The sequence below is a fragment of the Aulonocara sp. 'chitande type north' Nkhata Bay genome, linkage group LG9, assembly GCF_057382095.1.
Source record: "Aulonocara sp. 'chitande type north' Nkhata Bay isolate Kocher_YH1m ecotype deep benthic linkage group LG9, A_spYH_male_GT1.1, whole genome shotgun sequence".
Classification (NCBI taxonomy): domain Eukaryota; kingdom Metazoa; phylum Chordata; class Actinopteri; order Cichliformes; family Cichlidae; genus Aulonocara; species Aulonocara sp. 'chitande type north' Nkhata Bay.
Genome location: NC_141352.1, coordinates 12,838,994 through 12,902,239, shown reverse-complemented (window position 1 = coordinate 12,902,239; position 63,246 = coordinate 12,838,994). Strand labels below are relative to the sequence as shown.

Here is a 63,246-nt window from a genome sequence, read left to right as displayed (position 1 = left end):
ATTTCTTTGCTCACATTCAGGACATTGAAAAACACCTTATGTCATAATGCTTTTCAGAAACTCTCAAAGACAACATTACATGGATTATTAGACTCAGTGCTGCTCATTTATTAACTTGATGTTTCATTCCTGCAGCTCCTCTGTTCGGACAGCTCCACTCAGGCTCTGCTGGACACCACCGTGCTCCTGCTGCAAGGCACCCGGTTGCTGGTACGCTTCCCAGTCATGATCATCGGTGGCATTGTGAGCAAAAACCTGGCAACCTCCAGCCACCATCCATCCGTAACATCCCCTGACAGATCCCAACACAGCCCTGATACAAACATAAACATAAAATACATTATATATAATAGTGAATGACACAATCGTATTATAGGTTGGGAGTATGCTTCTGCTGTGAGGCTGCTTCCCCACGTGCTTATTTAATTCACCAATGGACCAGTTACAACCCAGTATACAAAATACACTTTATATGTTATGATATATTCCTCATGTATATTTTAGAGACTGAATTACTTATAATATAGTGAAAATTTGTATGAACTGTTGACATGTGAACAAAGCATATGAAGTTATTCTATTTTATTTGGGAATAGGCAGAACATCCTCTCTTCATTTCTCCCAGCATCTTCAGTTTCTTGTATTTTGGTATTTATCTGTATTATGGTTTATGTTCTGGTTCTTTAGTTATCCTGTTTTGAATTTTAGAATCCTGTGTTTCAGTTTATGGTTTTGTTCTCAGGTTTTGTGTCTTGTGCCCTTGTGTTTAGTGTAGGTTTATTTCAATGTTCAATGTACCTTCCCCACCTCACCCCAGATGTTTGGCTGGTCGATGCCACCAGGCAACGGACATTATGAATTCAACCCTGTTGTTTTAAACACTGGTATGAATGTAAACAACTCCAAAGTTGACAATACAAGTTTTGAAGGAGCAAATTAGAGCCTTGCCAGCAGCTAATGCTTCTTTAATTACAAATGTTTTAATGTATATCAGCTTTTTTGTATTAGGTTTTAATCTTCTTGTCTTCATGTAGCTCAACATATCAGAGTCTCAGATTTGATCTCTTCCAGTAAATAAAAGGAACTGGGTGAATTTTTGGTCCTTTATTTTTAACCCATTGATTTTAGAAATATTTGAATTCAGTCGACTCTGGCTATTGTAAATACAGTTTGTTCGATCCAAAATACTTACTGGGAGACAGAACACCATCGACGTTTTCTATATAATAAGAGATGAATTCATGAAATTGTGTTTTGTTTGATTTTGTTATATCTTCCAGTATTTGTAAAAATAATGTCCATGAAGAATATTATCTGCCTTGTGTATGAGAAACTAAATAAAATATTTGTTTCACCAATTCAAAACTGAACTTTCTACATGTCTCCAAACCTTCTTCAGAGACTGAACATCCGAAAGTTTTAGAGACCTTAGACGTCTATCTTTCCATGTTAACTTGATCTACAATCCTCTATATTCACAATCACAGTATGAGACCCCGTGTCAATCTCATGTTGTCACAGTCTACGTCTCACTACGTCTGCTGATTTATTTATTTTTTTTACAAAGAACTGCTGCACATGAAGATAAATCCACAGATACATAAACCAGCAATCATCTTGTGGTGTGTCTGTTGGAGAGAGAGAGTATGTGTGTTTCTTTGTCGCCATTGTACTTGATGATGAGGGTGGGAAGCTGCAATAATGGCCCCCAGGAGCCAGCGGCAGACACAGATGGATCCAGAAGAACCGGGCCATCCAGCACCTCCAACAGTAACAAAGACCTGAGGCTGTGGATGAACACATCAGTGGAATTCAATTGTTAATTAATCAATTGATTATATTCATATCTGTGATTCCCAAAGAGAACAAGGACATAACAGGATGTGGGGAATATAGACCAACGTGAAATTGAAAACTATTGTGCTGATGAAAAGAAGCCTTACATTTGGTTAGTTTGGGGTCAAAACAAATGAAAGAAAAATAATTTTCTTCCAAAAGTTTGTTGGAGAATTCTTATTGTAAAAAGTGACAGTTATACAATCTGTAAAGGAGAATTAATTGGATGAGATTTTTGGAAAGTTCTTATCAAATCAATTAGTTGCCTCCACAAAGCAGGTGCAGACTTATTGTTAAAGAGTTGAATGTGGTTCAAATGGCACCTGACCAAGAAATATGTAAGATCTAATGTTCATAGAGTTTATATAACACCACATGGGCTCGTCCGGGAGTTGAACCCGGGACCTCTCACACCTGAAGCGAGAATCATTCCCGTAGCGCAAAATGCAACACGGGAGAAGAATGTATGAAAGATTGTGTTGAAAGCTGACTGAATGTCCTGCAGCTGTATGAGACGCATTCAGGGAACACTGCTCATTTAGAAATCTGTTTCAAAAGTGTTACAAATGCACACAGTATGATCCACAAGTGCAAACTAAGATTTTAAAAAGTATTCATCTTCAGTGAATGTTGTGTAACTTCTGAGGACTCACAAGCGTGCGCTTCAATCCGAACACAAAAACAAAACAATGTGACCACACGTAAAACTGTTTGACAAATTCCATAAAACATTCACGCTCCAGTGGATGCATCAGAAAGCAACTCGGAATTAGTATCTTGGCCAAGGATATGTGGCTTGCAGACTGGAGCAGCCAGGGATCAAACCACAAAGCTTCTGATCAGAAGGTGACTTGTGCTAAATGTTGAGCAACAGCCACACTGGGATGAGCCATTTTAGACATCCAAGATAAAATGTCACATTGGTTAATTACAGAGTTAGGGATTGTTACATGGAAGACAAAAGAAATGTTCCTGTCTCGTGTGTCTTTGTTATTCAGAGATTTCATGGCTTCATGGTGCTGATGAATGACTTTTTGCACCAACCAGGCCGAGTTTATCTGCAAAGCAACACAAGTTATTGTGAGGTTCATCAATCAACCAGTTAAAGATCTAACCTTATTCAGTGGGAACAAGTATCAATCTATACTTCTCCTATGAAAAACCTTCTAAAGCTGTCTATAATTTTACCTCCAAAGTTCATCAGCAAACAGTTTGAATGCCTGTAATTATCAGGCTGTACTCAAACCCATTAATTAAACCTGAAAACTGTGCTGTGACTCCAAACCCAAGTACCCTCCTGGGAAATTAAGGCTAATGTCACACTTGGATCTGATGATAGAGAAGTGAGTCAGTGTAACCTTTATTAAATCAGGAAAAACAACATGTATGCTGTGGCGGCCTGCAGAAAGCAAAACCTCTTAAAGAAATGGAGCTAATGGTAAGCTGAAGACATCTGATGTTTATGTTAATGAATAAAACACACTGAAACATTTTGTCCTAGTTTTTATTGTTTATTAAAATACTTTTAAATCTCTAGTTTTAGCTCACAAAGAGTGACACTCAATTAGTTTTTTTCTTTCATGAGAAACAATTTAAGACATAAAAAAGGAATGATGACATTTAGGATATTAACCATCTAGTCCAGCAGGTGGCGGTAATGCACCTTAAAGCTTTAACCGCCAAAGAAAAACCCAAAAGAAGAAGAAGAAGCCACACAGTTCCCGCTTGTTTGTGTTTAGTTTATTGTTCTGGCTCATCTAAAGAGAAGCACTAAGGTAACTTCGATGTGAGTTCGGTCAATCTTGAGTTTAGCTCCTGAGTGAAGTTTTCTGTTGCTCTCCTTGGTCTCTGTTGTCAGTTATTTGTGAACCCTGTGAAAGAAAAAGCCTCTACATCAAGTCAAGCTGCTATAAACTAATTTACAAGAAAATATCAACAAATGCTAATGAAACACAGAGAAGAAAACAGTGGTAATATTAGAAAAAATCTTTAAAATGAGCTAAGCTTCTATTATTTTTTGGTTTGTTACTAAGCGCTAGTTAGCATCTCTGTGGCACCTGCACAGTTTTTGAATGCAGCTAGCTAACCAAGCTAGCTAGCGCCACCCTTCATCCATTTAAGGTAACTTAAATTCCAAAAATTCTGACATGTTGGCATTAAAAGCGCTATAATAAAATACATTTATGAGAAATATAAAAATAAATGTATTCCAGGCTAAAACACAGCTGCCTTTTTCTTATCAGGGCAAAGTTGTGTCGGCCCACAGGGCATGTGATTGTAAAAACTGGCCTCATTGTGAGAGGCCTGTTATTAGAATCATTTCAAAGATTATTTGATATATACTGATCAGTATTCAGCGAGTGAGTCTGCTTAACTGTTAGCAAAATAATAATGATAGGCCAGAGATACCAGAGATGCATTTTTAAAACAAATACAGCCTCGGCCCCTAAGAGGGGATCTGTGCTCTAATTTTATCACATTTAGAAGTACTGCTGATTTTTTAAGCTCCATAATTTTTTGGAGGGTGAGATAATTTTCATGTTTGCAAACAAAACTGAAATGGAGGAACAAAGATAAATAGAATAGAATACAATAGAATAGTTTTTGTTATTTTCATTGTACATATTTAACTAAATTGTGGGTGCTCCATACCAACTGTGCTTGGAAAACATTATAAATAATAAGACAGCTAGAATAAATGACAGAGAGGAGGAGTAAATACAAAGAGGAGGAAGGCACACATTAGAGGACAGGTTTCAGAATACTTGAAAGTAGTGCAGTGGACTTGATCCATGTATAGAATCCAAGTGTGAGTGGACCCCACTGTGATGAGGGTTATTCAGATCATGGCTCAGATTTCTACACCCACTCAGACAGGATAATCTTGTACGGCACACCTGATCATTTCTCGCGGCACACGTATGTGCCACGGCACAGTGGTTTGGAAACACTGTACTAGTTTTTGCAGCTCCATTGATTGTTTTGTGTTTGTTTTTGGCCAGGACATTCTTTAAACAGGAATTGCTCTCCTGGTACTGGTGTGCCATACTGCTAAATTTGGTATCGGTGCTCAAACCTTTTGTGTTTATTTCAACCAAGTTGCCCACCCAGGGAAGCTAAATATTTGTTCTTTGTGTTCTCAAATGAACATATGAGACACTTCAGTGCAGTGTGGAGTCTAACAAAGATCTATTTTGTGTCCCAGCTGATCAGCAGAAGGAGAAGAGTCTGACGGAGCAGCAGAGGAACAACAGCTACTTGGACTCAGCTCAGCCACTGCAGAGAAAACAATGAGCTCAACACAGAAGGTGACAGAAACTAGTGTTAAGAAATACTCCATTAAAAGCTGAAGTACCGATATATGTTTTATGCTAAACTAACTGAACCTTGTGCTAGGGCTGCACGATTTTTTGGCTTAGAATTGAGATCACGATTCTCTCACGATTCTCTTTTCCAGTATAAATATTTATTGCGCTTATTAACTGCACATCAACTTCGTAACAGTTGAGACTGAACATAAAAACAATAAATAAACATAAAAACAACAAATGTCTCACATTTTGTCGTTGCCACAAAATGTTGTACTGCTTGAAATTCCATCTCCACCGTTGCTCGACACTGCGTGTATAGAGCAGGCAGTGCAACAATAGAAAAATTGTTGCGGGACGGCACTGTATAGCGTTTGTCTAGGGTGTTGATCATTTTCCTAAATCCCTCGTTTTGCACAGTGTTGATGGGAGCCATATCTTTGGTCAGGTGATAAGTAATAGCCTCCGTAATTTCTTTGTGCCTGCGGAAGTTCGACGTGTATAGGGAAGCGCTGTATAAGGTTCCCGTTATTGATGTTTGGGTGGTTGACTGGAACGGATTTTCTCCTGTCACTTTCTCGTCATCCCTGACGTGCTCTCCGCTGTTTTTTCCCTGCTAATTTTAGCATCACACGGCACAGCTTCTGTATCACGTGGTATAAGGCTCCGCCCTTGTCATTTGTTGAGCAGGAAGAGTGAGCGCTTGTTTTCATGCAGATTACGTCCCGGATCAAAATGCGGTACAATCGTCGTCGTCGTCGTCATCTTTTTTTTTTTTTTTAAATCGTTGTCATTTGGAAATGAGATCGCACATAAGTATGAATCGAGATCGCGATTTTCTAATGATTAATCGTGCAGCCCTACCTTGTGCTATATTAATGTAATGTAATAATAATGTAATAATACAATGCAGTAAACAGTAAACTTACCTGCTTATCCTGCACTAACCTGCAGAGGATTTTTACAGCAGTCTTTAAATCACACTGAGACAAAATGCACATAAAGAGTTTTGTGTTTGCTGATATTTGTTGAGCTGATAGAAACGCTGCCACATAAAAAATATTACTCCATTTTTTCTTTGTTGTCTTTGTATTGCTAGATGTTGAAATACCGCGACTGCACCTTATCAGCACCTGCAGTCGTTCAGGTTTTGTGCCAAAAAACAAACACCGGCCCAATTTAACCCCTGACTAAAGCACACAGTTTTGCCTCTTTCATCTCTCATGATTAGTACATTATCATGATTGGATTTCACATGTTACTGTTTAGGTTCAAATCAATTTGATCTTTGATACCTGCAGTGATGAAATAACTCCCCTCAAATGCCTTAAACCAGAAGTAACAAGCCTATTTTGAAAAAGTAAGGAGTAGAAAATACAGAGATAATTTTTTTAATGTAGAGAGTAAAAGTAAAAAAAAAAAACCCTCAGGTTACAATCAGACTCTGACATCATCCTGCACTGAACCAAGCTAGTAACTGTTACATTTGATTCATTATCATTGAATAAATTAGACAATTACAGAATTATATAATAAGAATCAGCAACAGGAAATATAAAAAAGTACAGACCTGGTAAACATTTATTACTTTTCTGAGTGTGTTAGCATTAATATTTGTGTACAAGCAGGAGGGATGGGCATGATTTTAGAGTGTTTACAGTCATTAATTATCTTTAACACCAGGTTGGATGTAATGTGTTACTACTACCAGTAGGTGGGGATAAGAGACCTTTAAGGTGTTTGGTGCCACATTCCACCTTCAGGATTAAAACTAGTGTTAATGGAGGGAGTTTGAAGCTTCAGTTTGTTTAATGACTGCATTTCACTCACTGCCTCTGTTTGTATCTCTGTCACTGCAGGACCAACGTGGACCGAGAAGTCAGCGCTCTCAGGAGGCCGACAAACCTCACAGAAGAAAGAGAGAGAAAAAATACACCTGTAACGAGTGTGGGAATGGTTTTACTTTGAAGTTTAAACTAAAACAACATCAGCTCATCCACACTGGAGAGAGACCGTTCAGCTGTGACTTGTGTGGAAAGTCGTTTTCCTGGAAGAAAGCCCTAAAAACACACCAAGTCATCCACAGTGGAGTTAAAGCGTACAGCTGTGATCAGTGCGGCAAAGCTTTTACTCAAAAGATCAGCTTACAGAGACATCTAGTTACCCACTCTGGAGTTAAGGCATACAGCTGTGACTTCTGTGGAAAAACCTTCAGCCAGCTACGGAGCCGAAATATACACCTACGCATTCACTCCGGAGAAGATGTGTACTGGTGTGATCAGTGTGGCAAATACTTTACAACAGACACACACTTACAAAGCCACATGTTTACCCACACTGAGGAGAGACCTTATCAATGTGACCTGTGTGAGAAGACTTTTAAAACTCCACAGTACCTGAGAAAACACCAACAGATCCACACCAGAAAGAGACTCTACAAGTGCAGTTACTGTGAGGTATGTATTTTTATTTTATTCTTGTAAGTTCAGTCTGACTGTTTGGAACAAGCCTGCTCATTAAATTGTGTTAGCATGTTAGCACTGCTACTGCACCGAAGAGTAGCTCTGAGCCATTATTCAGAGTTTCATTTCACTTATGATTTTTGTTTACACGATCATGAAAAACTAAAAATGCTGAAAATTGATATGTTGCTGTTATTTAATCTTCAGGCAGCTTCGTGGTATATCATGGTGTTATTTCTGTATAAATGGCCTTTGGTTTACAGCAGCTCATTCCTCTGTCAGGTGTAAATGGAATAAAATAAAACATAAATTAAGTACAAAACCAAACCATTCAGTAATCTTCTGATATGGTTAACAAAGTTGTATCGTTACGTAATGTTTCGTAGTATTGTAGCTGTAGTATTATTGCTTTCATATAGCTTTAGTACTTTTAGTGTTAAAATAGCCATTTAATGTTATAATTGCAGTGTCATTGGGGGTAATAGTGTTTTTTTGTGTCCCAGTCAGCTGAGTGTTATAACTGCACAATTACAGTGTTTTTAATGCAGTATTAAATTAGTATTATTGCAGTGTTACAGTAGTTTAGCACTATGTTCCATCTTGGGACCCCCTCTGTTTAACATTTACATGCTCCCACTGGCACAGATTATAAAGAACAACAAAATAAACTACCACAGCTATGCAGATGACACACAAATATATATCACAATGTCACCAGGAGACCGAGGCCCTGTACAGGCTCTTGGTAAATGCATTGAGGAAATTAATGACTGGTTGTGCCACAATTTTCTCCAACTAAACAAAAACAAAATTGAAGTAATAGTCTTTGGCGCCAAAGAAAAACGATTACAGGTCACCAGAGAACTTCAATCTATACATCTAAAAACCACAAACCAGGCGAGAAATTTGGGTGTAGTGATGGATGCAGACCTAAACTTAGAAAAACACATTAAGACAATAACAAAATCAGCTTACTATCACCTCAAGAATATTTCAAGGATAAAAGATCTGATGTCTCAACAGGACCTGGAAAAACTAGTCCATGCATTCATCTTTAGTAGGCTTAATTACTGTAACAGCATCTTTACAGATCTATCTAAAAAATCAGTCAGACAACTACAGCTCATTCAGAACTCTGCTGCTCGAGTCCTCACTAAGACCAAAAAAGTGGACCACATCAGTCCAGCTCTGAGGTCTTTACACTGGCTGCCTGTCCGTCAGAGGATAGACTTTAAAGTTCTGATGCTGGCCTATAAAGCTCTGAATGGTTTAGGACCAAAATACATCAATGACCTCCTAACCCAGTATGAACCTTCCAGATCCCTCAGGTCATCTGGATCCGGTCTTTTATCAGTTCCCAGAGTCAGAACCAGACACGGAGAAGCTGCATTCAGCTTTTATGCTCCTTATATCTGGAACAAACTCCCAGAAAGCCTCAGATCAGCTGAGACACTCAGTTTATTTAAATCCAGGTTGAAGACTCACCTGTTCTCAGCTGCATTTGAATAAAGCACCAAATCCACACTTTTAAGCTTAAATTTCAAAACTTACACTAACTACTGATCTTATCTATTTCTGATTTTATCTGTTTTGATTTTATATACTGTTTTGTTTGTTTTTTAATTAGTTAAGCTTAAATTTTAAAACTTACATTAACTACTGATTTTATCTACTGTTCTGATTTTATCTGTTTTGATTTTATATACTGTTTTGTTTGTTTGTTTGTTTGTTAAGTGGGATTAGAGCTCTGGGTAGCTCCCCAGCTGGGTCTAGACTGGGTCTAGAGAGTATTTTAAATTCAGGGAATTTAAAATAGAAAGTAGCTCGTCCACAGAAGGACTGGTAGCTCCCCTTACGATAAGGGTTCAGATCGCGCGAACAGGTGTGGGATTAGAGCTCTGGGTAGCTCCCCAACTGGGTCTAGACTGGGTCTAGAGAGTATTTTAAATTCAGGGAATTTAAAATAGAAAGTAGCTCGTCCACAGAAGGACTGGTAGCTCCCCTTACGATAAGTGTCGAACAGGTCGCGCGAACAGGTGTGAAATGTGTGTGTTTAGTTAGTTTGTTTGTTTGCTTGTTTTAATCAATTTTAAATCATGCTTTTTATTTGTTTTTGTTTCTAATGTCTCTGTAAAGCACTTTGAATCACCTTGTTGTTGAATTGTGCTATACAAATAAATTTGCCTTGCCTATGTGGGTACTAGGGGTGGGGAAAAAAAATCGATACTGCGTAGTATCACGATATTTTGTTTGCTAATAATGTTCGGAGCCGGTAGCTGGCGCAAAAAGATATTTCTTGGCCAGGAGGCTCAGTGCTGGAAAAGCAACTTCATGTTCCCACCATTTGAGAGGGTCAGCATCACTCTCTACACAAACTGACAACAGGTAGCTAGAAAATTCGATTGCTTCCCTTTTTGTGAAACCAGTGTTGGTGGCTGTGCTGTGCTGGAAGAAGCTTGCCAGTGATCTCTTTTTTTTAGCTGTGTGTCCTACTGCTGCTTCTTCTCGGTCTGCAGACTCAGGCACGGCTGGATCAGTCAGCTCAGACAAACACGTACCCTGATAGCTGAGCAGAGACTCTGCCTCCAAGATGAGTTTATGTTTTAGTGCATTAATCTTCTCACTAGGGATGTATTTCGCCCTGAACCGTGGATCCACAAAAGAAGCCATGTCCAACAGGTCACTGGTGGATGGATCTGCATATTTATTGTTGAGGTAATCCACAATGCGGGTCTTGATGGATTTACACAGCTCACTATCCTCCTCTCCAGGTGCCAGGAGACTAGTGTTAAACAGGTGTAGCACAGGTCTGACATAGGACAAGGTCACATACTTCTCTCCTGAAAGTGCATCAGTGAAGTCCTGACAGGGTTTGAGAGCTTTCTGAACTGCATCCAGGACCTCTATGCCCTGCCAAGTAGGGACTAGAGGTCTGGTTTTCATGTCGACAGAGAGGACTTTAGAAAGTGCTCTTTGCTGCTCCAGAACTCTCTCTATCATGAGAAGCCTTGATCCCCAGCGAGTTGTTGCCTCTGTGAGTAGCTGGTGACTTGGAAGACCCACCTGTATTTGCACTTCAGCCAGCTCTCTTCTCTTCCTCCAGCTGTAGGAGAAGCTGCTGACGACTTTCTTACACAGAGAAATAGCCCGGGTAATGTGAGCATCATCCATAGCATGTCCTGTGACACACAAAATACAAACTTTTAAAATCACTTTAATTGTTATGTTAAGATGCAAATCACTCAAAGGCAAATTAACATCCATCTCAGTTGTATAGAATGTGATGCATAAGACTTAACAATATTTGCAAAATGTGTCGTGTATTGTATAACCTAGAAATGGTTCTAGTTAAACTATCTTGGTAAAATCACCAGATCACCAAATGATTAGAACATGTATTTTTTTTTTTTTTTTTTAAACACCTTTTAATCTCACTATGTATTTAAAAATGTATCCCTGTCTTGTCTCAGCTGTGGTCCTCATTTAGTGTCACAACTCAATCTAATACAAAGACAAATACACCCCAATACGTTTATTGGATTTAATAGGGATAGTTTATTTATTTATTCAACTAACTTTCGATTTCTAAGTGATAGATGTATATGCTGGCTATGACTTATAAAAATATTTGTCTTGTGGTCCATAGGCATGTTTAGCTCTACAAGAGACTCTATACACTTTTCATTTATTAGCGTTTTTTTTTTCAAATCAACAAATTCAGTATTGCACTTACCAATGGCCAGATGAAGCCTGTGACCAAAACACTGGATCCTCGGCCACTTGTTCAGTTGAACCGCCTTGACAATATTAGCCCCGTTGTCAGCTGTTATAGCAACCAGTCCTGTCGGGTTGAGCTTCCAGGTTTTGAGCACATCCTGCAGGGCTTCAGCTATATGCTCTCCGGTGTGGTCTTGAGGAAAGTAGCTGGTCTGGAGACAGGCAGTTTTCAGTTCCCAGTCTTCCATGAAATCTATAGTCACACTCATATATGGCTCGCACGTCCTGCTGGACCACATGTCGGTTGTCAGTGCGAAGTGAGACACTTTGGTGAGCTGGGCAGCGAGACTCTGTCTAACTTCAGTATACATTTTTGGCAGTGCTTCTCTGGTGAAGTATTTCCGGCTAGGTAACTGGTATCTTCGGTCAAGAGTTTTTAGCAGCTGTATAAAGCCCTCTTGTTCCACATTTGAGATGGGGACCATGTCTTTAGCAATATGATAGGCCACTGCTTTAGTAATTTCCCCCCACAGCACGAGTATATGAGTGTTGTAAGGTGGTCTGTTTCACGGCAGGAACCTCGGAAGACGAAAGGTTTTTAAGCAAATCTGAGACCAGAAGTTTAGGTCTAAGTTAACTGATAAATCCGCTTCCCATTTTGCAATAGGAAGTGATATTGATTCATCTGTTTTAGAAAGCATTCAGTATATTTTGGATAGTAATTTGGGGGGTTTAAGAGTAAGAAATTGAACCACACTTGGTGGTGTTTGTAGTTCAACTTGACCCGGTTTAAATTTCTTTTTTACTATGGATTTAATTTGTTGATATTCTAAAAATCTTTTCTTGTTGATCCCATATTGTGTAACTAGTCCGTCAAATGAAATAAATTCTGTTCCTTCTAGTATATGTTCTAAATATTTGATTCCTTTATCACTCCAATCTGAAAAGTTTATCATATTATTGTTTTGTAATATGTCAGGGTTGTTCCAGATAGGTGTACGTTTGCATGGGATTAATGAAGACGCCGTCAATTTTAGAAACTCCCACCATGCTGTCAGAGAAGAGCTGATGTTGATGCTTTTAAAGCATTCATGTCGTTGGATGTTTGAGCTGATAAATGGTAGGTCTGAGATCTCTAGATTATTGCAGAGTGCTTGTTCTACATCTAGCCAAGGTTCATCTAAGAGGGTGTGTTTTAGCCATCCTGAGATAAACTGAAGCCTGTTGGCTAAGAAGTAGTGCTGAAAGTTAGGCAGTTCTAGTCCTCCTTTATCCTTGGTCTTTTGTAGTGTTTTTAAGCTTATACGTGGGGGTTTATTTTTCCAAGGGAATTTGGACATACATGAATCTAAAGATCTGAACCAATCTTGTGGCGGTTTAGTTGGGATCATTGAGAATAAATAATTTATTTTTGGTAAGACCATCATTTTTATAGCGGCAACCCTTCCCATGAGTGATATGGGTAGACATTTCCATCTAGCCAGATCATCTTCTACCTTCTTTAAAAGTGGGATATGGTTTAATTTAGTTAGATCTGCAAGCTTGGGAGAAACATTAATACCTAAATATTTTATATTTCCCGATTGCAGTGGTGTAGAAGAGGAATTATGGAAGGAGCAATTAATCGGTAGGACTGTAGATTTTGACCAGTTAACTGAGTAATCTGATATTCTTGCAAAAGAGTTTATCAATTCAATCACCCCAGAGATATTGGTTTGTGAATTTTGGAGAAAGAGTAACACATCATCCGCATAAAGGCTGATTTTATGTTCCACGTTCTTGCATTTTATGCCCTTAATTACTGAATTCTGTCTAATTGCTGCTGCTAGTGGTTCAATAAAAATTGCAAATAGTGAAGGGGAGAGTGGGCATCCCTGCCTGGTGCCCCTCAAGAGACAGAAGCTGGAGGATGTCTGGTCATTTGTTCTAACACAAGCTGTTGGGGAATTATATAATATTTTTAACCAGTTTATGAAAGAGGATCCAAAACCAAATTTGTGTAAAGTTGCAAATAGAAATTTCCAGTTAACTCTGTCAAATGCTTTTTCTGCGTCTAAAGAGAATATTGTAGTTTCTAGGTTTTTACTGTATGAGTAGTCTATCAAATTAAGTAATCTACGTGTATTTGTTGATGAGTGCCTACCTTTTATGAAACCAGTTTGGTCAGGATGAATTAAGAGGGGGGTTATTTTCTCCAGTCTCTTTGAGAGAGCTTTGCAGATTATTTTAAGGTCTACATTTATAAGGGATATTGGACGATAGCTTGAGGGATATACAGGGTCTTTGCCTGGTTTTAGCAGGAGATTAATGTTTGCAGAATTCATATTTGATGGAAGTCTGCCCTTTTCTTTAATTTCCAACAACGTTCTGTAGAAAACTGGTGCTAGAATCGACCAGAATTCTTTGTAGAATTCTGCAGGAAAGCCATCTGGTGAATCCAGTGCCATTGCTTGAGTGTCCAATAATTTTGGAAGAGTTATGTTGTCCAAAAACTGATCAATTTCTTTTTTAGATGGGTTTATTTGTGGTGAATACAACGTTTTATAGAAATCCCTGAAAATGTTGTTTATTTGTATCGGATCATATATTGTGTTCCCAGATGAATCTTGAACAGCACATATAGTTGTTTTTTCTTTATTTATTTTTAGCTGGTTTGCTAGAAATTGAAGTTTTTTTTATCAATTATCTCATTTAATTCTAGTTTTGTTTTGCGTATTTTGTTCAATGTTTCCTGATCTTGGTGGGACGCGTAGGCTTCTTCTAGTGATTTGATGTTTTTTTCTAATTCCTGAATATTTTTGTTTTCTTTTTTCTTTTTATGTGATGAGAAAGAAATTATTTTACCTCTCATCACAGCTTTCCCTGCTTCCCATAGAACAGAAGCTGATGTTTCGGGAGTGTCATTATAGTTCAAATATGAAGTCCACTCTTTTTTAAAATATTTAATAAAGTCTTCATCTTTAAGTAGTGATATATTAAATCTCCAGTTTTTTCTTGGCGTAGTATTATTCTTGTGCATTAGTGTTAAAGATACAGGACCATGATCGCTGACAGCTATAGGGTGAATCTCAGTGTCTGAAATGTCGTTCAGCAGTGAGCTGCTGACCAAAAAATAATCCAGACGAGAGTAGGAGTGATGGACATGTGAGAAAAAAGTATATTCCTTACTGGTGGGGTGAAGGGAGCGCCATGCATCGCAAAGACCAAAGTCGCTCATATACTGTTTGATTATATTTATGGACTGCCAATTACGCTGAGTTCCCGCTGTATTGAGCCTATCCATGTCTTCATTTAGTCCAAGGTTGAGGTCACCTCCAAGAACAAGTGTGCCATCTAAGTGTTCAGAGAGTGCACTGAAAAAACCATGAAAGAATGAGGGATCATCAACATTTGGACCATATACACTTGCAATACATAGCTTTTTATCACGTATAGATAGTTTAATGATTAAGAATCTGCCCTCTGGATCTATAACTGTATCGAGTACTGTGAAATTAATATTTTTATGTATTAAAATTGCTGCTCCCCTTTGTCTAGAATTATAACAAGCTGAGAACACATTAGGAAACTCAGGTGTTTTAAGTTCATTCGAACCTCTAAGAGGTCTGTGGGTCTCTTGTAATAGGACAACATCTGCCTGTAGTTTTTTGAGTTGGTTAAATATTTTTAACCTCTTTTCTCTGGAGCCAGCTCCATTTATATTCCATGTAATGAACCTCAGTGTACCCATAGATGTTTGTGTATAACTAGGGATGTATGCTGTGTGCGTTGCTTAGACAGGTGGAGAGAATACGTCACTTGTTCATAAATAAAGAGAAGGAGAGAGAGAAAAAATGTGTGGCGAGATGCTCCCTGAGACTGACTTTGTGTATGCATAGTTACTAATATGAGTAGGCTTGGCTTAAGTGTGTGTGTATCTTATATGACTGTGTGCGCTGTCTGACTGATGTAAATGTGCTGCCGTTGAGTGCATGGTGCGTATGTGTCGAAATAAAGGATGTTTGTGGATGAGTGTCGAAGCAGGTGATCGAGGCAGTGAAAGGAATAAAGAAAGAAACCAAGGACAGGGGTGAGCAGCATAAAACCAAGAGGGGGAAAAGAGAGGAGGAAAAAAAAAAAAAAACGAGAAGAAAAAAAAAACAGAAACAAAACGTAAACATTCCAATTAAATCACTGACGGAGAGTGACGGTGTTAATTCTGCTATGAAATCACACTTTAAGATGCGATTTGATACTGGTAAGTTAAACAGATGTTAATGCAAGTTAGTGTGAGTGGATAGGGAAATGGTGTAGCTGATTCTTATCTGGTGTGAGGTTAATACAGCCACGGAGTGATGTTGGGGTCGCGGTGGAGCTGTCCGTCCACGTACAGCCGGTCCACAGTGATGACAGCGCGGGAGCCCTTCTGGATGAAGCCGCGTCGGATTGGGAAGAGGACCCTGCGTCGTTCCAAGATCTCTTTGGGGAACTGGTCGTTCACGCTGAAGTCCGTTCCTTTTAATTCCCTGCCGCGGCTTTTCACATGTTGCTTTTGTTTGAAGTGGCCGAATTTGGCCACGATAGGACGTGGTCTCCCGGCCGTAGCCCGAATGGGGCCGAGGCGATGTACCCGATCGAAGACGATGTTCTTCACAGTGTCCTCCGGCAGCTTCAGGTGGGTTTTGATGAAGCTTTTTACCGTGGTCTCCGCGTCCTCTCCAGCGGCTTCTGGAATACCAGAAAATACCAGATTATCACGCATGCTACGAGCTTGTAGATCGATAACTGTTTCTTTTATTTTTTTATTTTCTCTATTGAGCTGGGTAACATTATCTGTGAGACATTTCACCGACTCCCTTAGCGTGGCATTTTCAGCAGCAAGCGTTTCCACCTGCTGCTGGCTGTACTCCAGGGATTCTCGCAAGCATTTAAATTCTCGGTGAAGAATCTCCACCAAGGACAGCCTTGCGTCGAAACTGGACAATCGCTTGTCGATTGACTCCAATATGTCGGCAATATCTTTGCCGGCTGGCGATGTTGAGCCGGGGGAATCTGCCGGGCGTTGTCTTTTCGACGACGGCGTCTCAGCTTTGGCCGGGGAAGCTGCACACGGGGTCTTCTTCATCACGAGATCCTGAAAGCACTGATCGATGTAATCTTGGAGAGTCTCTAAACTCTCCTCGTTGTTCTCCAGGGTGTTGGAGATTATTTAGACAAATAGTGTTAGTTATAAGACAATTGATAAGTGTATTTGGTAATGCTGAAGCTTAAATGAATTTGTTCAAATCTAAACTACCATTTGCTTTAATTTTCCGCCAAAATCTCCAGCGTCTGACGTCAGTTACAACATGAGTCGCTTACCTTGTCCGTCACTTCCGTCACTTACTCACCTGCTCCGTCACTTACTCACCTATCCTCCTTACTCACCTATCCTCCTTACTCACCCCTGGCATCGTTGCCCACCTCTCAATTTTAAATACACGTAGACATTGAGGGCTAGCAGGAGGGACCATGCGCTTACCTGCTGCTCTCTGGCAGGTAGCTCCAAGCCCTCCTGGGTTTTAAATGCACCTTAGAACACACATGCATCAACATTACAATGAGCGGGTGGAGGGAGGTTCGGAGTCTTCTCTCACCCCCGTTCTCTGCGACCTGCTGGAGCAGGGGGGCTAGGACTAGGAGGAGGAGTTGGCCGTCCGACTGCGGTCTGGAGTGTGGAGCCTTCCTGCTGCTGCGGAGTCGGGGCGGTCTGCCTCCCCCCACCGCAGGGAAAAGGGAAACACCACCTGGGTCTGGGTGCAGTTCCCCCCTCCAGGGGCGGGGGCACCTAGACCCGGTTTGTAGAGTACGCTTGGGGAGTGTGATCGTGTGTACAACGTCTCTTTATGTCTGTCTCCACGTTGGTTGAGTGTGGAGTAAGTGCATATGAGAGCATGAGGGTGGGAATGGATGTTTGTATCTGTGTGTGCCTGTATGTCTGTGTCTATATGTCAGGTTGGGTGTCAGGCGCCACCTCTCTGGGGACATCTCAGGCCCTCCAAGGTTTGGAGGCCTATCTCCCCCTACCACCACTTCCCCTGCCAGTGGCGGACCCCCTCAGACATCGGTGCGTTGGTGGTTCTTTGTGTCCGGGGATGGGCGTCCAGGTCCGCTTATCGGGGCCTGGAGCCTGGGGCTCGCTCGGGTCACTTCGGAGGTGGGGTGCCCCCGGCCTCTCGGCCTGGGGCTCGGTCACTCAGGTGCAGCTGGCTGCCGGCGGAGCTCACGGGCGCGTCACTGCAACTCCCCCTGGCTTCTGCTCCGCGGCTGCTGAGTGAGCCCTCATCTGGGACTCTCCTCAGCTCTTTCCGGGACAATGGCGCAGCTGCCCCTCTGTTGGTCTTCCTTGGTCTCTTGTGTTCTGGGGGCCTCTGGATGTCTGGAGTTTTGATCTCCTCCACACCTGCTTCACGCCCTGGAGGACGGGGCTGTGGCCCCCCCACACCCTCTAGCAGATTATTACATGAAGGAACCTTTTAAAAAAACAAAAAACAAGCGCGTCCATGCTCACAGGTGTACACACGGGTGATCACACCCACAAACTACACCCTTTTTGGCTCCTACCTCAAAGCACACTGTGTTCTGTTGATCTTATGTGCTGCACAATAATGTTTAACATTTAGTATTTACTGTCATATTCCCATATATCATTGTGATGTTGTTTATTCTATTACTCTTGTTCTCTTCTGCTTGCTTTCTTTTTTCTTTCTCAGCAGGTGATCCAGGTGATTGATATATGCATTTTTTTTCTCTGCCCGTTCTGTTGGTTTTTGTCTTTTGCCCTTCTCCCCCGTCCCTCTTCTCAGCTGTTTCTCTTTCCCTCTTTCTTTCTCCCCTTCTTTCCCCCAGTCAAGTCTGTCCCGTATTCATTAAGTGAAAATAAAATAAACAATAAAAGGTGAATCAAATGGACCATTACGGCAAGGCTGGGATGGTCAGTTTGGTAAAGTAAATCCGTTGGGCATCTTCCTTTGCCTTTAGACAACAATTCTGATGGCAAAAGAGCCAAACGGGACAGGCCAACAAAAAAAAAAAAAAAAAGGAACCTCGGAAGACTTTGCGGTCTGGGCTACAGCACGCAATTTCACACACTCTTCATACTGCACTTTATGGCGCAGTTGTAAATGGTGGAAAAGATTAGTGGTGCTCGAACCTTTCGTTGCGACGCTTTTTCGACATTCTCTACAGAATACATTACAGGGAGTGCAGAATTATTAGGCAAGTTGTATTTTTGAGGAATAATTTTATTATTGAACAACAACCATGTTCTCAATGAACCCAAAAAAACTCATTAATATCAAAGCTGAATGTTTTTGGAAGAAGTTTTTAGTTTGTTTGTAGTTTTAGCTACTTTAGGGGGATATCTGTGTGTGCAGGTGACTATTACTGTGCATAATTATTAGGCAACTTAACAAAAAACAAATGTGTAAAATGTAAGAACATAGAACATAAAATCAGTCTATGCGGATGATGTGTTGCTTTTTCTGCAAAACACACAAACCAACCTCTCTGAGGTAATTACTCTAATAAACTGGTTTTCAAGAGTTTCAGATTATTCAATTAACTGACCAAAATCTACAGTTCTCCCCATTAACTGCTCCTTCCATAATTCTTCCTCTGCCCCACTACAATCCGGAAATATTAAATATTTAGGTATTAATGTTTCTCCTAAGCTTTCAGACTTAACTAAATTAAACCACATCCCACTTCTAAAGAAAGTAGAAGGCAATCTGACTAGATGGAAATCTTTACCCATATCACCCATGGGAAGGGTCGCCACTATAAAAATGATGATCTTGCCAAAAATAAATTACTTGTTTTTGATGATCTCTAACAAACCATCACAAGATTGGTTCAGATCTCTGGATTCATATATTTCCAAATTCCTTTGGAAAGATAAACCCCCGCGTATCAGCTTAAAAACGCTACAAAGAACCAAGGATAGAGGACGATTAGATCTGCCTAATTTTCACCAATACTTCTTAGCCAACAGGCTTCAGTTCATCTCAGAATGGTTAAAACATACCTTCTTAGATGAGTCCTGGCTAGATGTTGAACAGGCACTCTGCAAGGATCTAGAGATTTCAGACCTACCATTTATTAGCTCAAACATCAAAAGACATGAATGCTTTAAAAGTATCAACATCAGCTTTTCTCTGACAGCATGGTGGGAGTTTCTAAAAATAACGGAGTCTTCATTAATCCCATGCAAACGTACACCTATCTGGAATAACCCTGACATATTACAAAACAATAATATGATTAATTTCCCAGAATGGAGTTGTAAAGGAATTAAATACTTAGAACATATATTAGAGGGAACAGAATTTATTCCATTTGACAGACTAGTTGCACAATATGGGATCAACAAGAAAAGATTTTTAGAATATCAACAAATTAAATCCATAGTAAAAAAGAAATTTAACCTCAGTCAAGTTGAATTACAAACACCACCAAGTGCGGCACATTTCCTTACTCTTAAATCCCCCAAATTATTATCTAATATATACAGAACACTTTCTAAATTAGATGAATCAATATCCCTTCCTATTGCAAAGTGGGAAGCAGATTTATCAGTCAGCTTAGACCAAAACTTCTGGTCTCAGGTATGCTTAAAAACCTTTAAATTGATTAAAAATCCCAGTCTGCAATTAATACAATACAAAATACTACATAGAGTGCACTATACAGGTCATCGGATGTTCAAGATGGGCTTTACATCTTCCAACAACTGCTCACACTGTCAAGGCAATACACCAGACAATTACTACATTCACGCTCTTTGGTTCTGTCCACCAGTGCAGAAGTTTGGGCACGAGATATGTGAAGACTTATCAAAGTGTCTGAAATGTAAAATTCCAACCTCCCCTTTAGTATGCTTGTTGGGAAAACTGGATGAGGTCACTACAGAAACTAATACAGTCCACATGGTTTTTACTGCCCTATGCATCGCCAAGAAAACGGTCCTCATGAACTGGAAAAATAAAAATAATCTTAATTCTAGCCAATATAGAAACCTTCTAATAGATCACATTAGTCTCGATATAGCCTCTGCCACCACATTAGATCAATCCCTCTGGGCTCCTTTGATCGGCTCCATCACCTAGCGGGGGTAGGGGGTCGTGGTTTGGTCCCGCCTTAGCTACTGTGGTTGATATGGAGTTGGGACGGGCTTAGGGTGCCTGGAGGACCCCTAGAGACGTTATCCCTGGAGGGCTTAACCCGGGGGTTGTGTTCATAACCTGGTTAGTGGCTCTGGTCACTCTTAGAGGTTGTTCTCCTCGTGGCTGCGTGCAGCGGGGCTGGAGGATGGTCTGTACTGGTGGACGTAGGTTACTGGCCTGGTGGCCTGGCTGCCCTTGAGTGGATCCGGGGCAGGCGTGGGGGTTTGGGGTTCGGGGGTGCTTCGCCTCCGTGCTGGGGCTCTGGCTGGGCCTTGGGGGCTTCGGTCCTCGTCGGTGTGTCACCGAGGTTGTGAGCGGGTGGGTGCACGGGGGCTCAGCCCTGACGCAGGGGGCCTCTTGTGCATTGGCCTAACTGGGGGGCTCTTCAACTGGCGGGGAGGTTGTTCCGTTGCAGGTGGGGGAGAGACATAGGAGAGGTGGAGAATAAACTTAACCTGGGTGTCTGTTGTCTTGTGTAGTCTGGGAGACGATTGAATGTTGGGGTGCGTACAGTTTCCTCTGCGGTGGGGTAGGGTGGGCTGCCCCGGGTCCTGTGGGGCTTGGCAGTGCTACTGTAGGCCCGGTCTGGATGGACCTGGGCTCCCTTGCCTTGGTGGGTACCAGAGGACGGGGGTGCCTACTGGGGTCAGCGGGGGAGCTGGCCCTAGGGAGGGGCATCCTCCCCTCCCTCCTTTTCCTCCCCATCCCCGGCTACCTCCCTCTTCCCGCTCCACCACACTCACCCACACAGGTAGGGCCTTGGGGTGCGGGTGTGTCACGAGGGTGCAGGGGAGACATTCCCCCCCCCCCCCTGTCCCCTTCTGGCCACCTGTGCCTCAATTTTATCTCACAACTTAGACATCCACATTACTTACACTCTCATAACACACACATATATATATAGGGCCTTGAGGGTGGGCACGTTAACGGCGTCCAGTGGACGGTCTGTGTACTCAAACCTACCTCTGGCGCTGGTGCCCACCTCTCAATTTTAAATCCATGTAGACATTGAGGGTTCTCGGGAGGGGCCGTGCTAACTCTAGCAGCAGCACCATGCTCTCCCTTGTTTTAAATGCACTTTAGAACAACACGCAGCAACACTACACATGAGCGGGAGGAGGGAGGTATGGGGTCTTCACACACCCCCGTTCTCTGCTAGTCATCGGGGCGGGGGGGCTGGGAGGAGATGTTGGCTGTCCGATTGGCCTCCCTGCTGCTGCGGAGCCTGGGACGGTCTGCTTGCCTCCACCCCGGGGGGAAGGGTAACATCTCTTGGGTCTGGGTTCCTTACGTTGGGTGAGTGCTGAGTGTTTGTATATGTGTGCATGAGGGTGGGAATGCATGTTTGTGTCTGTGTGTGCTTGTTTGTCTGTGTCTATATGTCAGGTCGGGTCTTAGACTCCACCTCTCTGGGAACTCCCAGGCCCTCCAAGGCCTATCTCCCCTCACCACACTCCCTGCCGGTGACTGATGCCCTCAGGGGTCGGTGCATTGGTGGTTCTTGGTGTCCGGGGCTGGGCACTCAAGTATGTCCTGGCTCACTCCCGGTGGCTACCTGGCGGGGCCTGGCGCCTGTTGCTCGGTCAGGCCTCCTCCGGGGTGCGGGGGGCCCTCGGGCCTCCGGCCTCTGGGCCTGCAGCTCGGTTCACTCTGGCACAGCTGGCTGCCGGCAGAGCCGGCGGGCACGCCGGTGCAGCCCCCTCTAGCTTCTGCTTGGTGGCTACTGGGTGACGCCTCGTCTGGGGATCCTCAGCCCTTCCCATGAGGGTGGCACAGATGCCCCTCCGGTGGTCCTCCTTGGGCTCTCGCACTCTGAGGCCTCTGGATGTCTGGGGCCTGGATCTCCTCCATGCCTGCTTCATGCCCTGGGGGACGGGGCTATGGCTCGCTACATCATCTTGCAGACCATTACATGTGGAAACCATTTGAATACAAGCGCGCTGATCCACACAGGTATGCACACGGATGTTCACTGCTCGTAGACTTAAATTACACCTTTCTTGGCTGCTACTTCAAAGCACATTGTGCGCTGTCTGTCCTGCGTGCTGCACAACAACATTGAATATTTAGTATTTACTGCTGTTTACACTTAGCTAGATTAATGCGATGGTGTTGTGTTTAGTATGTTGCTTTGGTTTTTTTTTTTTTTTTTTTGCTTGTTTTCTATTCTTCTTCTCTCAACAGGTGATCCAGGAGATTTTTTTTCCTCCCCCCCTTTCTCACTGTCCCTCTCCCCTTCCGTTTTTCTTTTCCTTCCTCTTTCTCTCTCCCTTTCCTATCCCTCACTCATGTCTCTCCCGTCTGTAACATCTGAAAATAAAATATAATAAATAATAAAAACAAAGGTCGATCAAATGGACCAATACGGCAATGCCACGATGATCCATTTGGCAAAGTAAATCCATTGGGTATCCTTGTTGGTCTTCAGACAACAATTCTGATGGCTAAAGAACCAAATGGGACAGGCAAAAAACAAAACAAAACAAAACAAAAAAACAAAAACAAAAATATACCCATTTCAATTATTTATTTTTACCAGTGAAACCAATATAACAACTCCACATTCACAAATATACATTTCTGACATTCAAAAACAAAACAAAAACAAATCAGCGACCAATATAGCCACCTTTCTTTGCAAGGACACCCAAAAGCCTGCCATCCATGGATTCTGTCAGTGTTTTGATCTGTTCACCATCAACATTGCGTGCAGCAGCAACCACAGCCTCCCAGACACTGTTCAGAGAGGTGTACTGTTTTCCCTCCTTGTAAATCTCACATTTGATGATGGACCAGTACTCCACCTCCACCTTGCTGGCATCTGAGTCGGACTGGAGCTCTCTTCCCTTTACCAATCCAGCCACGGGCCCATCCATCTGGCCCATCAAGACTCACTCTCATTTCATCAGTCCATAAAACCTTAGAAAAATCAGTCTTGAGATATTTCTTGGCCCAGTCTTGACGTTTCAGCTTGTGTGTCTTGTTCAGTGGTGGTCGTCTTTCAGCCTTTCTTACCTTGGCCATGTCTCTGAGTATTGCACACCTTGTGCTTTTGGGCACTCCAGTGATGTTGCAGCTCTGAAATATGGCCAAACTGGTGGCAAGTGGCATCTTGGCAGCTGCACGCTTGAATTTTCTCAGTTCATGGGCAGTTATTTTGCGCCTTGGTTTTTCCACACGCTTCTTGCGACCCTGTTGACTATTTTGAATGAAACGCTTGATTGTTCGATGATCACGCTTCAGAAGCTTTGCAATTTTGAGACTGCTGCATCCCTCTGCAAGATATCTCACTATTTTTAACTTTTCTGAGCCTGTCAAGTCCTTCTTTTGACCCGTTTTGCCAAAGGAAAGGAAGTTGCCTAATAATTATGCACACCTGATATAGGGTGTTGATGTCATTAGACCACACCCCTTCTCATTACAGAGATGCACATCACCTAATATGCTTAATTGGTAGTAGGCTTTCGAGCCTATACAGCTTGGAGTAAGACAACATGCATGAAGAGGATGATGTGGACAAAATACTCATTTGCCTAATAATTCTGCACTCCCTGTATTCTGCTGCTCATCTGACACTTTGAACCCGAACCATCTCCAAATAATTGAGCCATTGGATTTCTTTTTTCCGACGAGCTCCTCTTCGCTAGCTCCTGTGTCCATCTTGTTGCCAACTGGAGGTGTAGCGATGGGGGAGGGGGTTTGTGTTCAGTGAGGGTGAGAGGCGGGGCAAACAAACCCAGACGAGAGAGAGGCAAAATAGCGGCTCCACAAGTGTAATTATAACCAACATAGACTATATCGATATAAACGATATTGTCACAGCTTATGTCTTGTATAATATATCGATATTTTAAAAAAAAAAAAACGATATATCGCCCAGCACTAACAAGGATGGAACAAATGAGATGGATATGACACACAGGATTTGCAAGGTGTGTCGTATGAAAATAAAGCTCTGGGAATACTACGAACATGAGGGCCGATCTTACACGGCACCATCCAAAAATAGCATTAACCGCGGACGGGAAAGCTAGCTTTGAATCAGCTCCACTGAAAAATCAACCAACGCTGGACACTCTTAGCTTAGCAAAGCTATCTCCCAATTCAGAGCGAGCTAAGAAAAGAACACAATCTATCACGTACTTCATCTGCAAAGACCTGCGTCCTTACAACATTGTGGAAAACAAGGGCTTTTCTTACATGATCAAGACGCTGGAACCCAGGTATGTGATACCATCACGACGTTTTTTCATGGACACAGCCGTACCCAATCTCTACATAGATGTGAAGCGTAAAGTTGAGGAAAGTTTGAGCACAGCAGAAAGGGTTGCATTAACTTGCGACGCATGGACCTCGCGGGCTGTGGATTCATATGTGACTATAACAGCTCATTATCTCACAGCGGACTGGCAACTGCTGTCTTACGTTCTCCAAACTCGAACATTACATGAAAGTCACACCGGAGCGAACATTGCAAATCTCCTGCAAAATGCAGCACAGGAATGGGGGATTGCCGACAAAAATCTGGTGGTTGTCACCGACAATGCTTCTAATATGACAATTGCCACTCAGCTAGCGGGATACCTGCATGTGAAGTGTTTCGCCCATATGCTCAACCAGGCATCACAACGAGCCTTAAACCTGCCTGCAGTAGCCAGGGTCTTGGGGAGAGTGCGGCGCATAACTGGGTTTTTCAATAGAAGCACAGTGGCAAACCACGCTCTGGAGCAAAAACAGAAAATATTACAGCTCCCGACTCACAAGCTCAAGCCTGACGTCTGCACAAGATGGAACAGTGCTTATGACATGCTCCAGCGTTTCCTTGAACAACAACCTGCGATTTGTGCAGCGCTGCTGTCTCCTGAAGTCAGAAAGAGTAGCACAGATATCTTTGCTCTAAACGAGACGGATATTGGGAACACTGAAGAAATTGTCCGGGCCTTGAAGTCAATGCAAGTCACGACTACTGTGATGTCTGAGGAAAAGAATCCTACTCTGTCTCTCGTAGCACCGCTGCTATCTCTTACCGTACACTACTAAATCCCCATTTGCACTATTTGCCTATTTTGCACCACTATGCCTTCTTACTTGAATATTGTATATTGCATAGCTTTTTTTTGTTATACGTAAAATTGTATTGTATTTATTTAAATTTATTTAAATTTTTACTTTTTAATTATTTTATTTGCATTTTTCTAATCACTAGGGTTTGAGAGTAACGCAATTTCTATTCTGTGTATGTCCTGTACATGTGGCAGAATTGACAAATAAAGTTGACTTGACTTGACTTGACTTGCTAGCACAGCTGTTGCACGACACCCAAGACAACATTGGTGACACAGCGCTGGTCAGAAACATCAAGCAAAGTATCAGTCAAGATCTTAAGAAGAGATATGCCAGCACAGTCGAGAGGAACACCCTCTACACAGCATCAGCTCTTGACCCACGCTTTAAAACCCTGCCGTTCCTGTCACTGGAGGAAAGACAGGAAACCTATGCAAGAGTGGTTGCTGAGGCTATAACCCTTCAGGTAAGCAAACATTCTGGTGTTATAATTTAAATAACTTACGTACAATATTAGTAGATCTGTGATATTTTTGTCATATTGGTAATATTCTATTTAACAATTAAATACATTAATTATAATTTGCTAACATATTACTGCATACTAAAAGATATGAAATATTTATTTTCTCCCTCTCTCTGTATGTGTGTGGGTTTTCTACAGGAAGAAAAGAGGCAGCAGCCCATGAACATCATGAGAAACCTGACGAGACTGAACAAAATCCCAGACCCCCTCTCATACCAGCCAAGATGAGGAAGTTTTGTGGGTTAACAGACTTGCTTGGTCAGACTTATGGTGATGTTGGAGCCCCACCAAAATCATTATCTGCCACAGCTGAGGAGGAGGTGAAAAGATACCAGGAGGTCATGTCACTTGCACTCACAGAAGACCCACTAAGCTGGTGGAAATCCCATGAGGAAGTCTATCCTTTCCTGGCCACGCTGGCAAAAAGATACCTTTGTATCCCAGGTACTAGTGTCTCGGCTGAAAGAGTCTTCTCAACCGCTGGAGACATCATCACAGCAAAACGGAGCACTCTGACTTCAGAGCATGTTGATCAGCTCCTTTTTCTGAGCAAGAATGCTGACATTGCTTCACTGTCCAAATGTGTTTAACTTTTTAGGGCAGCAACAAACAGGACAGTTTACTTATTTTAATTTAAGAAATGTTTTATTTTATTTAAATTTAAAACTTTTTTATTTAATGTAAAATTATATTTTGTTTTAAGCTATAATTGTACCAGATATTTACGTTCAGTTAAGTTAGTTACTAGACTGTTATACAAACCGTTCACTTTGTCAGCAATAAAACTGACTGACATGAAAGACTGAGTGTGAGACTTTATTATTAGATAAAATGAATATTGATAAAGTTTACCTTTATGGACAAAATCTGCAGTAGAAAAAAATATGTGATAAATCACAAAATATCGTATTGCAATACCCAGAATATTGCAAAAATATATATTAAAAAAAAATCGCAATAATATCGTATCGTGAGTTAAGTATTGTGATAATATTGTATCGTGGGGTTTATGGTGATTCCCACCTCTAGTGGGTACCCTAAAAACATTAGTGTGGTAGTACTTAAGTGTAAGTGTTGCACACTTGGACAAATGACACTTCCAGGCGTGCATGAGTTCAGAATCGTTCTCTTTACTTGCTCTTTTGCAACTGCAAATACAAAACACAAGCACTTCAGTTCAGCGTAGCTGCGCTCTGCAGGCTATCTGTGCAGTAGAACACACGCGACCATTTTACATATAACTACTGAACACGTGTTAACAAAGTACTCATTTACTCAGTATTTTCCCACCAATGTTCATATTACAATATTCTGCACACTCGTATGCTCCTCCAACTAGTATTGTTGCGCATGGAGACTACCCTCTCGATCCCCTCATTTGCGATGTGACATCCCGTTTAACACCAGTTCAGGTACATCATGTAAATCACAAACTCCGACATTAGCGGTGTGTTCCATTAATGACAGTACCATACTCTAATACATTTCTCATACGTCAACATCATTCCGTTTATCAACACATAACTTGTGCTCACCTGCAAATACAAAACACAAGCACTTCAGTTCAGCGTAGCTGCGCTCTGCAGGCTATCTGTGCAGTAGAACACACAGGACCCCAAGGCTGCCCGATTCAGTGCCTGCGTGAGCCCGAAGCTGCCCGTTTCAGTGCCTGCGTGAGCACCACCCGTGGGAATCATCATTGATCAGAGTATCCTAGCTATATTGCCAGTTATCACAGTATGTGTCAGAAATAGTAATACAGAACTGAACGCATAACATAACAATGATAAGAATGCATGAGATTATGGAGGGGGGGCAATATCTATTACAATACTTCCATCTGTGCCCACCCATTACATGAGTCCCACATAAGTCAGATGTTACTGTAATATTAAATAAGTATTGCTGTAGTATTATGGTGGTAGTATTGTAGTTATCGTAGCCCAGTAAACTGAGTGTGTTAATTGAAACAATTAAATATAATTGGACGTCCGCAGAGATGCTCTTTATTTCAGGCGACGTTCAGGATAAAAGTGTTGAAGGACTGACTTACACTGTCTTTGTGTCTTTGTTTAGAAGCAGAGCGACACAGATGGATCCACTTCTCAACCTTGTCATCGCTGTGGTGGTGGGAAAGACTTTCGTTGTGACATCTGTGGAAAAACTTTCAGTCAGCAAGCCGGCCTAAAAATACATCAACGTAAACACACTGGAGACAAACTGAAATACTGCAAAGAATGTGGGAGAAGCTTCCCCACATCAGGTGACTTAAAACGACACAAACTCTTTCACAGTGGTGTCAAAAAGCACCTCTGTGATCAGTGTGGGTCATCCTTCACCACTGCAGGTCACCTTAAAACACACAAACGAGTCCACACAGGAGAGAAACCATACATGTGCAGACACTGTGACAAAAGCTTCTCACGTTCAGATAATTGTAACGAGCATGAACGTACACACATGGAAGGAAACTACAGCTGTGAGCAGTGTGACAAGAGCTTCAAAAATCTCAGTTCATACTCTGCACACAAACGATCCCACGTTACTAATAAACTGTTTCACTGTTACCAATGTGCCCAAACATTCACTTCATTATCTGCTCTGTGCAAACATCAGCGGGATCACGCAGGGCTGAAATCGTTCCCATCACAGGATCAGAGTGAATCTGAAGAGAGAGAAACATCCTCTTCTGGTTTCAGAGTCCAACTTAAAACCCTGGAGATCAGGCTCCACAGAGTTCAGATAGACTCTGCTGTAAAGATCTAATGAAGCAGCTATGAATGAAAATGTTCCCGTAGTTCCATTTGAATCTTTGTAAACTGTTCTTCTGTGGTGTTTGTGTTCAGTGGTTACCTTTTTTTTCAGTGATTTCCGTTTTCTTTCTCAAAAGTTCAATGAAAAATCAGTTCCCTGTTCTTAAGTTTTTATTGAATTTATTTTGTTAAATAAAGTTAAATGAAGTTAAGAAATGTTAAATAAAGGAATAATTTAATGACAAAGATTTTGAGCCATGATGTCATTTCCTTATGAAAAATCTGTCCTGAAAAATAAGATCTTTAAAATCTTTTATCTTTTATCAAACTTGCTGTAGGTATGAAAACTTCTGATTTTCTGTTTAAGCTGTCAAAACGATTCATTTTGGAGAATAATCTTTTAAAGTTGTGGTTTCACTTGCTCAATTTATCAGCGTTTCCTGATACAAGGCAGGATGGATCCATGCTTTTGTTGTTTAAGACAAATTCTGGCACTAAAATCTGAGTGTTGCAGAAATTGAGACCCATCAGACCAGGCAGCATTTTTCAATCTTCTATCGTCCACTTTAGTTCAAAAATCATTTCATTTTCTATAAGAATGTCATTAAAAACCTGTGAGAGTGCTGTTTCAGTGGAATGTAAATGTTTAAAACTAGATTAAAAAACCTCCATAATACCATTAGTATCAAAATTGTATTGAATTGGGTAAATACTATGTTCTGGGAGTTTTGAGCAATTTGAGCAAACTGAGGGTTCAAGGAAAGTTTTTTGTAATAAAGGATGTACAATTGCATGTTTAAAACCATCGCGAACCACACTGGAAGTCATACTGCTATTTATAACGGCAAGGACTGAGGTTCCAATCGAGGGAAAAACCTCTTTAAAGAGCCATGCAGGGATAACATCCAGGGCTCGCAAAATTTTAAAATCCCTGGTAGCCCTTCGGGCAGGCACTCTTTAGTTTTTGTTAGCCCGAAATAAATTTGAGTAGCCCGAATAAAAAAAGATTGTTTTTATTGTATAATATTGTAAAGGAAACAAAACATCAATCAAAAAATTGTTAAAACACAAATTACAACAACTGTGTAAACATTACAATCAACTCAAATATCTGGTTCTAATTAAACAGAATTTTCTGTGAACTTGTTAGAACTGTGTAGAACATGAATTAGTCTGTGTCAGATCCTGAATCTGAAATTTCCACTGAAGTCTCGGATGAGAAAATGCCACTCGACGTTGAGGGCATAGCATCTCCTTCATCAGCTTTCTCTTCGTGTGCATTGCCCTCCATTTCACTGCTCTTTGTTCTTGTCGGGGTTTTATGATCCAGGTGTCTTGAACCTTTTCCAGAAAACATCCAGAAACGAATCGACTTGTCAGGGCAAAAAGATTCAACTGTTTCCCCATTAATGGAGAGTTGCATGCAGTCATTCAGTGTTTCAGGGTGTAGAGAGGTACGATGTGTTGTCTTCACTCGGTTCATGCAAGAAAATCCTCTCTCACAGATGGCTGTCGATGGACTAAGTGTCAACATTAATTTCACCAGCAACAAGATATGAGAGAGGTGTTCTGGATTCTCAGAGAGGAGATCTCTGTACAAGCAATCTACTTTGCGACCCCGGCGTTCTGCAAGCCACACTTTTAGATCCATCCATTCTTGTGGAATTTTCTCTTTCTCTTCTGCATCTAGCAAACAGGCAAAATGTGTGACAAGATAATCCACCTCTTCATCCCCATAATTTGCTAGTTCTTCTCTGGGGTAGGGAAGAGTGGAAGGGTCAAAAACCTTGAAACAAGAGAGAGGCTTTTCATGGAGATTTTTAAATCTGTTGTCCATGTACTTGACTGTGTTGTCAATAATCTTCTGGATCTCTGCACCAAAGGTGTCTTTGTCTGTTCCCTCACCTCTTCTAGCAGGTCACTGACTTTTTGTTAGCTGAGTTCCACAGTAGCAAATGCTACCATCCTGGTTCGCTGTGAACTTTGTGTCCAAGGTTTTCTGATATTCGCCTGGTTTTGTTTTTGGGCTGAGTAAGCGTGATGTTGTGCTCTCAACTAACTGATTTGTTCGTGTGATGTTTAGGTTATCATGCTGAAAATCAGTAGAGCACTTGGATAAGATGGTACTGTAGTCCAACATGAAATGCAGGAAGCGAACAAATTTCTCAGTCTTCATCTCCTGCACCACCCCCTTAGCCTTGGCTGCATCCTCGGCTTTGACATCACTTCCTTCTGCCATGTTCTCCATATGAACAACAGTGGGAGTGTAATTTTTTTCCACAGCCTTTAGACATCTCAGCCGGCTTAGAAGCCACCGTGTGCTCTTCAGCCCACTGAAATGTGCCAGCCTCTCATTTAGCAGTTCACTTATTTCTGTCAGCTCTCTTCGCTTCTTTGGGGAATAGTAGTACATCTTAACCCTTGTGTGGTGTTCGTATTTTTGTTACTCAGCCAGTGTTCATGGGTCTGGTGGACCCGCTAGAGTTTTGGCTTTCCAAATTAACACTATCAAACAATTTTATGTTAAATTACTCAACAGATGTTTACTTCATCCCAATTACAAGACATATGAACAGCAAACATGGTTAATTTTTTCCCTTTACCTTTGTTAGATCACATTTATGAATTAATGTGCTTCTCGTTTTTCTTTTATATAAAATGTTATAAATAAATCAGTTATAATCAAGTGGAGTGAGTGGAAAGACACAACACATTTACACGTGAAAAAATAATTAATTGTTTAATTTTTCTTTTGAAAAAAACTGAACACGGGTCTCACAGACCCGAACACCATACAAGGGTTAAAGATGGTTTTCAGTGTATCTTCAAATTTCACCAGGTACTCACAGCCTTTCACGCTATCCAGCACGGCTAGCTCTAGTTTGTGTGCCACACAGTGGATTGTTATGATGTGGGGTATCCTCTGTTTCAGTCTCCCAGCTACTCCTGTTTTCTCACCCATCATCACTGCAGCACCATCAAAATTTGCACAAACTACTTTCTTTTTCCATGTGTCCTCTCTGATACCCATGGTGTTCACTGCTTCATCAATAGCCTCTAAAATACCTGCAGGATTTGCACTCTTGACTGGCTGACATTTGATCATGTATGTGGCTATGTCACCATTATCCCTCACATACCTGACGTGAACCAACTCCTGTTCTATTATACCAGTGTCTGTACTGCCATCTGCAAGAATGGATAAGAACCTGCTTTCTTGAATTTCCTTTTCAATCTGGTCTCTTGAAGTTTGTGCTATTGTTCCAATAAACTCTCTGCAAGCATGGTCATTGAGGTAAGTGGAACCAAGATCTAGGCCATTTGCTTTCTGAAGTTTGCAAAGACGGCGCAAATCCGATATTTTCAAATCCGATCTGGGTCACTTTCGTATGTGGTACTGAATCCGATACATATCCTATGTTTTAGAAAGCAACTGCTGTTTGAACGGTCAGGTCGCATTAAATCCGTCTTTTACGTCACCGACACAAGACAGACGCCAATTATCAGTGCCAGAGAAGCGCCCGAGAAGACATCGCGAACGCTTCCTGGCCATCCCGTGTAGATGTCAGTGAAACTGTTGGGAAGACAACGTTGGAGAAATGTGAACATTTTATTTGTACTGTATAATCTGCAGATTCTGACAGAAATCTGCAACTATCCTTTGAAGCACCGCTCCTCTCTTAAACAGCAATAAGGATAATTATTAGGTTATTTACATTATTATGTAAATAACAAAATAACTTAAAGCAAAAATTGAGAAATGTAAAGTCCGAAGTCTTTATATTAACAGCCATCTGTCAAACAATACTGTTTGCTCTGGGTCTAAGCAGAGCGTGTTGTGTGTGAAGTCTTCTTTTGCGCATGCGGGCCGCTTTGAGCGTTCACACTAGAGCACGTTTGCTGTCGCATTTTATTTGTAGTGTGAACACGAAGACAAAAAAATCGTATTTGATCAAAAAATCGGAATTGAGCATTAAGACCTGCAGTGTGAAAGTAGCCTTTGTCTTGTGTGTCTAGTTGAATTTATTCTAGTGACTCTCAAGAAGATTTAGATTAGATTAGATTAGATAGAACTTTATTAATCCCTCGGGTGGGTTCCTCTGGGAAATTCGATTTCCAAAAAAGCACAGCACCGACAGAAGTTACAGAGTTACAGAATATTATATATATATATATATATATATATATATATATATATATATATATACACACACACACACACACACACACACACACACATATATATAAATACAGAGACAATATAAATAAAATATACGAAGGGGATAAATAGAATAAATAGGAATAAAAATAAAAATACAAGTGAATTGCACATTTCAAGTATTGAGTCTATTGCACCGTTGACTATTTACAAAAGTATTGCACAAAAGGTATTGCACAGTGAGGTGAAGAGGCACTACAGCTTAGTTGTTCCCCCCTCCTTTGTCCTCCTGTTTCCCCTCCCTCTCCCCTCCAGGGAGGAGTTAAACAGTCTGATGGCGTGTGGGACAAAGGAGTTTTTAAGTCTGTTAGTTCTTGTCTTTGGGAGAAGCAACCTGTCACTGAACAGACTCTTCTGGTTGTTAATGGCCGTGTGCAGAGGATGCCCAGCATTGTCCATAATGTCCATCAGTTTCTTTAATGTCCTTTTCTCTGCCACTGTCACCAGAGTGTCCAGCTTCATGCCGACCACAGAGCTAGCCCTCCTGATCAGTTTCTCCAGCCTGGATGAGTCCTTCTTTGCTGTGCTGCTCCCCCAGCACACCACAGCATAGAAAAGTACTCCAGCAACCACCGACTGGTAAAACATCCTCAGGAGCTTCCTGCAGATGTTAAAAGACCTCAGCCTCCTGAGGAAGTACAGTCGGCTTTGGGCTTTTTTATACAGGTGCTCTGTGTTGCATGACCAGTCCAGTTTATTGTCCACCCACAGCCCGAGGTACTTGTACTTGTTGACCACCTCCACCTCCTCCCCCTCTATCTGAACCGGCAGTGGACCTTCTCTGGACCTCCCGAAGTCCACAACCAGTTCCTTAGTCTTTGAGGTGTTGAGTTGCAGGTGGTTTGTGTGACTCCATGCGACAAAGTTCCTCACCAGACTTCTGTACTCCTCTTCCTGATCATCCCAGATACACCCCATGATGGCTGTGTCGTCTGCAAACTTCTGAATATTGGCATAATTCAGAGTTGTAGCAGAAGTCAGAGGTGTACAGGGTGAAGAGAAGAGGGGACAGCACAGTTCCCTGTGGTGCTCCTGTGCTGCTGACCACTGTGTCAGACGTGATGTCCTTCAGCCTGACGTACTGTGGTCTGTCGGTGAGGTAGTCGGAGATCCAAGCCACCAGGCAGGGGTCCACCTCCATCCTGTTCAGTTTTTCTTGAAGCATACAGGGCCGGATGGTATTAAAGGCACTGGAAAAGTCAAGAAACAGGATCCTGACCGTGCCTTTTCCCCCATCCAGGTGTGAGTGGGCTCTGTGTAGGAGGTACAGGATGGCATCCTCCACTCCGACACCCGCCTTGTATGCAAACTGTAGTGGGTCCTGGGCATGTTGTACCTGTGGTCGGAGGAGGTTGAGGAAGAGCCGCTCTAGAGTCTTCATAAGATGTGACGTCAGTGCCACCGGTCGGAAGTCATTCAGCTCATTGGGCCGGTTCTTTTTGGGGACCGGGACGATGCAGGACGTCTTCCATAGGGCGGGCACTCTCCCCAGTCGCAGTGATGGACATGTTTTTCATGTTCATCCAGCTATTTATTGTCTTCAAACCAGCAGACAAAGGCTTTGGAATAAGAAGTCGGGGAAGAAATTTAGGCCATGAGTAGTAATACGTTGCTACCTGTCCAATATGGCGGCCAACCAAACCGGTTTGACAACCTGTTTGACAGATTTCGTGCGTGTGCGCATGTGCGTTCAGGTGTGCTCGGGGGTATGCGTGTTCATGTGTGGAAACACACAGGGTGTCAGAGGGGCTATATGAGTTCATGTGTTTTTAACTGGGTTTTAATTAACCCTTTAAGACCTACCATAGAACCAAGTCCGCCAGAGCTTATATTATATTTTACAGCCTTCAGCTGTAGTGCCATTTTTGGGAGCATTTCAAGTTGATATACATCAATACAACCATTATAGCCTAAACTTTAATAATATGTATGCATTAAGTGCATAGTAATTGCATAAATTGCAAAAAAGTGCAATAAACTACAACGAAATATAAAATCGTTTTTGTCTTTTTAACATATATTTCTAGTTAGAGAAATTTAAGAGTCTTATCCCTCAAAACTGTAAATACAAAAAAGTTGCACAAAACAGTTTCCCACCACAGGAAATTTATTTTAAGTGTCTTCATAGTTTTATTTTTGAAATACACCAATTTTTATATACTGCAGGAAAAACAAAAAATAAATATTATAATCCAAATTTGCAAAAAAACAGCATGTGCATCAAAATAAACTATTTCCAGCAGTGCAATATGAGTCCTGAGCATCCCAGAAACGACACGGAAAGTCATAAAGTCAAAGATAACTTTTAAAGACACAAGTATAGGCTCATGAGGCCTTGATGGTAAAAAACTACATTTCCGCGAAAATGACGTCACTTCCGGTTTCGGGCAGGTCATGGCGGACATGCGATAGTTCGCGCTGATGGATGTAGGAAGTGTTACAAACAGCTGATCGGATCGGCAAAGCGTGTTTCTGGAATATTATGTTTTTGTTGCTGCAAGTGCTTTTTATGCAGTTTTTGCAAAGCTTTATGTGGAAGGAAACTGACTTAGGACAAGCTGATGGCATAAGATGTAAGTAAGTCCTTCGGTTTCATATGCAAAAATAATTTTTTCGCTAGCTTACGTGGTTGCAGTGCTACCGGGATTTAAAAATAGTTACGCAAAACGGAGCGTGCCCGCTCTGACTGGTTTTAAAGGGTTAAAAGGTTATTCAAAATGTGCCAGAGCTCCTAATTTAAGTCGACTAAAGCGCTTACATTTATGAAAGTGCTGAATGAATATATATGAAAAAGTGTCATGAGTTAAGAGCAAAACTAGAAAAGTGCTACATAAATGCCAGTCCATTTCACTTCACTCAGGAAAAATCACAATCTGTAAAACTCTTTTCTGGCCATTATCCAATGTCACATCTCAGGACTAGAATGAAGCCTGTGGCACACCTTGTGACACTGGAGGAGAAGAGAGCAGCGGCGGGGTGGAGCACCAGCTTTAAACTCATGCACAAGAGAAATGTCAAATAAAACAGGTTTGTGATGAGAGAATACTGAGAGAACACTGAGACAACACCCAGCCACAAAGTGAACTCACTTAGTTAAAGATAACAGGGGAGCACATGCACCTAACCAGCAGGACATTTCTTCCTTCTAAGTTAAATGAACAGATGGATGGAAGTTAAAAGTTCAGTTTTCTATTTTGATGAGCACCGTTTTTAAAAAAAAAGTGTTGTTTTCATATTCTTTCTTTGAAAATCTATAAAGTTCCTGTTCATTTTCATTAAAATGACTTTTACATAATTGTTACCGTTTTATTTAAGATCTTCTAATGCTTATACTACACTGTACACGTCAACAAAAAGCTTAACATTGAAGGTCATTTTCTTCCCACTACTTACTATTTATGACGGCTTGGACCAATAATGTATTTCAATATGTTGCACACTGATCTCTTGCACAAAATCACTAACACACACCACAAATCCCACCAGTGATTCACTTCCTTATAAACCATTGAGTCAAGGACTAAAGCAGTGACGTACTGAATTAAACTTCAGACGTACCAAGCCCCGACACAGTATTTCTGCAGCACAGTGATGCGGTCTTCAGCTTCAAACGGACCATCATTAACTGCTGTTGCTCACAGAATTGTACAGTTTGAGACAATTACATCACGTCCAATCAAAATTACAGTTCTGCACTTTTAACACTGTCATCTTTGCACTGATATTACAGGAAAAGTCTTAGAAGTAATGCAAATATTAGTTAAACAGGAGCCAAAATGTAGTTTAATTGCATTCTGTTTTGTTTGCTAAAAAATCCATAATTTCTTTTAATAAATCACATTTTTAAGCTCCTGTATAACTTAATTCCAGCAGGTAATGGTATGGGATGAGATTCACTTTTATTAGCTGAATCAATTTTGGTTCCTATATCATCATCATTTGATAATAAATAAAAACCGTTCAAGGGATTAAAGAAAAATATTTTTCCATGTTATTTATCATCAGTTTACTAGCGATTGAATTTTACAAAGGCCCAAATATTGTATGTTTATTATATTCAATTGTAGTTAAACCAAGTCTTCAGAGATTATTCTCACAGCAGAGCACTTTATGGTTTGATGATGAATCCAAAGAACAGAAGAAGTCTAAGTGGAGGCAAATTCTTGTATGTTTTTGGTCTGTTATGTTTACAAATGTTAAATTACTAGTAAAGGGAGACCACACCATTGTTCATGTTTAAACAAATTTATTCATCACATTTATTCATGAGACAGACATAAAATTGTGTCACACAGAGAAAAATACAGGTTCAAAGCACCACAACGTTAGCCTGATATCAGACAGAATTATCACATGATGTTAAACAGAAGCTGTGACTGGGCAATGATAATGAAGCAGTTCATTTCAAAGTTGTAGATTCGAGCTGCTCTTCATACTTTTGGCCAATACAAGCTTCAACACTTCAGAAAGCTTCATTTGGCCATCACTAACAGCAGTACTTGTAGTCTGGAGTACAAGTAGACTAGACTAGAGTGCAATCAAATACACCTGCCTTCAGTGAACCCAGCCCAATCACAGCCACTGGCTCACAGCAGTTGTGAAACAAACCACTCACACATCAGTGGCCATTTCCCACAGTAAATGTGGAGGTGAGTTAATATGCAGATGATACCAGGCTACCATCTTACACAGCTGATTACAAATTTATAAACGACCTCTTGCAGCATCACTTTGATATCACTGGTATAAAGAAACTGAAATCCTGCCGCCCAATACTACAAACAGGTCATTATCTGTGAGATTACACTTTTTCTTCAGACATCAGTGGTTAAAATGATAAATTGCAAACAAAGATGAATATTCAGAAAGATAAGGTGGAAGGTTTTAGGAGAGCTCATTTATTTGACCACTTTCTAAATGTTTTTTTTTTTTAAAGTTTTCTAAACAATGAATCAATGAATGCGGATCAATGAGGGAAAAATGATTTTTTCAGTCCTGTGCATTCTTGCCTACACCAACTCTAGGCCTTAAAATCCACTCAGCAGTTTACCCTGGTATAATTGGCTTTTCTACAGTGAGTCATGGCACCACAGATGAGCTGAGCCATGTGGACCATATAGACTTGTGGAGTTCTGGTGGCAGCCTTGAAGGAAGTCTCCCCATGGCAGAGCTCACTGCATGGGTGGGGAGTGCTCTCAATAAGGAGACGAGGAACAACATCTTTGAGGCTGCTGAAGCTGTTTCCAGCTCTGTCACAGAGGAACAGTTTTGCTGTCCCACAGAACCAGAATGTCAAAAGCACTGTGTGAGAGAATGAAGAAAAGACCCAGGTGGTCAAAGGAAGGACCCGGGGGCTGTTCTCAGACAGCCAGATAAAAACCTCTTGTCCATCACTTTAACCAAAAACGTTACCATGACCCACGGGAGATGACAGAGGTGACAGGACTGACCTACAAACAGGTGAGTGTTTTTCAAGGTTACTAGAACATGAGAAACTGAATTCATTTTGAATTTTGGGTCTATTGTACTCATTAAATATTTTCTGTTTTCTTCCATCTTTAGGTGAAGACTTGGTTCAAAACAGAAGGAGAAAGTTTAGGAGGAGTCCAGATTCTCAGCATCTCAATCAGGGCGTCCCACTTCATGCCAGTATCTCCAATTATTAAACAGAACTGTTTTTAATTCAGTCATTATCTTGGGAATTAATTGCATTTGGTGAAATGTATTGACTATAATTACACAAGAACTGACTCTGCATCTTTCAGTGATTCAGTTTCAGGGAGTACACCCAACACCTGGAGGTAAACTCAATCACAAATGGTGCAAATTATCAGGGCCCCTATCATCATCCTGTGGGCAAGGTTGTGCCTGGACCTCAATGGACCCTCCACAAAAAAAAAAAACCCAAAAAAAACCCAAAAAAAAAAAACCCCACACCAGATGTTTGGCTGGTCGATGCCACTGGACAACTGATATGAATTCAACCCTGTTGTTTTAAACACTGGTATGAATGTAAACAAATTCGGGCTTCACAATACAAGTTTTGAAGGAGCAAGTGGAGAGCCTTGCCAGCTGCTAATGCTCCTTTAATTACAGACACTAATGTATATCAGCTTTTTTGTATTAAATTTTACTATTTCTGCTTTTATGTAGCTCAACATAGCAGAGTCTCAGATTTGATCTCTTTTAGTAAATAGAAGTCAGGGTAAATTTTAGGTCCTTTATTTTTAATCCATTAGATTTTAGAAATATTTGAATTCAGTCGGCTCTGGCTATTGTAAATACATTTTAGTCTATCCAAAACACAAACTGGAAAATCAGAGAGAGCACCATCACAGGTTTTTTTATATAACATTAAGAGATGAAAATGTGTTGTTTCATTTTCCAATAATTGTAGAAATAATGTAGATGATGATTGCAACACCAGTGTCTTCAGCACCGCATTGAATGTAAACAACCCCGGACTTCACAGTGCAAGTTTCTACACAAAGTGGAGAGCCTTGCTAACAGCATAAAGATGGCTGTAGCTGCTGTTACTGCCCCCTTTTGTTTGTGAATTCTCATTCTGGAGCCTCAAGATGAGGATTTTTGCCATACTGGTCTCAAAAACAACATGGCAGAAATATGATGTGTGGAGGTCTGATTGTGAACCCACATGCTGGTGGTTTTCAGAGAAATTTAAAGCACTTCCACATCATCTGTGTTTTTCCAACATGGAAACTAGCTGGCACTGGCAGCATATAAGGTTTGCTGTGGATTTTATCTGACAGCCATTTTAAATGTTCTGTTCATGTTTCTTGACATGACAGAGGCTGTATTTGAAAGACTTTGTGCACACATGTCTTAATTACACCTGTTAATATTTTTATGCTAAACATGTTTTAAGGCTGGAGGTTAGTCCAGGGTTTTTAATAAATATTTAAAGCCAATGATCTAGACCTGCATCTTTTCTGCTGTAAATATTGACTTTGTTAAATGAAGCACTGCCTGTTTCTTGACTGCCACCTTTTCTAGTCCCAAATATTATTGAAATGCATGAATTTGTTGAAACTCAGAAATCTGGTGCAGTGTCTACACCTGCCAACTACAAAGAAGCATGAAGCCTGTCATGAAGTCAAGCTTCTTGTTCAAAGCCTTTACGTGCTTCCTCCAGGACACTGATATGGTTAGCAGATGTAGTTCAGAGGAAAGAAAAGAATTCCTACAAGGTCAGTAGATCTGTAACACAGTCTGGATTTCTTTAGGATGGAAACGTTACTTTTCAGAGACACGGAGCTCAGAGAAAACTACAAAAGTGGGTTGTCCATACCAAAATAATCTAGATGGATAAACTGCACCAAAGGCAAGAGGAGAAAATATTGACACAGTACTGTGCAATATTTAACTTCTACAACTTCAGCTACACCAACACAAGGGAGGAAGTGGCCTTTCTTTACCCCCCCACCCTCTTTAACTGACCCAGTGTTTGGATACAAACAGGAAGCTCCATCACTGACAAAGGTGTTCAGGTAAGGCAGGACCTGCTCCTGTCGAGCCACAGTGCTGAAATTTCTCTACATCATGTGCTGGTTTTCCTAAACTTCCTCCTTCAGTTCTGACAACAAGTCTTCGCCTAAACAAAAAAAAAACAAACAAAAAAACAAAAAAAAACGACAAGAGAAAAAAGGAGGGATGATTATAACTATATGGTCCACATGGGCCAGCATATTTACTGTTATGCTTTGGCACAAGTCACTTTAGAACATTGAATGATACCAAAAAAGTAATTAAATAATGGCTAAATTGCTCACTCTTATACAGAATAGCATCACACAAACACTCTGCACGTTGGCTGCATTCCTACAATTTGCCACCAGATTTCACTTGAACATTGCTCATTGGGCAACAATGCTGAGTACATACCTGTTGAGATTCTGATTGATGAAAGCCATCAGAGTCTTCCAGTCTGCCATTTTTGCAGCTTCACAGACTGGAACACAAAACTGGTTTAAGTATCTCTGCTGGAGCAGGTGGTTTGTTGCAGAGGTTTCGAAGCATCTGTTTAAACCATCCTGTTTTGCAGCATTAACAACCACACTGATGTCAGGCTCAGTGCGAGTTGAAGACATGATAACCAGTCATGTGTTCATAAACTGCATTAGGATGTACCTGTTCAACTTCACCCACTGAACCCAGGAGAGTAGGCACTGGAAAATCTCTTCTCCTGACCAGAGTCTGTGGCTGTAGAGCAGGGGTAGGGAACCTTAGTCCTCCAGAGCCGGTGTCCTGCAGGTTTTAGATCTCATCCTGGTTCACCACACCTGAATCAAATGATTAGGTCATTACCAGCCTCTGGAGAACTTCAAGACATGTTGAGCAGCTAATTTAGCCATTTATTTCAGCCTTGTTGGATCAAGGACACATCTAAAATCTGCAGGAAACCAGCTCTTGAGGCCTGGAGTTCCCTACCCCTACTGTAGAGCATCTCTTTGTCAGATGCCGTGGCGAGAGACAAAGAAACTGACAACGAGTAGTAGATTTTAAGACGAAAGCCGTTTATCAATTCAACTGAGAGAAAAGGACCAAAATCAAACTGTTAACTAACCAACATCCACCTTTAATTCAAGACAGTGTAATGTTCCAAGAGTTTCTGCCACATTCATGTAGGGAGAGCTGAAGCTCTTTTAAAGGCATGTAGGTCAATCTCAACACCTTCTTGACCAAACCATTGACTGCTGAGGGCCTTTTTAACTGAGGCCAGAGTGAGTGCAATGTGCAAGATCTTCATCTGAGTGGATCTATACCAGATTGATGTTGAAATGTGCCAAAGAGATTTAAACAGATGCTCTACACCCAACCATCTGATTCATGCTTCCCAACAGCTTAAACCAGTTTCTTCAAACTGGACTGAAGTGGACTCCCTGTTCAATTGTGGAGGGAGAAAGCAGTGTCAAGATTTCAGTACAAACACCATCATCGGTGCCCACGCACATTCAACTCTCAGCAATCAGCAGCAAACAATCCTGCAGACCAACAGCCCCAAACAGGCTATGCATGCCAAATCTTTTCAATTAACAGGGCAGCTTATTGTGCACATCCACCAGTAAATGAAGCTTCTAACTTCACTTCAGCAATTATTTAACCGTCAGGGCCTACCTCCGTGTCTGGATCCACATCTGCTGACTTTAATCCTCTCCATCCTTGATGCCATGCTCCATGTAGAGATTCTTCCATAGATGGATTTTTGTTGGCAAATTTAAGCAACTTCAGGATCAAATGAAAAGTTGCTGAGAAGGTGAGACTGGACCTGAATACTTTTGTGACGCCTTCCACAAAAACAGTGATTCACTGAGACAGAAAAGAACTTTAAATCTTTAACAATAACAGAAGAAAACTAAGGGAAACAAACTAAAGCGAAGCACGCAAGTAGAGCTGGGCGATAGAACGATAACGATATGTATCGCGATATAACTTTTACTCGATAGAGAAATTAAGCTATCGCGATAGACCTCGCCGCTCTTGTCCTCTTAAAATTAAAAAAAAAAAAAAAAAAAAGGTCAGCCAATCCAAACTAAGTAGCGCAGAGCCGAACCAATCACAGCCGCAGTGTCACGTCGCGTGACTTGTTACATACAGCACAAGTGCCAAGCCGCACGTGTGTTTGTTTGGGAAGCAGCCAGCGGGTAATGGAGCCAGCGCGTAATGGAGGAAATGAGTGTGCCGACTAGAGAAAACAGATGATGGTTCCAATGCCGGAGAGATTGTCGAACGGAAGAGCCATAGAAGCTCCGTAGTGTGAAGGTATTTCGGCTATTTCAAGTCTGACAAAAAACAGAGTAGCGTGCACTGTAAATGTGCCGAAAGCAAGTCTGGAAATACAATAAACTGGTGCATGCGTCACACTGTGCGCCACGTTATTGTTTCGGTGAAATGAATTTCTACAATACTGTTAATTCTACTCTCTGCAGTGTTTAAATGCTTACATATACACACAGTTACTGTCCGTCCACACATACGACTCTGTTCTGCTTCTATGCCCCAGCTTTGTTTACTTTTTCCCACCGAGGCTTCTAGACTTCTGATTGGCCAACATTTCTGCACGGTTAGGAATCTAGCGCCACCTGCTGCTTTGGCATGTTCATAGCAGCGTTTTCCTTCATTTCTGCCTTTATGTGTGGACGGGATTATTTTTTAAAACGAAAACGGAAAATCTCCGTTTTCAAAAATACCCGTGTACGCGTGGACGTAGCCTCAGTCTCTGACTGGAAGCGCTAATTCGTCATTCGGCTTTTGTCAGACTAAAGTAACTGTTAAAACTGTTTGAAAAGCTCAGCTATACAACAAGGAGAGATTGAGAATTTCCTTTTAGTTCTCAGTTTATTTGATATTGACAAAAGTTAGTCAGTTTTGTCTGTTCTTCTGTAAAACAAACTAAGATTTATTTTTAGAATTAATATTTTGTTTCTAAGTGGAATTGACAATTTAGTCTGTTTCATTTGTTCTATTTTGAAACTTAAACGCTTTAGCGGCTGCCTTTTGTGTAGTTTGCAATATTTGCCCTTATTTATCTGAAAAAGTCACATGTTCCTTAAGTACATCTACCCTGTTGAACTTATTATGAGAAATAAATATTTAAATCAAAACAAGCTGCTGATTATTTCACATTTTACTTGTGAGCAACGGCACATTTAAATCTTACAAATATAGTTATTTGGCGTATATCGTGATAGATATCGTTATCGCCTGAAATGAAAAAAACATATCGTGATATGAAAAAATCTCATATCGCCCAGCTCTACACGCAAGAGAACCAAAAACTCAGCAATCCTCTCTGCTCCAACTGACACTGCATGAACAGGTGCCTAAAATAAGCAATCAATACCGCCCAAATCACATGACCCACCATAAACTATCACAAAATACTTTCAATACAAACCTCTTAAACATAACCATCAGAAATGACACAGTTAACAACAGCATGAAATCTGTATATTAAGTTCAGACAGGCCTCTTACAATCATGATCTACAATATTTGGTGGGATTGTTGAAAAGTGAGTGAATCTTTCAGAAATCTTGCTGCCATGTTCTTCTTCTTTGGGTTTGGCAGGCTAGATGCATCACTGGTGTGTTACTGCCATCTACTGTTCATTATTTCCCAAGTCAGTCTTCTTCTGATTAAAAAGGCTGGACTCCAGCTAGAAGCACAAAGTCAGCCTCAGATCCCTCCATTGTCTTATATAGACTAGCACTGTGTAGATATTGTAACTGTCTTTGTTTTAGTGCAGCAGTGCAGGTTCAGAAGTGTGTGCACGTTGAACACAGTTTCTCCAGCTGATCCAAGCTCTCTGAACAACTTTCTTCATTGATGGAAATACTTTTTGCACTCAGGATTTTTCTGACTGTATTGGTGCTGCCATAGTCACATTTGCCATCTTGGTGTTTTCCTGTGAGAGCCAGCCCACTCATGAATCCATGGCAGCCAGGTCTCAGTCTGATAAATATAAGTGAGTCTCATCTTTTGCCAATAAACAACATTCAAAGTGCGACCTTGAGAGAACATTTAGGGCCTTTAGAATCCCTGAAGGAGAATGATAGACTGCTTTGAATTGAAAGAAGACAACAGAAACTACAATTACTACTTTTACAACTGAGGTGTGCAGAAGAGCATCTTTGAATGCACATCAGCAAGATGCAGCAGAAGACCACACCAAGTACCACTCATGTCAGCTAAATACAGGAAACTCGAGCTACAGGTCAAAAAAACTTGGAAAGTTGGACAACAGAAGATTGGAGAGATGTTTTCTGGTGTGATGAGTTTCAATTTCTGATGTAACATTTGAAAGGTCAGAACTGACTGTGTGCCATCTTCTGCTGAATGCTTCAAGAAGGATAAGTCATGTCACAAAGCTCTGACCATCTGGAGCTGGTTTCTTCAACATCACAAGGACTTCTATGGGCTCAAATTGTGGTCATAAATATTTTGTACTTGTAAATCAATTTTGTATGTTTAAAATGAATTTGTGTGTGCCAAGTACAAAACTGGTTTACAAGTACAAAATATTTATGACCACAATTTGAGCCCATAGACTTCACTGAACTCAAATACAATGGTGCAGCTTTAGGATGTGGTGTAACAGAAGTTTCACATGATTGATGTGCAGCCATCTAATTTGCAGCAACTGTGTCATGTTGTCATGTCAACAAGGATGAAAATGTCTGAGGAGTGTTTTAAGCTTGTTGTTGAATGTAAATCATGACTCAAAGAAGATCTGAAGGCAAAAGAAGATCCAACCTGGTGCTACCAAAGTGTGACTAATAAAGTTGCCATGTTCTTTATAACATTTCTTGAAAATGTGACATCATCAGCAGGAATCTTCTGGCTGTAATTTCTTCAGAGGTTGACGGCACTGTAGTCGAACACACCAAGTTTGTTTGTAACATTTAGATGATAAACTCAAAGTATTTGAGCAGGCGTGAATGACTTCGTGCCTGTCATAGTTTCAGATATACAGTGTTAGATTGGGTTGGGCACCTCTGGTGTTATCATCATCTAATAGCTGAATGTACAATATCAATCCACGTTCATTCAGTTAATGATGTATTCATTAATCTGTATTCACTTTGAATTTCTTTGCTCACATTCAGAAAATTAAAAAACACCTCATGGCATAATGCTTTTCAGAAACTCTCAAAGACAACATTACATGGATTATTAGACTCAGTGCTGCTCATTTATTAACTTGATGTTTCATTCCTGCAGCTCCTTTGTTCTGACAGCTCCACTCAGGCTCTGCTGGACACCACCGTGCTCCTGCTGCAAGGCGCCTGGTTGCTGGTACGCTTCCCAGTCATGATCATCGGTGGGATTGTGAGCAAGAACCTGGCAACCTCCAGCCACCATGCCCCATCCGTAACATCCCCTGACAGATCCCAACACAGCCCTGATACAAACATGCATGTCCATCAGCAGCATCCTACACTTTAATTGAGCTGACTTCAGGTGTTCAGTAAGGGGAAGATTTAATAACATTGCATGTTTCATTTCAAGACTTCAGTTTCATAGGGCAGAGAGTAGAAAAGGTGACAATAAAATGCTTTTTGGAGGCTTTACTCCAAACATCAGACTTGTGAATAATTAAAAGCAAACCCAACATTTAGAGTCTTAGGAAGATAATCACAGAGGCAGAAACTTTTCAATGTATCATTTCGGGTTTTTTAAGATGAAGTATTCAAAGCTAGGGCTTTGAGCTAGGGATGTTATTTGAGGTATTCCTGGGAAAATCTTTGATCCAGGTCCAGATTCTTTAGATGAACTTTAGTGTTTAGTCATACTTCCAGCCTCCTTTATTGACGTTGCCTGGTGGCATTGACCAGCCAAACATCCGGGGCGAGGTGGGGAAGGTCCATTGAGGTCCAGCTGCAAAATGGTCCACAGCATGATGATAATATGCACCATTTGTGATTGAGTTTACCTCCAGGTGCTGGGTATACAACTCCCTGAGTGGGGGCTGTCCCTCTCCCTGAAATTGAACCACAGATTCACTGTCAGTAAAACCAGAATACTTCTTTTAAATTATTGACATTACATTTCATTAAATACAATCAATTCCCCAGATAATGACAGAATCAGAAACAGGGCTTTTCAATAATTGGAGATACTTACATGAAGTGGGACGCCCTGATTCACATGCTGAGGATGTGACCTCCTCCTAAACTTACTCCGTCTGTTTTGAAACCAAGTTTTTACCTAAAGATAGAAGAAAACAGAAAACATTTCATGAGTACAATGGACCCGAAATTCAATTTCTTAGATTCTAACAAGTTGAAAAACACTCACCTGTTTGTAGGTCAGTCCTGTCATCTGTGCCAGCTGTTTCATCTCTCTTGGCTCATAGTAATGTTTCGCATTAAAGTGTTAGACAAGAATAATCAACTGTCTCTCTGTGAACACCACCCGGGCCTTTCCTTTAGGTTTCTCTGGAGCAGTGCTGGGAGGGTGCAGAGTGGCAGTGATGTTGCCATCCTGGCTTCTTGGGACAGCAAAATCTTGTTTCTGCTCTGAGACTGAACTGGAAACAGCCTCAGAGGTATCAGTAGTTTTGTTGATCATCTCCATTTGTAGAGCACTCTCCGCCCATGTAGCGAGTTCTTCCAAGGAAAGACTCCCTTCAGGGCCGCTGACATATCTCCACAAGTCTGTGAGGGTAAAGACACAATAGGACAAGTAAGCACAAGTCTATATGGTCCACATGGGTCAGTTACTGATATGTTTTGGCACGACTTTCTAATAGAAATAATAAACAAAAGTTAAATTGATGAGTCTTAAATCCCAAAAGGTCTCAGACTGAAGAAGTCACTCATTTGAGTGACAAAACATTTCTTCCATTGAAAACATTACATCCAGGTGAACTGAATCAACCTTTACGGATTTACTTACCTGATGACTGAGCATGCATCAACACAATGCTGAAGCTGTTTCCAGCTCCGTCATGGAGGAGGAACTGGTTTTTGCTTCCCCAAGAAACCAGGAGGGCAGCAACACTGTAACAAGTACTACGTGTGTGAAGGAAGAAAAGGCCAAGGTGCTCAAAGGAAGGACCCGAGGGCTGTTCTCAGACAGCCAGTTAAAAACTCTGGTCCAGCACATTAATCAGAAAATTTACCCTGACCCACAAGAGATGACAGAGTTGGCAGAGCTGACAGGACTGACCTACAAACAGGTGAGTGTTTTTCAAGGTTACTAGAACATAAGGAACTGAATTCGTTTTGAATGTTGGGTCTATTGTACTCATTAAATTTCTTCTGCTTCCCTCCATCTTTAGGTGAAGACTTGGTTTCAAAACCGAAGAAGAAAGTTTAGGAAGATTCCAGATTCTCATCATCTCAATCAGGGCGTCCCGCTTTATGTAAGTATCTCCAATTATTAAACAGAACTGTTTTTAATTCAGTCACTATCTGGGGAATTCATTTAATTAGATGAAGCGTATTGATTATAATTTAAAACAAGAACTCTGTATTGTGGTTTTACTGACTGTGCATCTGTCTGTGATTCAGTTTCAGGGAGCATCCTCACTCAGCGAACAACTGGACATCAGCTTCATGAGAAAGGGTGCAAATAATCAGGCCCACTATCCTGATGCTGTGGGCAATGTTGTCTCTGGACCTCAATGGACCCTCCACAACTCACCCCAGATGTTTGGCTGGTCGATGCCACCAGGCAACGGACATTATGATTGCAACACCGGTGTCTTAAGCACTGCATGGAATATGAACGACCCTGGACTTCACAGTGCAAGTTTTTGCAGAGAAAGCGGAGAGCATTGCTAACAGCTAAAGATGGCTGTAGCTACTGTTACATCTCTCTTTCATTTCTCAACTATCATTCTGAAGCCTTAAGATTGGTATTTCTGATATACTGGACGCTAATGTTATTTTTTTTATGTTTTCATTTTAATGTAAAGTTATTTAAAAGTTAACACAGAGGCAGGTTTGATAAAACTCTTCGTCATTTACACTTTTACAAAACCAGGAAAAATTAGCTTGGTCATAGTTGGTGGGGTAGATTAAGGCTTGTGTGAGTGATTGATAAAGTCCACTTTTTATATGGTGTAACTGTTGTAAAGTCAACATGAATCTGTAATGATTTTTCTTCCAATAAACGAGGACTTTGCTAAAACAAAATACTTTCTCCATGCGTCATTTTTATTGAGTCTCAAACATATTTGGTGTTAAAAAGTGTAATGAAATCTCATGTTTGGTTTCTTGTCACAGGTGGGTGTGTGCTTTCTCCTTCACACATCAGCCAAGGTGGAGAGCCTTACAACAGTTAATGTTCAATATCACAGATATTGTAAATAGTAGCTAGTATCAATGACTGAGCTGACAGGATATCAGGATTCTGATCTGTTCTGTTTTCTGTACTTTTAGTAAATGGTAGGTATGGGGTGAACATTAGGCCCTTTATCTTAAAACCCATTGATTTTAGAAATATTAGAATTCAATAGAATCTGTGGCTTCTGTAAATACCTTGATGCGTGCTCAATCATCCAGGTAAGGAAATCCCAAAAAGTTGATTCTGTTCATCTGGACCTAACGTTTTCAGTAGGACAAACTGGTGTATATCATGATTTTTATGGGTATTTCTCACTGGTGAGTTGAGAACAGTTTTGCTTGTTCTGCTTTCATGTCAACTAGATCTGTGTTAGATGATTTTGATTTAACTTCCTGCTCTGGTTGTTTCAGAAAAGGCAACCAAGTTGATCTTTGCACCGATGATTAATTTACTTTCTATTATCAGAAAATTTGTACACATAGTTTATAATTTCAAATGTATCAGAGCAAATACAGCTCAGTTTTAAATATGTTTTGCATGAAATCTGCATTATTTCAGTGAGTATTGAAACCTGATATGTATAAAAATGTTTTAAAATAAGCCAAATTAAACCAATATTACATACAAACAATGACTTACACCTCTAATTTAGATCTTTGTGATCATGTAGAGAACATTACTGAGTTTATAAGGTAGCAAATGGTAGTTTCACCTCTACATTGTAAAACAATAGCAAGGCTAATGAGCCACACCAACGCCCATCATAAACCCCATAGACACATGCATCTGGCCCCCTCTGGCTTATTCAGAATTAGAGACACACCCAGTTCACCCAGTGACCACTAAACATACGCTAATGTGTCTTTTAGAGTTCCTGTATCACACCCTGCTACCTCTGATTAATTATCAAGTCAATGCAGACAGTTGGCACCAGGGCCATGAGAGATAAGTGAGGGTAAAGGTGTTTGTATTGACATGTCTTAATTTGAAGTAACTGCAAAGACACAGAAGTCATATTGTTTGCAGACGATACAAAGTTATTGTGGAAGTAACATGGAACAACTTCTGAATGAACTAGAAAATCAATTTAAGAAATTGAAGAGTTTTTCTGCAATCATATTTCACTGGATATGAGCAAAACAAAACTCATACTATGTTGGAGTCGTAGAAATTCTATCATTAATAAACTGATGATAAATAACAGACTTACGATCGTAAATAAAACTGCTTCAACAGAACCACCAAACCCACTTTTCAGCCTTTTCATTAAATACTCTTAAATTTAAAGACTTGGTTGACCTCAGACCTCTACACACAATTTATAAAGCAACAAACAAATCTTTGTCCCACAACATTTAGAACTTGATCAGGATAAAAAAAAGAGAACGAAAGAAATAACATGTAATGTATGTCTGTATGTCTGACAGCATATCAGGTTTCTGTGAGTTTTTAGTAAAAAAAAATAAATCGTTCTTCTCTTCATGTAGCTCAATCTAGTCCTATAGAATTAACCCAAAACTGATTCAGCCAATAAAAGTCCCACACCTTTACCTGCTGGAACTAACTTACATAGGAGTATAAAAAATGTGACTTTTTAAACTTCTTATCTATTTTTCATCAAACAAAACAGAACTGTACAGTTTCTGACTCAGGAGTATTGTTCTTAAGTCACTCTAATGATGCTACTGGAGTTAAATACAACTCTGGTTTACAATGTGTAGAATAATAAAATTCTAACTGCACTTTCTTTTTTTCAGACCTGAGAAACAGTATTTTAAAGAAATGTAAATGATGCCAGTTGGTAGAAACTGCCTGACTGCTTTGTAAAGTACCTCACAAAAGAAGAAGCTCAACCCCCCACATTCCTGCCCACACCCACAAACCTCCTTAAAAGCCCAGAATTGCTCTTAAGTCAGTCTTAGGACACATAGCACCTTCCTGCCTGGTTTGGAGCTCTTTCAGCAGATATACTTTCTCCAGCTTTCCTGTTTTAATCACTGGGATTTCAAAGATGGAAGATTATGGGATGCACTTTTCTCCAGGTATGTACTCAGCATTGTTGTCTAGTGAGCTAATGTGAACAGAGTTGGCTAACCTCGAAGACATCTTTGAGCAAAAATACCCTTTCACTCTGTGTTGTAAGTCCTGATGGCAGAAGTCACCATTTCTCCCTCCACAGCTGAACAGAGAGTCCACTTCAGGACCATCTGGGCTTTGAGTCACTTTTTAAACTTTCTAATTGGCAACATCTGGTGGCACATTTTAATAATTCAGCAAGTAAAATCAAGTGACATTGTGTGTGGGAAATTGATTAAGGCTCATCAGTTGATCCCTTTTGTATTATTTTCTGTTAAAAAACTCAACTGTGCCAAAACATATCAGTAGCCACGGTGACCCATGTGGACCATATATATTTGTGCTTACTTAGCCTCTGTCTTTCTGTCCTCATAGACTTGTGGATTTCTGGCAGCAGCCTGCAAGGGAGTCTTCCCTTGGAAGAACTTGCAGCATGGGCTGAGGCAGCTCTCGCTAAGGAGATGAGCAACAACATGTCTGAGGCTGCTGAAGCTGTTTCCAGCTCCGTCACGGAGGAGGAACTGGTTTTTGCTTCCCCAAGAAACCAGGAGGGCAGCAACACTGTCACAAGTACTATGTGTGTGAAGGACGAAAAGGCCAAGGTGCTCAAAGGAAGGACCCGAGGGCTGTTCTCAGACAGCCAGTTAAAAACTCTTGACCATCACTTTAATCAGAAAATTTACCCTGACCCACAAGAGATGACAGAGTTGGCAGAGCTGACAGGACTGACCTACAAACAGGTGAGTGTTTTTCAAGGTTACTAGAACACAAGGAACTGAATTCGTTTTGAATGTTGGGTCTATTGTACTCATTAAATTTCTTCTGCTTCCCTCCATCTTTAGGTGAAGACTTGGTTTCAAAACCGAAGAAGAAAGTTTAGGAAGATTCCAGATTCTCATCATCTCAATCAGGGCGTCCCGCTTCATGTAAGTATCTCCAATTATTAAAAAGAACTGTTTTTAATTCAGTCACTATCTGGGGAATTCATTTAGATGAAGCGTATTGATTATAATTTAAAACAAGAACTCTGTAATGTGGTTTTACTGACTGTGCATCTGTCTGTGATTCAGTTTCAGGGAGCATCCTCACTCAGCGAACAACTGGACATCAGCTTCATGAGAAAGGGTGCAAATAATCAGGCCCACTATCCTGATGCTGTGGGCAATGTTGTCTCTGGACCTCAATGGACCCTCCACAACTCACCCCAGATGTTTGGCTGGTCGATGCCACCAGGCAACGGACATTATGATTGCAACACCGGTGTCTTAAGCACTGCATGGAATATGAACGACCCTGGACTTCACAGTGCAAGTTTTTACAGAGAAAGCGGAGAGCCTTGCTAACAGCTAAAGATGGCTGTAGCTACTGTTACATCTCTCTTTCATTTCTCAACTATCATTCTGAAGCCTTAAGATTGGTATTTCTGATATACTGGACGCTAATGTTATTTTTTTTATGTTTTCATTTTAATGTAAAGTTATTTAAAAGTTAACACAGAGGCAGGTTTGATAAAACTCAGTGAACTTCTTCGTCATTTACACTTTTACAAAACCAGGAAAAATTAGCTTGGTCATAGTTGGTGGGGTAGATTAAGGCTTGTGTGAGTGATTGATAAAGTCCACTTTTTATATGGTGTAACTGTTGTAAAGTCAACATGAATCTGTAATGATTTTTCTTCCAATAAATGAGGACTTTGCTAAAACAAAATACTTTCTCCATGCGTCATTTTTATTGAGTCTCAAACATATTTGGTGTTAAAAAGTGTAATGAAATCTCATGTTTGGTTTCTTGTCACAGGTGGGTGTGTGCTTTCTCCTTCACACATCAGCCAAGGTGGAGAGCCTTACAACAGTTAATGTTCAATATCACAGATATTGTAAATAGTAGCTAGTATCAATGACTGAGCTGACAGGATATCAGGATTCTGATCTGTTCTGTTCTGTTTTCTGTACTTTTAGTAAATGGTAGGTATGGGGTGAACATTAGGCCCTTTATCTTAAAACCCATTGATTTTAGAAATATTAGAATTCAATAGAATCTGTGGCTTCTGTAAATACCTTGATGCGTGCTCAATCATCCAGGTAAGGAAATCCCAAAAAGTTGATTCTGTTCATCTGGACCTAACGTTTTCAGTAGGACAAACTGGTGTATATCATGATTTTTATGGGTATTTCTCACTGGTGAGTTGAGAACAGTTTTGCTTGTTCTGCTTTCATGTCAACTAGATCTGTGTTAGATGATTTTGATTTAACTTCCTGCTCTGGTTGTTTCAGACAAGAAACCAGTTTGATCTTTTGCACCAATGATTAATTTGCTTTCTGTTATCAGGAGATTTGTGCAAATAGTTTATAATTTCAAATGTATCAGAGCAAATACAGCTGCTCTTTAAATATATTTTAAACAAAATGTGTATTATTAGTATTGAAACCTGATATTGATTAAATGTTTTAAAATAAGCCAAATTGTACCAATATTACATACAAATAATGACTTAGACCTCTATTTTAGATCTTTGTAATCATGTGGAGAACATTACTGAGTTTATAAGATAGCAAAAGGTAGTTTCCCCCTTCTTTGAAAAGCACCTCTAAATGTGTGAAAAGTGAAATTAAAACACCCACATAAGCCAAGGTCAACAAAAGCAAGGCTAACGATCCACATCAACACATCTGGCCTCCTCTGGCTCATTCAGAATTCGAGACGAATTCGAGACGCACCCAGTTCACCCAGTGACCACTAAACATACGCTAATGTGTCTTTTAGAGTTCCTGTATCACACCCTGCTACCTCTGATTAATTATCAAGTCAATGCAGAGAGTTGGCACCAGGGCCATGAGAGATAAGTGAGGGTAAAGGTGTTTGTATTGACATGTCTTAATTTGAAGTAACTGCAAAGACACAGAAGTCATATTGTTTGCAGACGATACAAAGTTATTGTGGAAGTAACATGGAACAACTTCTGAATGAACTAGAAAATCAATTTAAGAAATTGAAGAGTTTTTCTGCAGTCATATTTCACTGGATATGAGCAAAACAAAACTCATACTATGTTGGAGTCGTAGAAATTCTATCATTAATAAACTGATGATAAATAACAGACTTACGATCGTAAATAAAACTGCTTCAACAGAACCACCAAACCCACTTTTTAGCCTTTTCATTAAATACTCTTAAATTTAAAGACTTGGTTGACCTCAGACCTCTACACACAATTTCTAAAGCAACAAACAAATCTTTGTCCCACAACATTTAGAACTTGATCAGGATAAAAAAAGAGAACGAAAGAAATAACATGTAATGTATGTCTGTATGTCTGACAGCATATCAGGTTTCTGTGAGTTTTTAGTAAAAAAAAAAGAAATCGTTCTTCTCTTCATGTAGCTCAATCTAGTCCTATAGAATTAACCCAAAACTGATTCAGCCAATAAAAGTCCCACACCTTTACCTGCTGGAACTAACTTACATAGGGGTATAAAAAATGTGACTTTTTAAACTTCTTATCTATTTTTCATCAAACAAAACAGAACTGTACAGTTTCTGACTCAGGAGTATTGTTCTTAAGTCACTCTAATGATGCTACTGGAGTTAAATACAACTCTGGTTTACAATGTGTAGAATAATAAAATTCTAACTGCACTTTCTTTTTTTCAGACCTGAGAAACAGTATTTTAAAGAAATGTAAATGATGCCAGTTGGTAGAAACTGCCTGACTGCTTTGTAAAGTACCTCACAAAAGAAGAAGCTCAACCCCCCACATTCCTGCCCACACCCACAAACCTCCTTAAAAGCCCAGAATTGCTCTTAAGTCAGTCTTAGGACACATAGCACCTTCCTGCCTGGTTTGGAGCTCTTTCAGCAGATATACTTTCTCCAGCTTTCCTGTTTTAATCACTGGGATTTCAAAGATGGAAGATTATGGGATGCACTTTTCTCCAGGTATGTACTCAGCATTGTTGTCTAGTGAGCTAATGTGAACAGAGTTGGCTAACCTCGAAGACATCTTTGAGCAAAAATACCCTTTCACTCTGTGTTGTAAGTCCTGATGGCAGAAGTCACCATTTCTCCCTCCACAGCTGAACAGAGAGTCCACTTCAGGACCATCTGGGCTTTGAGTCACTTTTTAAACTTTCTAATTGGCAACATCTGGTGGCACATTTTAATAATTCAGCAAGTAAAATCAAGTGACATTGTGTGTGGGAAATTGATTAAGGCTCATCAGTTGATCCCTTTTGTATTATTTTCTGTTAAAAAACTCAACTGTGCCAAAACATATCAGTAGCCACGGTGACCCATGTGGACCATATATATTTGTGCTTACTTAGCCTCTGTCTTTCTGTCCTCATAGACTTGTGGATTTCTGGCAGCAGCCTGCAAGGGAGTCTTCCCTTGGAAGAACTTGCAGCATGGGCTGAGGCAGCTCTCGCTAAGGAGATGAGCAACAACATGTCTGAGGCTGCTGAAGCTGTTTCCAGCTCCGTCACGGAGGAGGAACTGGTTTTTGCTTCCCCAAGAAACCAGGAGGGCAGCAACACTGTCACAAGTACTATGTGTGTGAAGGACGAAAAGGCCAAGGTGCTCAAAGGAAGGACCCGAGGGCTGTTCTCAGACAGCCAGTTAAAAACTCTTGACCATCACTTTAATCAGAAAATTTACCCTGACCCACAAGAGATGACAGAGTTGGCAGAGCTGACAGGACTGACCTACAAACAGGTGAGTGTTTTTCAAGGTTACTAGAACACAAGGAACTGAATTCGTTTTGAATGTTGGGTCTATTGTACTCATTAAATTTCTTCTGCTTCCCTCCATCTTTAGGTGAAGACTTGGTTTCAAAACCGAAGAAGAAAGTTTAGGAAGATTCCAGATTCTCATCATCTCAATCAGGGCGTCCCGCTTCATGTAAGTATCTCCAATTATTAAAAAGAACTGTTTTTAATTCAGTCACTATCTGGGGAATTCATTTAGATGAAGCGTATTGATTATAATTTAAAACAAGAACTCTGTATTGTGGTTTTACTGACTGTGCATCTGTCTGTGATTCAGTTTCAGGGAGCATCCTCACTCAGCGAACAACTGGACATCAGCTTCATGAGAAAGGGTGCAAATAATCAGGCCCACTATCCTGATGCTGTGGGCAATGTTGTCTCTGGACCTCAATGGACCCTCCACAACTCACCCCAGATGTTTGGCTGGTCGATGCCACCAGGCAACGGACATTATGATTGCAACACCGGTGTCTTAAGCACTGCATGGAATATGAACGACCCTGGACTTCACAGTGCAAGTTTTTACAGAGAAAGCGGAGAGCCTTGCTAACAGCTAAAGATGGCTGTAGTTACTGTTACATCTCTCTTTCATTTCTCAACTATCATTCTGAAGCCTTAAGATTGGTATTTCTGATATACTGGACGCTAATGTTATTTTTTTTATGTTTTCATTTTAATGTAAAGTTATTTAAAAGTTAACACAGAGGCAGGTTTGATAAAACTCAGTGAACTTCTTCGTCATTTACACTTTTACAAAACCAGGAAAAATTAGCTTGGTCATAGTTGGTGGGGTAGATTAAGGCTTGTGTGAGTGATTGATAAAGTCCACTTTTTATATGGTGTAACTGTTGTAAAGTCAACATGAATCTGTAATGATTTTTCTTCCAATAAATGAGGACTTTGCTAAAACAAAATACTTTCTCCATGCGTCATTTTTATTGAGTCTCAAACATATTTGGTGTTAAAAAGTGTAATGAAATCTCATGTTTGGTTTCTTGTCACAGGTGGGTGTGTGCTTTCTCCTTCACACATCAGCCAAGGTGGAGAGCCTTACAACAGTTAATGTTCAATATCACAGATATTGTAAATAGTAGCTAGTATCAATGACTGAGCTGACAGGATATCAGGATTCTGATCTGTTCTGTTTTCTGTACTTTTAGTAAATGGTAGGTATGGGGTGAACATTAGGCCCTTTATCTTAAAACCCATTGATTTTAGAAATATTAGAATTCAATAGAATCTGTGGCTTCTGTAAATACCTTGATGCGTGCTCAATCATCCAGGTAAGGAAATCCCAAAAAGTTGATTCTGTTCATCTGGACCTAACGTTTTCAGTAGGACAAACTGGTGTATATCATGATTTTTATGGGTATTTCTCACTGGTGAGTTGAGAACAGTTTTGCTTGTTCTGCTTTCATGTCAACTAGATCTGTGTTAGATGATTTTGATTTAACTTCCTGCTCTGGTTGTTTCAGACAAGAAACCAGTTTGATCTTTTGCACCAATGATTAATTTGCTTTCTGTTATCAGGAGATTTGTGCAAATAGTTTATAATTTCAAATGTATCAGAGCAAATACAGCTGCTCTTTAAATATATTTTAAACAAAATGTGTATTATTAGTATTGAAACCTGATATTGATTAAATGTTTTAAAATAAGCCAAATTGTACCAATATTACATACAAATAATGACTTAGACCTCTAATTTAGATCTTTGTAATCATGTGGAGAACATTACTGAGTTTATAAGATAGCAAAAGGTAGTTTCCCCCTTCTTTGAAAAGCACCTCTAAATGTGTGAAAAGTGAAATTAAAACACCCACATAAGCCAAGGTCAACAAAAGCAAGGCTAACGATCCACATCAACACATCTGGCCTCCTCTGGCTCATTCAGAATTCGAGACGAATTAGAGACGCACCCAGTTCACCCAGTGACCACTAAACATACGCTAATGTGTCTTTTAGAGTTCCTGTATCACACCCTGCTACCTCTGATTAATTATCAAGTCAATGCAGACAGTTGGCACCAGGGCCATGAGAGATAAGTGAGGGTAAAGGTGTTTGTATTGACATGTCTTAATTTGAAGTAACTGCAAAGACACAGAAGTCATATTGTTTGCAGACGATACAAAGTTATTGTGGAAGTAACATGGAACAACTTCTGAATGAACTAGAAAATCAATTTAAGAAATTGAAGAGTTTTTCTGCAATCATATTTCACTGGATATGAGCAAAACAAAACTCATACTATGTTGGAGTCGTAGAAATTCTATCATTAATAAACTGATGATAAATAACAGACTTACGATCGTAAATAAAACTGCTTCAACAGAACCACCAAACCCACTTTTTAGCCTTTTCATTAAATACTCTTAAATTTAAAGACTTGGTTGACCTCAGACCGCTACACACAATTTATAAAGCAACAAACAAATCTTTGTCCCACAACATTTAGAACTTGATCAGGATAAAAAAAGAGAACGAAAGAAATAACATGTAATGTATGTCTGTATGTCTGACAGCATATCAGGTTTCTGTGAGTTTTTAGTAAAAAAAAAGAAATCGTTCTTCTCTTCATGTAGCTCAATCTAGTCCTATAGAATTAACCCAAAACTGATTCAGCCAATAAAAGTCCCACACCTTTACCTGCTGGAACTAACTTACATAGGGGTATAAAAAATGTGACTTTTTAAACTTCTTATCTATTTTTCATCAAACAAAACAGAACTGTACAGTTTCTGACTCAGGAGTATTGTTCTTAAGTCACTCTAATGATGCTACTGGAGTTAAATACAACTCTGGTTTACAATGTGTAGAATAATAAAATTCTAACTGCACTTTCTTTTTTTCAGACCTGAGAAACAGTATTTTAAAGAAATGTAAATGATGCCAGTTGGTAGAAACTGCCTGACTGCTTTGTAAAGTAACTCACAAAAGAAGAAGCTCAACCCCCCACATTCCTGCCCACACCCACAAACCTCCTTAAAAGCCCAGAATTGCTCTTAAGTCAGTCTTAGGACACATAGCACCTTCCTGCCTGGTTTGGAGCTCTTTCAGCAGATATACTTTCTCCAGCTTTCCTGTTTTAATCACTGGGATTTCAAAGATGGAAGATTATGGGATGCACTTTTCTCCAGGTATGTACTCAGCATTGTTGTCTAGTGAGCTAATGTGAACAGAGTTGGCTAACCTCGAAGACATCTTTGAGCAAAAATACCCTTTCACTCTGTGTTGTAAGTCCTGATGGCAGAAGTCACCATTTCTCCCTCCACAGCTGAACAGAGAGTCCACTTCAGGACCATCTGGGCTTTGAGTCACTTTTTAAACTTTCTAATTGGCAACATCTGGTGGCACATTTTAATAATTCAGCAAGTAAAATCAAGTGACATTGTGTGTGGGAAATTGATTAAGGCTCATCAGTTGATCCCTTTTGTATTATTTTCTGTTAAAAAACTCAACTGTGCCAAAACATATCAGTAGCCACGGTGACCCATGTGGACCATATATATTTGTGCTTACTTAGCCTCTGTCTTTCTGTCCTCATAGACTTGTGGATTTCTGGCAGCAGCCTGCAAGGGAGTCTTCCCTTGGAAGAACTTGCAGCATGGGCTGAGGCAGCTCTTGCTAAGGAGATGAGCAACAACATGTCTGAGGCTGCTGAAGCTGTTTCCAGCTCCGTCACGGAGGAGGAACTGGTTTTTGCTTCCCCAAGAAACCAGGAGGGCAGCAACACTGTCACAAGTACTATGTGTGTGAAGGACGAAAAGGCCAAGGTGCTCAAAGGAAGGACCCGAGGGCTGTTCTCAGACAGCCAGTTAAAAACTCTTGACCATCACTTTAATCAGAAAATTTACCCTGACCCACAAGAGATGACAGAGTTGGCAGAGCTGACAGGACTGACCTACAAACAGGTGAGTGTTTTTCAAGGTTACTAGAACACAAGGAACTGAATTCGTTTTGAATGTTGGGTCTATTGTACTCATTAAATTTCTTCTGCTTCCCTCCATCTTTAGGTGAAGACTTGGTTTCAAAACCGAAGAAGAAAGTTTAGGAAGATTCCAGATTCTCATCATCTCAATCAGGGCGTCCCGCTTCATGTAAGTATCTCCAATTATTAAAAAGAACTGTTTTTAATTCAGTCACTATCTGGGGAATTCATTTAATTAGATGAAGCGTATTGATTATAATTTAAAACAAGAACTCTGTATTGTGGTTTTACTGACTGTGCATCTGTCTGTGATTCAGTTTCAGGGAGCATCCTCACTCAGCGAACAACTGGACATCAGCTTCATGAGAAAGGGTGCAAATAATCAGGCCCACTATCCTGATGCTGTGGGCAATGTTGTCTCTGGACCTCAATGGACCCTCCACAACTCACCCCAGATGTTTGGCTGGTCGATGCCACCAGGCAACGGACATTATGATTGCAACACCGGTGTCTTAAGCACTGCATGGAATATGAACGACCCTGGACTTCACAGTGCAAGTTTTTGCAGAGAAAGCGGAGAGCATTGCTAACAGCTAAAGATGGCTGTAGCTACTGTTACATCTCTCTTTCATTTCTCAACTATCATTCTGAAGCCTTAAGATTGGTATTTCTGATATACTGGACGCTAATGTTATTTTTTTTATGTTTTCATTTTAATGTAAAGTTATTTAAAAGTTAACACAGAGGCAGGTTTGATAAAACTCAGTGAACTTCTTCGTCATTTACACTTTTACAAAACCAGGAAAAATTAGCTTGGTCATAGTTGGTGGGGTAGATTAAGGCTTGTGTGAGTGATTGATAAAGTCCACTTTTTATATGGTGTAACTGTTGTAAAGTCAACATGAATCTGTAATGATTTTTCTTCCAATAAATGAGGACTTTGCTAAAACAAAATACTTTCTCCATGCGTCATTTTTATTGAGTCTCAAACATATTTGGTGTTAAAAAGTGTAATGAAATCTCATGTTTGGTTTCTTGTCACAGGTGGGTGTGTGCTTTCTCCTTCACACATCAGCCAAGGTGGAGAGCCTTACAACAGTTAATGTTCAATATCACAGATATTGTAAATAGTAGCTAGTATCAATGACTGAGCTGACAGGATATCAGGATTCTGATCTGTTCTGTTTTCTGTACTTTTAGTAAATGGTAGGTATGGGGTGAACATTAGGCCCTTTATCTTAAAACCCATTGATTTTAGAAATATTAGAATTCAATAGAATCTGTGGCTTCTGTAAATACCTTGATGCGTGCTCAATCATCCAGGTAAGGAAATCCCAAAAAGTTGATTCTGTTCATCTGGACCTAACGTTTTCAGTAGGACAAACTGGTGTATATCATGATTTTTATGGGTATTTCTCACTGGTGAGTTGAGAACAGTTTTGCTTGTTCTGCTTTCATGTCAACTAGATCTGTGTTAGATGATTTTGATTTAACTTCCTGCTCTGGTTGTTTCAGAAAAGGCAACCAAGTTGATCTTTGCACCGATGATTAATTTACTTTCTATTATCAGAAAATTTGTACACATAGTTTATAATTTCAAATGTATCAGAGCAAATACAGCTCAGTTTTAAATATGTTTTGCATGGAATCTGCATTATTTCAGTGAGTATTGAAACCTGATATGTATAAAAATGTTTTAAAATAAGCCAAATTAAACCAATATTACATACAAACAATGACTTACACCTCTAATTTAGATCTTTGTGATCATGTAGAGAACATTACTGAGTTTATAAGGTAGCAAATGGTAGTTTCACCTCTACATTGTAAAACAATAGCAAGGCTAATGAGCCACACCAACGCCCATCATAAACCCCATAGACACATGCATCTGGCCCCCTCTGGCTTATTCAGAATTAGAGACACACCTAGTTCACCCAGTGACCACTAAACATACGCTAATGTGTCTTTTAGAGTTCCTGTATCACACCCTGCTACCTCTGATTAATTATCAAGTCAATGCAGACAGTTGGCACCAGGGCCATGAGAGATAAGTGAGGGTAAAGGTGTTTGTATTGACATGTCTTAATTTGAAGTAACTGCAAAGACACAGAAGTCATATTGTTTGCAGACGATACAAAGTTATTGTGGAAGTAACTTGGAACAACTTCTGAATGAACTAGAAAATCAATTTAAGAAATTGAAGACTTTTTCTATAGTTGGTTAACACTGAATCTGAGCAAAACAAAACTCATACTATTTGGAAGACGTACAAATTTTGTCATTAATAAACTGATGATAAATAACAGACTTAGAATCATAAAAAAAACCCCACTTCAAATGAACCACCAAATCCACTTTTTAGCCTTTTTATTAAATACACCTAAATGTAAAGACTTGGTTGACCTCAGACCTCTACACACATAATTTATAAAGAAACATACAAATCTTTGACACATAACATTTAGAACTTGGTCAGAACAAGACCTGAAAGGAATCTTTATGTTCAGCAAGCTGGTAGTAAGGACTAATGTAACATATCAAGTCTTTGACGTTGATGAATTGATGTAGTTTAAAAAGTCATGAAAGAGAACATCATCAGAGTTTTGGATATAACATTAAGAGATGAATTCATGAAATTGTGTTTTGTTTAATTTTGTTGTTCCAATAGTTGTAAAAAATAATGTACATGAAGAATATTATCTGCCTTGTGTTTGAGAAACTGTAAATAAAATATTAGTTTCACCCATTCAAAACTTTCTACATGTCTCCAAACCTTCTGTCAGAGACTGAATACCCAAATGTTTTAGAGACTTTAGACCTCTATCTTTCCATGTTAACTTGAGCTACAATCCTCTATATTCACAATTAAAGTATGAGACAGTCAATCTAAAGAATCCGGAGCTTTAAAATAGACCTCAAAGATTTTCCCAGGAATACCTCAAATAACAACCCTACCTCAGACTTTGAATACTTAGTTTTAAGAAACCTGAGATGATACAGTGCAAGCTCCTTGCAAGCTCCTTTGAATACAGTGGAAAGTTTCTGCCTCTGTGATTATCTCCCTTAGACTCTAAATGTTGAGGCACCTGTTCATGCAGTGTCAGTTGGAGCAGAGAGGATTGATGTGTGGCTTTTTGTTTTGGGGTTGTTGAGTTTTTGGTTCTCTTGCGTGCTTTGCTTTAGATTTGTTTCTCTTAGTTTTCTTTTATTTATAAAGATTTAAGTTTCTTTCTGTCTCAGTGAGTCACTGTTTTTGGAGAAGGCGGCACACAAGTATTCAGGCTCACTCTCAGCTCCTCAGCAGCCTTTTCATTCTGAAGTTGCTGAAATTTGCCAACAAAAATCCATCTATGGAAGAATCTCTACATGGAGCATGGCATTAAGGATGGAGAGGATTAAAGTCAGCAGACATGGATCCAGACACGGAGGTAGGCCCTTACTGTTAAATGATTGAAATGACATTAGAAGCTTCATTTACTGGTGGATATGCACAATAAGCTGCCCTGTTGTTAACTGAAAGGATTTGGTATGCACGGCCTGTTTGGGGCTGTTTGTCTGCATGAGGATTCTTTGCTGTTGAATGTGCGTGGTTGTACT

At 40.3% G+C, this 63,246-nt stretch overlaps 5 protein-coding genes across 7 annotated transcripts; all 5 read left to right on the top strand.

The window, feature by feature from the left end:
• The first annotated feature begins 3,405 nt into the window (after nt 1-3,405).
• LOC147321799 (uncharacterized) lies at nt 3,406-29,062 on the top strand. Of its 3 annotated transcripts, none has more exons than XM_086305913.1 (4): nt 3,406-3,611; nt 5,042-5,144; nt 7,004-7,600; nt 28,172-29,061. In XM_086305913.1, the coding sequence occupies exons 2-4, from the start codon at nt 5,127-5,129 to the stop codon at nt 28,859-28,861; spliced, it is 1,305 nt and encodes a 434-aa protein (XP_086162039.1). In that variant the 5' UTR covers nt 3,406-3,611; nt 5,042-5,126; the 3' UTR covers nt 28,862-29,061. The 3 variants fall into 3 exon arrangements, with proteins under 3 accessions (XP_086162039.1, XP_086162040.1, XP_086162038.1); XM_086305914.1 differs by having other exon boundaries at nt 3,406-3,622; XM_086305912.1 differs by lacking the exons at nt 3,406-3,611; nt 5,042-5,144 and having other exon boundaries at nt 6,956-7,600; nt 28,172-29,062.
• Nucleotides 29,063-47,497: 18,435 nt separating this feature from the next.
• Nucleotides 47,498-48,374, top strand: LOC147321798 (homeobox protein DLX-6-like). The gene is made up of 3 exons (XM_086305024.1): nt 47,498-47,767; nt 47,870-47,953; nt 48,102-48,374. Exons 1-3 carry the CDS (start codon nt 47,498-47,500, stop codon nt 48,372-48,374), a joined length of 627 nt encoding a protein of 208 aa, XP_086161150.1.
• A 2,516-nt stretch (nt 48,375-50,890) lies between these two features.
• Nucleotides 50,891-52,298, top strand: LOC147321797 (homeobox protein ceh-30-like). Its single transcript, XM_086305127.1, has 4 exons — nt 50,891-50,921; nt 51,331-51,695; nt 51,798-51,881; nt 52,026-52,298. The coding sequence occupies exons 1-4, from the start codon at nt 50,891-50,893 to the stop codon at nt 52,296-52,298; spliced, it is 753 nt and encodes a 250-aa protein (XP_086161253.1).
• A 2,562-nt stretch (nt 52,299-54,860) lies between these two features.
• LOC147321796 (homeobox protein ceh-30-like) lies at nt 54,861-56,268 on the top strand. Its single transcript, XM_086305126.1, has 4 exons — nt 54,861-54,891; nt 55,301-55,665; nt 55,768-55,851; nt 55,996-56,268. Exons 1-4 carry the CDS (start codon nt 54,861-54,863, stop codon nt 56,266-56,268), a joined length of 753 nt encoding a protein of 250 aa, XP_086161252.1.
• A 2,556-nt stretch (nt 56,269-58,824) lies between these two features.
• On the top strand, nt 58,825-60,236 carry LOC147321795 (homeobox protein ceh-30-like). The gene is made up of 4 exons (XM_086305125.1): nt 58,825-58,855; nt 59,265-59,629; nt 59,732-59,815; nt 59,964-60,236. Exons 1-4 carry the CDS (start codon nt 58,825-58,827, stop codon nt 60,234-60,236), a joined length of 753 nt encoding a protein of 250 aa, XP_086161251.1.
• The last annotated feature ends 3,010 nt before the right edge of the window (nt 60,237-63,246 follow it).

What these genes read in the sequence shown, in the direction of transcription:
- LOC147321799 (XM_086305912.1), top strand. Translation starts at nt 6,956, where the DNA reads ATGACTGCATTTCACTCACTGCCTCTGTTTGTATCTCTGTCACTGCAG. An exon ending in ACAAGTGCAGTTACTGTGAG is followed by an intron (nt 7,601 to 28,171) that starts GTATGTATTTTT and finishes GTCTTTGTTTAG; the next exon opens with AAGCAGAGCGACACAGATGG.
- LOC147321798 (XM_086305024.1), top strand. Translation starts at nt 47,498, where the DNA reads ATGCATCAACACAATGCTGAAGCTGTTTCCAGCTCCGTCATGGAGGAG. An exon ending in CAGGACTGACCTACAAACAG is followed by an intron (nt 47,768 to 47,869) that starts GTGAGTGTTTTT and finishes CTCCATCTTTAG; the next exon opens with GTGAAGACTTGGTTTCAAAA. An exon ending in ATCAGGGCGTCCCGCTTTAT is followed by an intron (nt 47,954 to 48,101) that starts GTAAGTATCTCC and finishes TCTGTGATTCAG; the next exon opens with TTTCAGGGAGCATCCTCACT.
- LOC147321797 (XM_086305127.1), top strand. Translation starts at nt 50,891, where the DNA reads ATGGAAGATTATGGGATGCACTTTTCTCCAG. An exon ending in TGGGATGCACTTTTCTCCAG is followed by an intron (nt 50,922 to 51,330) that starts GTATGTACTCAG and finishes CTGTCCTCATAG; the next exon opens with ACTTGTGGATTTCTGGCAGC. An exon ending in ATCAGGGCGTCCCGCTTCAT is followed by an intron (nt 51,882 to 52,025) that starts GTAAGTATCTCC and finishes TCTGTGATTCAG; the next exon opens with TTTCAGGGAGCATCCTCACT.
- LOC147321796 (XM_086305126.1), top strand. Translation starts at nt 54,861, where the DNA reads ATGGAAGATTATGGGATGCACTTTTCTCCAG. An exon ending in TGGGATGCACTTTTCTCCAG is followed by an intron (nt 54,892 to 55,300) that starts GTATGTACTCAG and finishes CTGTCCTCATAG; the next exon opens with ACTTGTGGATTTCTGGCAGC. An exon ending in CAGGACTGACCTACAAACAG is followed by an intron (nt 55,666 to 55,767) that starts GTGAGTGTTTTT and finishes CTCCATCTTTAG; the next exon opens with GTGAAGACTTGGTTTCAAAA.
- LOC147321795 (XM_086305125.1), top strand. Translation starts at nt 58,825, where the DNA reads ATGGAAGATTATGGGATGCACTTTTCTCCAG. An exon ending in TGGGATGCACTTTTCTCCAG is followed by an intron (nt 58,856 to 59,264) that starts GTATGTACTCAG and finishes CTGTCCTCATAG; the next exon opens with ACTTGTGGATTTCTGGCAGC. An exon ending in CAGGACTGACCTACAAACAG is followed by an intron (nt 59,630 to 59,731) that starts GTGAGTGTTTTT and finishes CTCCATCTTTAG; the next exon opens with GTGAAGACTTGGTTTCAAAA.